This window comes from Fistularia commersonii, chromosome 23 (genome assembly GCF_037954325.1).
Source record: "Fistularia commersonii isolate RoL2024-O1a breed Wild chromosome 23, RoL_Fcom_v1.0, whole genome shotgun sequence".
Taxonomy (NCBI): Eukaryota; Metazoa; Chordata; class Actinopteri; order Syngnathiformes; family Fistulariidae; genus Fistularia; species Fistularia commersonii.
In genome coordinates, this window is record NC_141306.1 from 9,464,600 (window position 1) to 9,536,688 (window position 72,089).

Below are 72,089 nucleotides of genomic sequence, written 5' to 3' on the forward strand. Positions count from 1 at the left end.
ACTTTCTGTTACAAACTGGCCCCCCGACAGAGAAGGGAAAAGTTATTTGGCCCTCGCAGGAAAAAATTTGGGAAACCCTGCCCTAAATTGTCAGAAACGTAAATGAATAACTGTATATATCTCTATATGTCTATATCTCTATATGACGTGTGGATGAAAGGATGAATTATTAGATTATTATTATAATTTATATTGATTCATATTGTATAATTTGTATCATTATGTTATAATATTATTATATTTTTATAATTGCGATAGACAGGCAGCCCCGCCATGACAGCGGGATTAGTGTGTATGAATTTTTATCGCACATTTCCCTCCAGGTGGGGATTCTGCAGAGGGGATATACAGCACAAGATGTAGACAGAAGGAAATAAAAAGATAAATAATATATACAATGAACCGAAGCTATAGAGGAAACGAGCCAATAAAGGCTGTGAACATTAAATCGGCGACTGACGAGTTTAAAGAAATCACGTAGGAGTCGAACGCCATTAAAATGTGAGAGCAGAATAAAACTGATGCTTTTTTGTTTACCAGCAGAGAGAGGAGGAGGGTACGGAGCACGGACGGAGAAGATAAAAACGTTGGACTGGTCCGGCAGCTTTGAGAATAAAAGAAGAATGACTTTTCCTTGAAGGCAAAAAAAAAAAAAACAGAACGTAAAAACGCAAATTTGGCCGGGATTTCGCCCTGTAATTGGCAGATTAATCAATACAGATGATTGCTAAGCGGGTGATTTCTGGTTGGCACATTAGAGCATCCTAAGGAAACAGCAGAACAATGAATCATATTTTAGAATTCAACAAATTTCCACAAATGCTGTCAAGATTCTGATTTTTTTTTTTTCCAGCTTGTGTAATAACATAGTTATTACACAGAATAACACTGTTATTACATGAATGAATCAATCGTGGCAAAGGACAGCATGCTAGAGTGAATAAGGAATAAAACTTTGCTTTTTTTCTGTCTTTTGCATCTTTGTTCACGATGACGTCGCACCTTAGAAACTACCCTGGCTTGAAAATCAAATCGGCAAACACTCGTGATTGGAATGCGGGGAACGACGCCGAGGAATTAAGATTCCCTGCAAACTAGCAATGGCGGGGGGACGGAGGGGGGGCTACGCTGCCCACACTAATGAGGCCTGTATGGGTACAAATACAAAAAAAAAAAACAAAAAAGAAAGAAAGAAAAGGAGACAGAAAGACGCCGCAGGTGGGATTTTTCCACGGAAACGGCATCGGCCTTTGAACATCTCTGACTGGGATGTTTGGTGGTCGTTTAAATTCAGTCAGTCAAAGGTTTTTCTGTTTCTTTTTTTTTTTTTTTTTTTGCCTTTTTGGAATTGGAGGTGCATCTCTCCGGAGGACGCCATCACGGAGCCGGCTGCAAATTAGTGTCAGCTCGACTGTAAGCTTTCTTTGATCAGCTCCACAGAAGCGTTCATTTATCCTTCTGTGTTTTTTTCCGGGGCGCAAGGATTCCACCCCAAAATAAGTGTGAGCCAAGGGGGGCTCAAAGGGAATGATGAGTATAAATATATATAAATGCCTATATCGCCATGATGATAAAGGGACAAGATTGATTTTTCGCGCAGGTGAGGTGCCCTTTTGTCAGAAGAACGCAGCAGCTCGAGAAGTCTCCTCCGTGTCAAGCGTCTGAGAAGACGAACGCTCCAGCTGATCCTATACGTGCGCGCGCGTACGACGCACATTGCCATCTTGTGGGTTCAGCCTGCAAATGCATTCCCCTCTTGAGTGACGCGGATGCTGACCGCTCAGGTGAAGCGTGTTGGAATTTTCATTTATTACAATGCTATTACATGTTTATTACATAACTTCCCAAGCGTAGTCTGTGATAACAATTAAAAAAAGAGAAAACTATAATCCTCATGCCGGATTAATGAAGTGCAGGGTTTCTGGATTAGCATGCAGTGGGTTAATCCAATAAAAATGAGCGGTTTCCATGTATTCCCCACTGTACGGTAAAGGAACCTTGACAGAATGCATGCGTGCGCTGTAAACCTGCCGTACTCACCGATCAAAGAGGCGGGTGGGGGCGGCATTTTACATGCAATACCAAATAATTTAGTTTGCCAAAATCGAAACATCTCCGTACCATGTCAGCAGTCACATCCTGTAAGATGTGAAGGCAGGAGGACGAGGACGGGCCACATGGTGGCAGCGGCGAACTTGTTTCACAATACAGGGACGTTTGGAAGCGTGGCACACCCAAAAATGTCCGGAAAATACGCGTTTTCTTTTTTTTGGCTTTACTTGACCTTTCGTGATCTTCTGGCGCTCAGACGGGGGTGCCCTGTTGTCATGGAGGCGTCGGTTGAAAGCAGGAACAAATGATCTGCTAATACCAGTAGTGCTAACAGTTACATGCTAATGATAAAATTATAGTTTTAATTTCATGAAAGGAATACTGCCACGCTTTAAAATACAAGCATGAGCTGTTTTTTTTTTAAATCAAAACACCAAAAAAAAACAATTTTTTTTTTTTTTTTTTTTTTTACTATTGCAATATCCATTTATTGTTTTCATCACACAAATCTTTACAAAAACAAGTGGAGGGGGTGCAAGGAGCAGGACAGGGGGACAGGATACCCCGATAGAATAAAAAAAAAAAAAAAAAAAAACGTTCCTCCCTCAGATGCGCAAATCAGAAGTAGGAAAGGCAAATCCTGATCCGGAGAGATCGAATGGCGCGCGGCTAATAACTCTGACTGATGGTTAGGTGAGACGGCGAGCGATTCTCTCCCGGCGAGAGGCAAGAAAGCGAAAACGGGCGAAAACTCCTCCAAATCAAATCTTGTTGGTGGATTTTATCCACTTAGCTTGTTTTAGCCTCAGCTAAAGTTGCCTCCTTTCACCTCCCCAAAGCCAGAAATTACATTGAAAAGTTGATTTTTTTTTGGTCAGCGCTTTTTTTTCACAGAAACTTCTCAACCCAAACTTATATAACGTAAAGTTTTACGAGTCACCTTCTGTTTCCTGGCTCACTTTCCGCATCGAGAGAAATGTAGCTGTACCGTATTGTATGCTATCAATCCAGTATGACTCAAGGCCATTACACATGGACATGTATGCTCTAGAGCACAGGTGTCAAACTCATTTTAGCTCAGGGGCCACATGGAGGAAAATCTATTCTCATGCGGGTCGGACGTGTAAAATCATGGCATATTAACCTTTGTTTATACACCTATTGTTCAATTCACCCCTGAAACCTCGTATCTTTTAGCTTTGCAAGCCCAATTGAACTTGTTTGCTGCCCTGATCCGGCCCTCGGCCCTCGAGTTTGACACCCCTGCTTTGGAGAATCCATGATTCGGTCATCTGAACTAAACCGTCATAAAGTTGTGCTGATAGCGGCACAGTTGTGCGGTGGTTCGCTCTTGCACCTCGCGGCGAGAAGGTCCCCGATTGGATGAAAACACTCTCGGGGTCTTGCTTCGGTCTTGAGCAAGAGGACAAGCAAGGAACCGGGAACCCGAAGTGCCGTCTCAGAACAGATCACGGCGTGACCTTTTGAGCCGAGATGAAGGCCGTGGTAAAGAGCTGTCATGAAAAGCTCTTCCCTTGGCTCAAATAGACGGGGTTATGATTGCCCAATCAAATCGTCTATATGTTAGGAGATGACATACTTGCCGCCAGTGAATTATGACGGTCATTATTCATTCATAGAACGGTGGGGCGGGGCGCTGAATCTGCATTATTCACATGTCCGACGTCGTGAACGGAGCTGCGACGGAAATGCGGGCGTCATCAGCAAACAACACGTGTCGTGACATGAGAATAAATGAGGATTTGAAGTCTCGCACTGGCGCGGCGAGCAATACGGTCACCGGTCAGAAGCTCATTTCCCGATCAGTCGGAGGGTTGCTCTGTACGCGGGCTTTCCCCGGAGCGATACAAAAAAAACAAACTATCTACAATATTGTACAAATGAGGTTCGAGTGTTAGCAAAGAGAGGGGCGGATGCGTGTCAGCGACTTTACAGTGATTGGACGAGCCGGTGCAAGCTACGTATGTGCTCTGATTGTGCTCTCGGTTTGTGCAACTTTTGCTCTTTTGCTCTCTAGGAACCTTTTCACCTCAGCCTCTGGCAGAAGAAGCAGGGAACTCAGCTTCTAGAATCACTCCAGCTCCAACCCCGAGGTAGGGTCTTTTTACGGTTCCATGGGAACTCATGTGACGTCAGTGCTTGGTGATTGGTGGAGCGCACAAACCACGCCCATAACCAGATACCTCTTGTTGACCTTGGAACGCCATTTTTAAAGGCTGTTTTGTCACTGGTGAGTGGTTTCCTAGCAACAAAACGGACAGAACCAGCGAGGAACTTCTTCAGAGTTACCTAACGGTCGGCTTCTTCGCGGTGCTTCAAGCCGTCCAATCGTCCGCGGTTATCATTCCGCCATGTAGAACAGGAACGTTATGGCGACTTCTCTCTCCATGTTGTCCTTGTTGTCGTCTCGGTGGTTCATTTTTTTCTTCTGATTTTTCTGTCCGAAAGCGGCTTGTGTGTGTGTGTGTGTGTGTGTGTGTGTGTGTGTGTTTGTGTTGTTGTCACCCAGCAGCGGAAACCTTTCCAAGGAGGACTGCGATTCAAAATCGGCAAAAAAACTATCACCAACATGACGGGGGGGGGGGTGTTTTTTAATCACAGCGTACACATATCGATGAATTCTTCCGTTGACGAATGCGCGATCAGACAAAGGAAACGGCGACGGAGAGGCGCCGACGGAAATCCCGAAAAAAGGCCCCGAAACGAAACGTTTACACCGAACAAGCGTTCGACTCGACTGTTGACGCGCGTTTGTTCTCCCGCGTCAGCTTTTTCGGCGCCGCCACGAACCGTCTTCAGAGGAAGAAACACGAAGGCGATGGTCGCACGGAGAGACGTTTCCGCTTTGATCCTGTTTGCTTTTGTCTGCTGCCTCCGCCGAGAGATACAAAATGGACTGTTTGATCTGTGTAAACCTGGAGCGGCGTCGACTGGGGCGCCGCCGCTCGCGCGACGGCGTGTGTGTGTTTACGAGCGTGTGCGCGAATGGGATGCGATGACGGGGAGATGGTGCGGAGGTAAGGAGTGTGGAAAGGGGGAAGCGCGGGAAGGTGTGTCGCTAAAAGGATGTATCCAACATCGGAGGCGTATCTCTCAGCGCTCATCTTTGGTCTGACGTCCCAAAACCTCCCGACAGCAGATGCGTCCCGGGAGTCCGCTGTCACGTTTTAGCTTTTAGCATCATCCCCCCCTCTCACTCGCACAGCCGTTGAAAGTCCACATTCTCGGGGGACGGACGTGACGCCGGCGGAGATCCGACCGATCGCCGAGCTCGGCTCGGCTCAGGTTCGTACAAAAGTTTTCAACACGGGCGAAAAGAAAAAAAAAAAAGGAAGGGAGGTACCTGACACTACACTGAATGTTCAGCTTGTTGCTTCGCTGGCGGTCCAGCGGAGACGAAGTCTTTAAATAGTCTGCCTATCGGTTCCCTGGGAGTGGAGAGGAAAACGTGTGCCGTGTCGTGCACTCGAGGAGGTCTAGACCTGCGTGGAGTAGGAGTGGTGCAACGTCGCGTAGCGGCCGGCCGGATGGGCGGCACAGTGCGGCGAGCGCTGGTCGGGCCGGTCTAGACTTCGCTGGAAATGGAGCGAGACGGAATGAGGACATCGGGAGGGGCGGGGAACCGATAGGGCTGATGGTCATGTGATCTCGGTGAACGGAGACGCCTGCAGGGTCTGCAGGAGGAGGGGAAAAGGGGGGGGAAGGGGGAGGAAGAGAGAGAGAGAGAGAGAGAGAGAGAGAGAACGGGGCAGAGAGAAGGTGAAGGAGAGAAAAAAAAAGTGAAGAAAAGAATAATCAAGAGCAATGCACGGGATGGTGGAGAAGGCGAGAGGGGGGGGAAACTCTAAACAGAAATAATGTAACAAAGGTCGGGGGTCATGGTGGGGGGGGGTGGGGGTGGCAATGGCGGTCCAAAAAAGTCCAAGCTTGGTTAGAATGGTTGAACGTAGGTGTTGTAATGTTTGGAAGAGGAGGAAAGTGCCGGATGCTGGAGGTGGGTGGTGGTGTTGGGGGAAGACAAGGAGAGCAGAGTGGAGGAGGAGAGGTGGGAGACAGGAAAAGAGGCAGTCAGGTGAGGGTTAGTGAGGGGGGTCAGACCACAGAGGATGCCAGACATCGTACAAAACACTTTTTGGGGTGTTGCTCGTGCTAAACTGCAGCTCCGGCACCGGTCGCTTCGGAAAAAGAGGCGAGTCGGACTGACTCCGTGCAGGAAAATGACAAAACGTGGAGTACTGATGGTACTGATTGAATATTAACCCTCTTGCGATCTTAACATTGTGTTTACTCCCCTTGTCCTACAGGTCAAAAATGACAAAAATAGTCTTCATCTTTGTACCCTAGTGGTGTGCAGCCCACATGGAAACATAAACAAAAAAGAAGTATCACTTTTTCTAATCATGGGGTCTCTTTAGGAAAAGTCATAAAATTTCAAGTTAGAAAAAAATAGGTTAAGGTGTTTTTTCTACAGCTAAACATGGTGGTAGGTCGCTTTTGACAACACAAGGCAACACAAGGGTTAAATAATACCAAAAGCTAACACTGGGAGCTGTTCTGTCAATGTTAGCAAACAGCTACGATAGCATGTGAATGCTAATGAAGCCGTTGTATCCCTGCCGCTGAGATGGCTACATCGTGTACTTTTAGTTCTCCACAAGTCATAACTTTAGCGGGCCAACCTATCGTCTCTCCCGAGAACTTCGGGAACACGGTACTCCTACGGAGCCATCACCTTCTTCACGTTTCAGGGGGAACGCGGTGCAGGCTGGGCTCGGAGCATGCAAGTTTGTTCTGGTTTGGAAAGGAGGCGGTTACACACAAGTGGGAGTGGTATTTATCGTAGACAGTTTTCTCTGAGTGGAGCCCCGCTCCTTACCTGAGGGCCACTTAACTTTTCAACTGGACTCTCCACGCAGGGCAGCGTCACCATGGGCATCCCCAGTACGGACTCAGGGCGCTGGGGTCGTGGCGCCGGAGGCCTGGCCCGCATCTGCTGGAAGTTGTTAATCACACACATGACCTGGGGATAGGAAACAGGGGGAAGAGTTTAGGGCTAGAGAGTAGAAACGTACTCTCGGCGGTGTGCGTGGACAATCAAAAAGTGGGCGTAAAGCAAAGCAAAAGTGTTTTCATTCCCGCCTTTTTGCCAGAGCCGAAGGTTTGTACAGTTTTGGATAGATTTGAGGATCCACCGGCCGAGTCAGGCGCATGAAGGTTCGAAAGAGATGCCCGGATATCGTGCATAGAGGTGAGCATCTGTCGCGGATGCCTTTGCAACCCATTCCAAAAGGGACGAGGCCTGCGAGGACTCCCCAAGAGTCTGCAACAAGTATGAAATGTAAAAGAAAGTATGAAATGTCGCAGCCAGACAGAATTTTGGCACCTCGAGAAAAGAGCAAATTCTCACTTGTTGCGGAGGATGAAGCGACCTTTATTGTGTCAAGTATCTCAGGGTTCTCACCAGGGAGGGAAGGGCGGCGCGGGAGATTGACAGGCGGTGAAGACGGAGTTGAGCCGATTTACCGTTGGATCTACATCCCCGCCTTCACCTCTGCCAAAGAGCTGTGAGTAGTGACCGGAAGATTTTGATTTTAGGGTACAAGCGCCTGAAATGAGTTTCCCCCGCAGAGTTAGGTTGAGCATGTCAGCTGTCCCGGAAGAGCTCGGTGTACAGATGCTGCTCCTCTAGCTTCCAGAGGAGCTAGATGAGGGGGCTCAGGTATCTGGATGCCTCCCGGACGCCTGCTCCAGTGCACGTCCCGCCAGGAGGAGGCCCAGAGGAGGACCCGGGACCCGCTGGAGGGTCGAGGAACAACTCTATGCTTGCCTGAAAGAGCTGGACCAGGTGGCCCAGAGCAGACCTGGGCATTTTACAAGTGGCCCTTCGGGTGTCCTTGTCTGGCCCGCCTGGGGTCAATCAGAACATGAATGACAAAACATTCTCTTTGAAAACTTCTTGTCGTGGCAACTGGACTTGTATTTCCTTGCTTGAAGACTCATTCCAGAGGCTTATTTGTTACTAATGACCTGTGGGGAGTTTCCCAATATACCTGCCAGGGTTTTGGGCAGATCTGGGTTATGGTGGCTCATTATGTAAATGGAAGAGTTGATCAGCAGAAACTAGGTCTAGGGGGGTTGCTATGCCACTGGGGTTTTGGGGGGGGGGGGATTACCTAATCCAGGTAGTCCCCAAAGGTTGCTCCTTTGCCACCACAAGAAGATTTGGACACAAATTAACCACGGCCCAGATGACCGAGAACCTCCATAGACAATGACCAAACATGTATTCGCTTCATGTCACACAAGCGCGTTGCTTTTTTGTTACCGTCGGTTTGGTGCTGCAACGGCATTCAGGTTTTCTCATATGGCCCCTTGTAATAATTAATTGCCCACCCGTGGCCTAGAGGGAAGTCTGGCTCTCTCTGCTTCACCTGCTGCTTACGTGACCTGACTCCAGACAAATGGCAGGAGATGGATGGGTGGATGGATTGTAGGTTTTTCTACTGTTGGTCTTGGTAACTTTTAAACATGCCATCACTAGTCCATCAAATGTATAACAAGACATGAAATGCTTCTGCAAATGCTTCTTTTTGCAAACGGAATAACTTAAAAGTAGTGAAGTGGACCCGAACCTCTCAGAACAATCAAGCACACTCGAAAACATGTTGCCGTGAGACGTCGAGTGATCGAACAATGAGCATTCGTCCTCTAACAGCGGGGTAAGAAGTAAGAGTACGTCTGAAAGTGAAAGGCGAAGAAGGAAACTATCGTCTGGGCTCGAAACTTTGATTACAGGTAATTCTGTCTTGAATGATAATTCAAGAGTTTGCCGGGGAGACACTTGAAAACACAGTTTTCACAAAGGCCTTTGGCAAAAAAAAAAACAAAAAAAAAAACCATCTGATTTCATTGATCCCTTAAACACAGTCAACTGTTTAAATGCAGAGGTGTAATTCTGAGGCCCTTCCCTGTCGAGCCGTCGTCCTCCGGACCGCTTTCAAACACTATTTCAAAGTAAAATCACAAAACAAGCGGCTTTTCAAATGCTGAACAACTCTTTTGCTGAATTGATGTCCTCCAGACAGGATTTTCGACAGCACCACTTGTTCGAGTCTTCGATGGCGTCCATTAAAATGTAGAGGCAGAGTTTCAGCCCTGGTCTTACTCCATCACAGGGCCGCTTTCGACACTCAAGGGAAAGCAAACAGGAAAGTGGGCGGTAAAATTTGGTTTGTATCCGTCCATAAAAATGGAGAGCTCTCTGCCGTCTGTGTACAGATGACTGGTTGGCACATTGTCTACATCAGGGGCGTCAAACTCATTCTGTTTCGGGGGCTACATACGGCCTAATTTGATGTCAAGGGGGGCAGAACAGTAAAATCGTTACCTAGAAGTAACACTAAGTCCAAATTTTTCCTTTGTTTTGGTGTAAAGGAGGTAAACAGGTAAATTATAGAAAAAATTATATGTAATGAACTGCTCCTCCAAAACATACATGACGGATTAAATTTAAAAATGAATATTAAAAAAAGATTTGATGAAAATACACCCTTAAATTTTGTTGAGTTAAAAGAGAAATTCTTGTTATCGTGGGAAAATTAGCCACTAGAATTTATTACAAAATTGATTGGTTGCATGAATATGAGGAGGTATAATGTTTACAATGCTAATTGTGACTATTCTGGTCATTAAATCAATCTTTTTAATTTTGCCTGTTTCTTATCTTTTAGCTATCGCTTTGGTGGTTTTTATAGAAATGAGAAAAGAAAAGATTGTTTCAACAATGTCACCAGAGGTTTTTTCATCAAAAAATCATTTTGTTTTCAAACTTTGAAGAAAAAAATACATTGCATAGTTACTTTATTATTTCTTCCTTGGCCGTTTTTTTTTTTTTTTTTTTGATACCCTCTGTATAAAACCCCCAGATGCATGTAAGAAAAAGCGCGCAGGTCGCACTAACACAAAGATTTGATTTGAGGCAGGGGACCACAAAATATTGTTCCGAGGGCTGCGAGTCTAAAACCCCTGATCTACCTGTTACATGCTTTAACATCCACCTTTCTGAGTAGCTCGCCAAAGAAGCATACAAGTCCCTTATTGGTATGTCTGGGCAACTGAAGGTCTCCAAAGACAGAATGGCCTCCATCTCAGAATCCAATCAGGGACTGTCTCGCTGCGAGACAGACGTGCTCACAACTGTGCTGCTGTGCCTCCACCCATGAATTTGAAAGCTTGATGGGTCACTTGGCGCACCTCCACCTTACATCTAATCGCTGCGCGATGTCTTACACGCAGTGACTATTTGCCCGCCGTTAATCAAGCGTCATCACACCCCAAAAGTCGACAGGATCTTTTCACAGGACTTCCCTGCAGGTATCGGTCCGCGAACAGAGAAAAAGAAGTTTCAAAGATGACTCTCTCTGTTCACCAATCGGTCAACGCAGCAACGCCTGCTGCGTTTTAAGTGGCATGTGTCGTACAGGAGCATGACAAGCTGATTAGCGATGGTGAGACTGTAAGGAGACCACAACTTTATTCAAGGACCATACGAGTGAGAACGGAACTTTGGCTCCTGCTGCTAGTGCACAACTCGGCAGCAACATTGTAGTGAAGTGTGAGAGATCAGGTAAACTAGTATCGGAGGGGAACGGGCGAAAACAGTTTTCAAATCACTGGGGACACTCAGTCGTCTCCCATGCAATGATTATTGTTTGTGATGTTTGAATTTTTGAAACTCTGTCCGTCACCCTTGACGTTACCACCGGAGTATGCTGTCTTACATTTTGGGTGTGGTACAGATGCCCTGGAATTGGTCATAAAATTGGTCATTTTATGAATATGGATGATTTATTTGTGAATTCTCTGTCAACAAACATCCCTCTGTTTTTCCACGTACTTTGTTTGACATTGATAGTGCAGCCCGGCAGTTGGTTCACGATATATTACAGCACCGAGGGCATCGTCTGGGGCGCTCGATAATGTAAGGTTTCACTCTCCCGTTGTTTGTTCAGTAAGACGCGGCGCTGGGGCAAGAGTTAATGGCTTCTGATGCAGTCGCGGTCTTTTCTGGTCCACCCCCGAGACGTCCTAACAACTACTCAATTGCTCCGCCATTTGCGCGTCAAGTTCAGAACACGGCAATTTGGTGACCAGACACCTTACCCCCGCAGCCCCCCACCCCCGGAGTGCTGCTAGTCCACCTTTTCTGCATGTCTTAGTAGACATACCGTACCTCTAGCTGTGTGCTGTCTTACGATATGTTTCTAATTATAATTTTTCATAATTTTTTTTCTAATTACAACAACATCAGTGATGAGGTTCATGGCTGGTGAGGCACTGACGTTTACTGTAGCTCGCTATTGCTAATTCTATTACTCTGTAGCCGAGAAGGCTCCCTGGGATCAGGGGTGCCCCCTACGAAGAGGCACCGTTACTGCGTGCCTCACATAATGTCTCTTTGCAGTCGCAGTTTATGATTGCTCAGCACATGAAAAACGTTGCAGTTGTTGATGGAAAACATTAGGCACACCACTTGAACTCTGGAATTTTAGTTCATATATTAAAATTGTTTGAAAATTTTGATAATGGCATCCACAGAGACAGCAATATGGTCTCAGTGCATGCCAGCGCAGTTAGCATAAACATTGTGCAATCCATAGTGGGCTCAGCTGGTTGCCGTGTCACCGCAAGTCTCTTCATCATATTTGAACGATCAAGGTGATTTTGTTTTAGCGATTTTGAAAAAAAACAACTAAAAATAGTGAAGTTAAGTGGAAAATAACTTTATAATACAAATTGCTGAATAAATATAACCATTTGATCAATTTTTTTCATTTAATTTTTTTTTTTTTTTCATGATGACAGGTGAGGCCCGGCCTCCCCTGCCTCTACTGACTGCACGTCACTGAATAACATATATATCGAAGTCATCAGTGGAGTCATCAGGGCAAGTCTCCTATGTAAGCGCCTCTTCCGGAGCCACAGATACGCAATACACAGTATGTCCTCATGACGAGAACGTTTTCAGAAGGAGAACCGAGATGCTTTGGCTGCGTGGGGAGATAGTAGACCTCTTATCTTCATTGATTAGATTAGAATCCTCACCAAAAACACGGCGATGGCTCCCCCGGTGAAGAATCCCGCCAGGACATCGGACCAGTGGTTGCGGTATTCGGCCACCCGGACCACACCCACGATCATGGCGAGACAGAGCAGGGTGAGGCTGATGGTGGGCTTGGTCAGTCGCGTGCCTTTGGTCTTGAACACCAGCGTCACATACATCTGTCAGAAGCGAGCTTGAGTCACATTACCTCGGCCATTAATGTCGAGATCAGCTTCTTGAAAGTCCAACGGCAAGAAACCTGGATGTTATTGTATAGCTGTTTACATCGGTGGCTAGCAGTAGCACCTATATGTATCTTACTATCGTAGTGCATTTCAATGACAAGTAATTTTTTCTTTTGCATTGGCTTGTTTTGAAAGTTTTGAAACCAGAGATGTGCGGAAAAAAATAACACCACCCGTCTCCACCACGCCACCAGAATTCAGCTCGTCCAACTTCAATTTTGTACATCAGAAGATCCTGCACCATCGCCGAAGAGGTAAACGTAAGTAGGTGCTAATCACCACTGCTCATGATTGTCAGGTGCAGGCAAACCCATCTGATAACAGGACTCAGCATGTTCTTATCTATGAATGAATAAACCAAACAACTTCTATATGTCATACCAGTGGTGGGCCGTCAGGGCCTGCAAGGCCTAAAAAAATCTGAATCACACTCTAATTTTAATTACAATTGAAACTTAATTCTATTTTGAATCTCGAATCTGATTAAATAATTCCAAATGGTCTGTCTGCTTCCTTTTATAGCTTTTTCCCTGACTGTGCTGCTTCCAGACATGTATTTTCATTGAAAAAAGAGCGTTTAACCAATCTAATTTCAGCTGTTATTTGTTGCCAGGCAGGGTCAAAATCAAAGAAATCTGCCCGGAGGCCTGCAGAATCCGCTTCACAGGCGCTGTGGCAAAAAATAAATGTCGATGAAATTGCATCTTCAACCAATCAGATTTTGAGTTGTGACACCAAGGCCTTCTCGAAGGCTTCGCTAACATCAGCGTGTCACATTCTTTTGACTGGATCGTCAGGGAGCGTACTAGCCAGACCGAGCCGGCTGCATCTGTAGCGAGCGGCATGAACACAATAATAGTTTGTGCAAAACTTTTCCTAGGAGGAACCCAGAGTGGATCTAGAACTTAGTGTACAAGTGCGCAGGGAAACACAGCTCCGCCATGAAGGGGTGAAGAAAAGTAGAAAAATCTTAAAAAGACTTTTATAGCCATGTAACAGTTATTAAGGGGAAGAATGGAGCTCTACTGAAGGCCTGGATGTGAAATGGAAGGCCCGCCATCGTGTCATACTATACTACATACTATAACCTACCACTGTGTACAAAGCGGAGTAGATGCTGAGCGCCGCATCCTTGGACGGGAAGGATTTCCGCGCAGACATGACGATCAGAGGGTTTCCAGTGCAGGCGCGGCGCTCCGTGACGTACTGCATGTTGGACTGGCAGCCCAACGCCGTGTAGTTGGGTCGGCAGGCCGAGAGGAAGTGAGGCGTCTGGTTTCCCGTCACCACTTGGCCCGCGTTCGCGAATATGGTGGTGGTGAACAGGCCGAAGGCGTAGACGCCTTGACGGGAAAACGAAGGGGGGAGAGAAATAAAAGTCGGATTCGACGGAGGGCGAAGAGGCGTGAGAAACAAATGCTTATTAGACATCTGTGGGAACGCACATTCACAACACATAACGGCGCCCAGATAAAAGCGGGCGATAATACATTTTCACTCCCGAAAATAGCCCCGGCACATTATTATCAGCCGGCGGTGTGAAATTGCAACCGAGGGTTTCACCCCGGCTGATGCGTCTCCATATGCAGATTTGTAGACACAGTTTATGATCCAATTAACAGCTGAATGTAGAAACTCCGGCTGCCAGAGCAGGAAGCCAGGTGGGTCCGTTATTTATTTTTTTTCTTTCTTTTTACAATTCTACCTCAACACATGTTTTCATCGTGGCACGCGCTCGCGCTGATTGTAATGCGGAGTAAGGAGTGTACATGCACGCTTACCCAAAAAGCGTATTATACGCCTCAGCAGGGGGTTGAAGTAGCAGCAGTCTGCTGTGACGATGGTCTTTTCCTGGGTTCCTTCCGCCTTGGTGAAAAAGGCACAAAGCTCCCCGGCAAGAATCTGAGAGCACAAAGGAGCAGAGACCTATTGAGACCTTGATTCTTTATCGCGCCTTTCAAAACGACGCCTCGGGGTGACAGGGGAACCGACCGACGGTTAGTTCCTTTGTTTTCTGCAAATGTTTCTATTCGTTATGAAACGATGCAAGGTCAAAGGCAAGGTACGCAACATACTGTTAACCTTTTTAAAATGAACTGTACATATGGATTCAAGGTGTTGATTAATTTAAATATGAGTATATGAACATGGAAACAACATTTTCAGGTGGGGCAACTTTTGCAATGATGTCTAATTTGACCCATTGAACTAGAAAAAGGTGACTTGACAATTGTCCCAATTTACGTTTGTCTTGTCAAAATGACATAGCATGACAACTTGTAACCAATGCGTGGTGAGATAAACACAAAATTGTTCCCTCTAGCTACATTAGCTATGAGGAAGTTGCATCTAGGTGCATCACTAGTAGTCCCTCATGTACATGTTCCAGAACCAGCCGCGATAAACCATAATCCAGGAAGTAGTGACCATAATTTTGTTTTATTGTTGATGCATATTTAAGCTTTCGTAAGCTTTATGACCCTCCCCATATTCTTATTTATCTTTCCCACACCCTTGTTAACCAAACCCATGCTCTCATAATTCTCACAAACGCAAAATTGCAGCGTAACTGTCAGATGCAATCGAACGTGGATGTGAGACGGACAAGGCGAGATGCTGAATGCACGCCATTTGCGGAGATGCAGATAATGATTCTACCGCCGCTGAGCCAATCAGAGCCTGTGATACAGAACAGCATGCTCTAGAAAAATGCTTATTTTGCCATAAAAAATTGAAATAACAAATAGATAAAAATACAATTATTATCAGGGGTATTATATGCAAAATATAATCAGCGCGAAAGGTGAACCGAGATATGGCGAGGGAGAGCCATGCGCATTCTAAATGGGCACTCTAAATGAAATAACTCGAATAACTAAACAAGTAATTGAAATAACTCTAAATGGCCTGAGCAGGTAAAGCACATAAAGCTGTCCTATTGCCCACAGGCATTGAGGTGCTTGTTTTTGAGAAAAAAAAAAAAAGGATTTCACATGAGAGTCCATGAGAGAATTGGGGGCGATTTCAACTTGATTTAAAATTGCCCCAAAAAGGGGCGGAGCGTCACTGCACGCTGATCGGATAATTAATTCAGAGGCGGCTACAACGAAACAATCAGAACAGCTATAACAGCGGGAGAATGTGATTTTTAAAAATTCCCTCCATTTCCACGCTTTGGTGGTTGGTCGCCCCGATTGCACTTATCAACCAACCCTCTCTGGTACTTGGCCTTTATGCAATTACGGTCTATCAATGCTCAGAGGATGATACATGTGTGACAAACGTCACCTGCATGCAGCCTCACACGATCTTTATCTTCACTTTGAGTAACATTACATTATGATGTATCCATAACATGGGATATTTACAAATCAGTGGTTGCCAATCAGGGCCTTCAACGCCTTCTCTGCTGGCCTAAAAAAAATGTCTGAATCACAGATTGAATTTAATGATATTTTGTCCATGAATACTTATTGAATAATTCCAAATGGTCCCTCCCCCGCTGTTCAAAATGCTACCATTCCTCTGGTTGGAGGGGCGTCCTACCAACTGAGCCGTGGCCGCCCCTTTCGGGGTATATTCATCATGTAAGTCACACAACGAGTGGGCGAATGAGTGTTTTTGTCCATCGGTGAAATGCAACCGAAGCCTTTAGACAGAAATGTGAGCACAGAATCAGAGCTGCAAACCACAAGTCAGTGATATATGGAGCTTGCCGTCGCACTCAGGGTCTATTTAAGGCCCAATTAAAGGTGGTGAAGAGTGCATTTAGACCTGTGAAAGGCGTTGGGTAGTAGGAATCGTGCAAAGAGCGAGGAAGTGTGCTGTCACATGTCACGAGCGCTACCGGAGACAAAGCTGTAAAAGCAGTTGGCAGCGGGCTTTTTTGTTTTTTTCTTGTCATACTGAAGCGCTTCAGGTCTTTCTAGTCCATTATTTTCATTTGAGGCAAACACTCAATCTTAAAGCCGCTGAGTGGCTCTGCGAACGCGAGACTGTCTGATCCTTTCGATCCGATTCCTTATTTATTCACGTCTCGGACGACAGTCGGGACAGACTTCCGGGGTCTGAGCTCGGAAAATGTTCGTGTTATCCCTGCTATTAAGTCGGCGCCTTTGTGACTTACTGGCTCCCCTTCCCAGCGGTGCCGCTGCAAACGCCCAAATCCCGCTTTGACCGGAAAATATTGTCCGAGCACCAGTTCCTTCCCTGTCTAATCTACGCCCGAGTGCTGCTGGCGAATTCTTCGGGGGATACAATTTTACTTTTACTTTGCCTTTTATTTGGTCCAGCTTTCACTTTTATGGAGTTACTTAATCACACCAAGCTGCATTCCCCTGATTTTTCAATGGGTATTTTAGTGTGAAGCTAAATCGCGGGTTTTTCATTGTAATGATACCAATGGGGCGTGGCGAAGGAATTGAAATATAATCAAAATAATAAATATAATCTGGAGGAAAAAATTATCGTGTTTGCAGATGACACTGTGATCTGCAATGAGTAGAGGGAGGAGGTGGAGGAGAATTTAGAAAGGTGGAGGTATACTCTGGAGAGCAGAAGAATGAAAGTTGGCTGTAGAAAATGGAAGAGTGAGGCTACAGGGAGTGAAGGATCTTACGCACCTAGGGTCAAATGTCAAGAGGAGAAGAAACACTTACAAGCACGTTGGAGAAAAATATCAGTTTTGATAAAGGAGTTACAGCCAGAACAAAAGGAAAGGTGTAGAAGATGAAGCCAGTGGTATGGAGAAGACAAGAGGCAAAGCTGGAGGCAGCAGAGATAAAGATGCTGAGCTTTTAGAGTGAGAAGGGTCAGGAATGAGCCCATCAGAAGGACAATAGATGTTAGACGGTCATGCCGGTAGTCGGACTGAGAAGGTTTGATGGAGGGAAATAGGACAGAGAGTTCGCTGGTGTGAGAGAAAAGGGTCAAATAGAGGCAGGTGATGGGCTGTGGCGACCCCTGAAGGGAACATCATCCTGAAGGAAAAGAAGTTTTAATTTTAACAGAGGATTGTTCGCATCTTCTCCTCGCGTAGATTTATCCAGTAGTTTCAGAGAGAAACTTCAATTTGACAGACTTTTAGAGATTTGATGAACTGCCATATTGACACTAGCTGGGTCTTTGTGAAACAGCCAGCTGCCTTGGAAATTAGGTCCACAGTTCACCAGCAAGCGAGACTCACAACCCCTAAAAGCTAAAGCATATAATTGGTCTTTTAACGGAAATTCAAGCGATAAAAACACCCTTTCTCCTCATAATGTATCATTTATGCTACTTTGCAGAAATGTTGAAAACAAGTCTGAGGCCTTCACGCAGGCCCTTGGCGACGAGATGGTCGAGGTTATCCAGGGGCAAAGCACGAGCCTTCCATTATCCGTCATCACCTCCAATGAGTTCGACCTCTGTGCTGCAGAAAAGAAGTGAAAATCGATGTAATGGACGGTTCCGGACCCCCTGTTCCTTGACCCCTGAGACCCCCGGCGCCCCATCGCTGGCCTGGTCTGGTATCGAAAATGAGAGGATCCGAGTATGGGTGTGCCCAGATGTGCATTAGTTTCATAACACCATTACAATACACAGGGCGTAGATTTATTCCTCATCACAAATGCGAACCTCTTCATCTCCCGTGTTGCAGCATCGCTAATCCCTCCCGTTTCTCCCGGATCCCTCGTTCTCCCTTAGATCTCCCATTGTTCCATTGTGTTCCCACTGAAAGGAAAAGTAGGTTATACATCCTTTGCACCTCTCTGTGCTTTTCAATCCATTCTAAATCTGTTCAGTTACATTCCTTGAAAAAAAAGGGAAAAAAAAAGAAAAGAAAAACACATTAGCGTGACCGCTGGCTGTTTTATTGTATTGTCACCAGACCGGTCCCTTTATGCGTTTTCATTATTTCCTTTTCCTGATAACCTCACCATGTTGTAGTGAACAAGTGGAAAGCTCTGCCGCCGCCAACCAAATATGCTTATGCTAATATCTAGCGGTGCTAATGCAACACGGTACTCGGAGGACAACAATAATACACAACAATTTTAAGTCTAATTGTGATGACTCTTGAAGTGTTTGTAACTGCATGGTAATGAATTCTACTTACTCGTGTAATAATATAGGAATTATGCTCAGGTAGGAATGTAGTAAAGCATACCTCAATTGTATTTCAACAATGCAACTCAATGTATGTATGCACAAAAACAGAAAACATACACATGCATGTATACGTGTATGTGTATGTATATATCAGGTAGGAATGTAGTAAAGCATACCTCAATTGTATTTCAACAATGCAACTCAATGTATGTATGCACAAAAACAGAAAACATACACATGCATGTATACGTGTATGTGTATGTATATATCTATATGTTTATGCGAACATACACAGTATATACAGATGCATATATATAATATGCAGATATATATTTACACACACACAATACACATGTATTACACCCTATACCAGAAGATCTGCCCAACTGCCTATGCTGCACATTTCACGCTTAATCTAATTGAAGCAAGAAGATCCTAGAATCTCCTTGAAGATCCTGGAAAAAGAAAGATCGTGAAAGATCCTGACTCCTCACACTCCCGAAGCAAGAAGATCCAGACCGCCGACTCCAGAGACAGTTGATCTGTATCCTGTGTCGAATTTAAGCTAACTGCCCAGATACCATCGATAGACCTCACCTTTCGAGAGCCTGGATTCCAATAATACCGCCTGACTCCGACAGGGAATGGGACTTTTTCTCCTTTTGGGCCTGGCTGGAAATGCATCGAAGGCCAAGAAGAAGCAGACTTGACAACTTACGGACTATTGTTGTTTCTTGGAAATGGTTGACGCGATGGGTTGACCCCTTCCATTAAAACTCCAAGTGACACGGAGAAGAAAAGGAGGGGGCGGATGGAGTGGCGAGGTTGCTCACAGACGCAAACATCAAATTGTAATGGTTACACAACGAAGCGGCGCTTCGGCCTAGATGATTATCGCTCCGGCAGAATGGTACGGCGGTGAATTATTCGCCGCGGTGGATGGCGGCGGCACAGATGAGCGGAGCAGATATAGCATCAGCTAATGCGCTAAGCGCAAACACAATTCCCCTTTTTCAGCTCAGGGTTTCTCTCAGAAATGATTTAATCTGCTTTTTTTTTTCCGCTTAGCACAATTAGCGCATTCACCCTGGGTCTTCTCTCCGTATCTTTGCTGACAATTCGGCATCCTGCCCGCTCGTCCCTTTTTCCCTCATATCCTCCGTCTCTCTGTCCCAGCCATTGGGCGATGAAGGGGCTTCTGAACACAAGAACCGAAGCTGCCCTCTCCAGGACTACAGATGGAAATTAGCTAGGAGCTACAATCTGGTTCAAACATCTCTGCCACTGTGCTTAATGTAATTGTAGACTGTCCTAATAAACTTTTTAAACAAAACTAAACTAATCCGGGTTAGCTGTTAACCTGCTCGGTTCCAATCCAAGGTAGACGACAGCCGGCAGCCGTCTGAAGCCGATCAAAGGGGTCGCAAGGTGACCAACCGATACAAAGATGAGAAGGCAACGGACCATGCGGGTTTTCCAAGGGCCCGCTTTCTGGATTTGGACGGTAATACTGTGTGCGACGATTGATATTAAAAAGAAATTCAAAGTATCAGAGCGTTCCAAATTTATAGTGAAGCTTCTACAGTCCGACCGATATCTCGGTCAACCGATTTCACGGGATGATATCAACGTCTAACGGGTATATCATGATCAGAATTCCAAATCAATTTTGAAATTCTGCCCCGGGACTGCATTTCATTGATAATCAGAACAAAAATAAGATTTAAAAAAGGAACATTGTGTTTCTTGTCCTGGTCTCATAACCGGCTCCAGGATGGGCGTTCCCTCAACCGGTCTACATGCGCCTTGTGGATGTGGAGAAGATATTCAACCCAGTCTCTTGGGGAGTCCAGTGGGGATGCCCTTGCAGTGTAGGGTTACTGATATGGACCATTTGATTCCTGTATCAGGAGTCCGGTCTAATCTAATCTAGTCCGGAATTGGAGCTGCCAGGCAATAGGTCTCGAGGAAGACCAAAGAGAAGATTTATGGACGTAGTGAGAGAGGATATGAAGGTAGCTGGTGTGAGAGAGGAAGATACAGAGAATAGGCTTAGATGGAGAAGGATGACTCGCTGTGGCGACCCCTGACGGTAAAAGCCGAAAGAAGAAGAAGAAGAAGATCAGGAGTCCGGTCTACATTGAGGGCTGTAATTTGGACTAGTTCCCACTGAGGGTTGGACGCCGCCGGGGCTGCCCTTTGTCACCGATTCCGTTCATAACGTTTATGGACATTGAGGGATCTGGTCTGGTGACCCCAGTCAGAGAGAGGTGGAGTGCCCCCTCTGGTGTTGGGGGTGACCCCTGCCCGACATGGCGGAGTTCAAGTATCTTGTGGTCTGTTTATTGACTGACAGACGACCGGAGCGGGAGATCGGCAGGTGTACTGCTGAGCCGAAAGGTGAGGCTCTAGAATTACCAGTGGATCTACGTCCCCGACCTCACCTCTGGCCACAAGCTGTGGGTGCTGACTGAAAAAATAAGATCGAGGATACAAGCGGGCAAATTGGCTTTTCCCCCGCAGGGTGTCCGGGCGCTCCCTCCGAGACGGAGAAGAGCCTGGCCTGGAGTCGAGCTGCTGCTCCTCGGGCATCCCAGGGAGCCAGATGAGGTGGCTTGGGCATCTGGTCAGGATGCCTCCTGGCGCGGTGTTTTGGTGCGCATCCCACCTGGTCGTAGCCCAGGGGATAACCCAGGACTACAGTATATGGCCTAAGAAAAGCGTGCAAGCTCCACATGAAAACCCCTGGTCAGATTAAAACTCCGTGCCATTTTGTATCTGTATTCAAATGTATGTTTGTATAAAAAAGCGTTTGCAGAAAGCAACAGAAAACACTGGCCATTAAATCCTACTTCAGAACACACAATTTGGGATCAAAATATTAGTAATGTGCAGAGGAGAGGCGCGCAGCCTCTCTTCTTTTACGTCTAATGCACCAGGCGCGATGACGTGACCATACCCGTAGCATAGTGCCGTGATTATGCACAAAATGATGCTGGGATCGGAAAAAAAAATGCCGGTGAAGCAAAGTTGACAAGGTGATATTAATTTTTAAATATTGTGCTAAAGGGACTGCGTGGTGGCTGACAGCAAAAAAGGTTAAGATCCTACTCAGGGCCTTTCTGTGTGGCGTCTCAAGTTTCTCCCTGTGTCTGCATTGGTTTCCTACAGGATCTCCAGTTTCCTCCAACAGTCCAAAACGCGCAGAACGTTCCTAAATTGATCGGAGAGGTGAATGGTTGTGTCTCGACAGAGCGAAAAGAGTGGAAAGCTCACATCCAAAGACTCGTTCTTCGAGTCTTCTGACATCTAAAGACTGAAAAGATTTGGAAAAGACTGGCGGAGAACTACAACTAGATTCTTTTTGTCCACCATGCGATGTTTTCAGCAGGTATTCCCAGAGACTCTGCTATTTCACTCCATCGATTTCCTTCTCCTCTCGGTCATTATACTTTGGAGAGTTGATATCTTCGTTCTGCCCGTAGCTCCACCGTATGCTCCTCTTTCTGGCGAATGTTCGTCTACAAGATTCCCTTTTTTTATTCGAGCTCATCCATCGGTTGTCGATTTTGTAACATCACCGTAACGACTCAAAGACCCGCGATAATATCAAACAACAAAACTGGGAAAAGACCGATCTTAAGACTGTAAGGCTACCAACTTATACTTGACGACCAAGACGGCAGGACAGACGCTGGAACTCCAGTAAGATTTGAGATGTCCTCCCGACTTTAAGTAATAAGTCAGCGACTGAAAATTTAAAGTTGTAAGCCCAACATTGGGCGATTATTTTAAGAACGGGACGATATGCGGCCCCGTGATCGACGAAGCAAAGATATCCTATTTAAACTGAGGCTTCAGCGCCTGGTTTCACACAGCCAGGAGGCCTCTGACAGGCTGGGATGACTTTTGGTGATTGATAACGACGTGTCCTTGTACATAAATTGCTTGTTTGAAAAAAAAAAAGGCATTTTCTGTCTGCCGGTCATTGCAAAGTTACATGAAACAAGGTTTAATTAAGTTTTATCTCTCTTCCGTGAATTACTCTGTACTCGTCGTGCATCTTCTTCCCGTCTCCCATCTGCTAATCGCTCTTGGTTCGCGCCATCAGCTCCTTTCCGTCTTCGCGCGCCGTTCCCGTCGCAACGTCTCCCTGGCCTTGTTACGCCGGCTCCCCCTGACTTTTTTTTTCTTTGTTTCCCTTTTTCTTTATTCCTTTTCCTCGCTTCCTCACAACTCCTGCTGAATTCAGCGTCGGGGCGAGCGCGCCGAAGCCAGGTGCGAAGCGCGAGCGCATTTCAAGCTCAGGGTTTTTCATCTCAGTTTGGCGCCAGCCGGCAGCAGCAGCAGCAGCAGCAGCAAAACACTCCCCTCCCCTACACACACACACACACACACACTCCCAAAAATGAATTGCTTTACTTTCTCTACATTTCTCTTTCACCCACTTGCTTTGTGTTTTTTTTTTAATCCATCCATCCATATCTGCTGTTACCGGTGATAATTACGTTTAACCCTAACATCGGCAGCTTTTCGGATTGCTTTTTTCACGCGTCCGTCTCAGGGTCACCGGGGTTACCGCCCAGCAGCTCACCACGCCGCACGCTCCGTCACGATACACAAGCCGTGAATACACAGCGTCTCCACATCGGCGCCGTGTTTATTCCGCAACTGTCAATCAAAGAGCTTTTTTCTTTTGCTCCCCGTTCTATTTTTAACGCGCAACGCATTCCCCCCACGCTCGTGAACATACCTTCCTCTCCCGACTTGATGTTCGACGTGCACTCATCAATCGGACTCTTACCGTGAGGGTGGGAATGGCTGTGACGAGGGAGTAGATCAGCACGGGGGGGATCTTGCTGGTGTCATCCGGACCGGGGTACGGCTTGGAGAACGTCTTGTCGTAGCAGAAGAAGCCCTGGATGTGCACCGGGAAGGTGTCCGTGTACTCAAAGTAGTAAGCCAGGAGAACCGTCCCGGCCATGATCACCAACTGGAAATAAAACATTATCTCTCTGTTAGGAGGAGAACGGACGAGAGGTGAAGAAGAGGAGGTAGAGGCGGATGTAGGAGGGCGGGAGGAGGAGAGGAAGAGGGAAGTGTCAAGTCCCCGTTCCCCTCTGCCACGAGGAGATGCATATGAAATGGAAAAGAGAGAGAGAGGGAGACGGAGACAGAGAGAGAGAGAGAGAGAGAGAGAAAATGAGAGTTTCAGGGTTTGGGAAAGTGGGGCGTAGGAACATGAGTGGAGGGCTTGGCAGCATCACTGGGATTGAAATGAAAAGAGAGAGAGCGCATGAGAGACCTTTATGCTGCTGGCTCTTGTGTGTGCATGTTTTTTGTGTGTGTGTGTGTGTGTGTGTGGAATACATCAACGTGTGAGTTCAGGGCACGTGCACTGAAGAGTGAAGGGTGCCTCTGTAAACAAATGCTCCCCCCGACATCAGCAGGCATCTGTACGGAAAAGCTAAGCTAAAAAATGACCTCCGCTAACTTCTAAAATTGCCTTTTTTTTGCAATGATGTCATTCGGAGTAATTATAGATGACTGATGCACTTCATAACGTTAAGATGGATCTTCGAGTTGTGTAATTAACATAAACTTATGATTAAATGATACGCTGATGATGTCTTAATTTATTGATGGATTCACAAACTGTCCCCATAAACTGGAACGTCTGTCATCCAGGGGTGAAAAGGTCAAAGCCACCGACAAAAGACACAAAATGTTATAGCACCCAAAATATTTCAAATGCTCTATGTTCACCGAATGTATATATTGATATACGCACACCTAGTTGTATTTGAAAAATGTCTGTTTGCGCTTTGTCATCCATCTACTCCTTCATCCCCTGAGGGAGTTGCCTGTCGTTGCCAGCCGTTGTCATGGTGAAAATATAACGAGAAAAAAAAAGGTTTGCCGTTTATATTTTTAGCTCGGCTTCAGAGAAGATCGGTAAATACCGGTGTTTTTCCAGCGCTGGGATTAATTATTACGAGTTCGGACCAACTCTTTGAAATATACCATTCCAGCGTTCCTTACCTCATGGGATATCAACAATTGAAGACCGTTTTGGACTTGAGTTCCTAAACTGCGGCCGTACGAATGTCGCTGCTCTTCTCCGGTGAGTTGTAATCAATAGCGCCCTAAAACAGGCTCATTCCCGACACATTCAACAAGTGACTAAGTGCACATGGTCTTACCAAGCACTGCATGCAGCTGAATAGATAGCTAAAGATATTCGAGTGCTGGGTAAACTTGCGGCTATAAAATGTAGGAAATGAGCTACTGTTTGGACCTGTGCCTCACCTGAAGGCAAAGGAAGGCTACCTTCTCGTCCACGAGGTTAAACCACAACCTACAGCTGCCGAACTGCAGGGGAGTATGTTTGCCTGCACCTGAGTGGTGCCTCAAATTGAGAGCAACTCCGGAGTGGAAAAGAATCCAACCCCTCACAAGGATACTGGTAACTCTCTAGTTGTGTGTCAAGAGAGCTGGAACCACCACATCAGCTCAGGCTTGTTCCCCACCAGACATACGTGACGTTCCGCCAAGGTCCTTGGCTATGTATTCCACCCATCTCATACTCCAAACCTCCTAAACGGTGGTGAGCCCATGGGAATGGGGACAGAAGTTGTCCTTTCGGGCTTTGCAGGGTCACCAAGTGCTTGCCAGTGAGCCCCACTTACAGGGCATGGCTCCAGAGGGAGGCCTGGTGACCTGCATCCAGAGGTGGGAAATCAAGGTCCACTGTTGTTTTTCTTCATAAGGGGGCAAACCTTGTATGCCCTAGATGAGTCTGCCAGCGCCATAAAGCTCTCAACAACTGAGATGCAAACTCTTCCACCATGAGGAGGCCTCTCAGGGTTTGTTTTGTTGATGGAAAAGTAATGTGATGCATTCATTTGGGGCCCAAAGCACACTGGAAGCTGCTGAGGTACAGTCCAGCGCCACGGTGACATAACCACCAAATTAAGCAAACTGGTTGGTCGGGTTGGTGACTCTCAGACAGTTGCGTTTTTATGATCTATGACCACATTGGCCACTGAAGTTGGCTTCAGTCTCTGTCCAGCTCTCTGAACGCAGGACAAGATCATTCATCAAGTCTATATTTGAATAACACGGACTTTCCCATTGCACCGGTCAGTGCGCTGCTGGACCAGAGCCGAGGTGATTTGGACCACGTGAAAATTCAACAGAGAGCTTGTCTTGCTAAAGCTATGCACCTATATTTAATTATATTGAGTCAACAGAAACATTGTTAGAAATCCTAAAACTCATTGCAGGAAATACCACCCGGTGCCATTTGAAGGCACGGGAGATAATTCACGCAAAATCGGTATGGCGACGCCTCACTTTGAGGCCGGGGGAAATGCGAAAAAGTTCCCCCAATGCTCTGGCATGTTCAGATTTCTGCTGCGGCTTTGGTTCCGCCGTTCTCAGTGACTCATCTTCTGAAATTCAGCTTCTTCCTCAACGTCCCGTTTTAGATCCAAGCTAAATTGGGATCACGTTTTCGATGCCTAAGCCTTCCTTCGTATCAAATAAAATACACTCCAGTGCCCAGGTTTTTCTGAGCTGGCGCCGCGCCACCTCTCGTTTCACGCTAAAATTAAACCGGCCTAGCTGTAGCATCTTTGAAAGAACCATCTGGAAGGGGGAACTCGTCTGGTCCGTCATGACCGAAGACACCAAAGACATCAACAAAATCCATTTACTTACAGCTGGGGAATAGTTTGGCATACGATTTTTTTTTTTTTCTCTATTAGAATATTGTACCCTTTAAGCTACATTTCCTTGACAAGTTGCAGTTATATATAAGATAATGGCCTGAGTCTTAGATCTAGCAGTCCCTATGTCCTCTATTGTAAGTCGCTTTGGATAAAAGCGTCCGCCAAATGCAATGTAATGTAATGTAATCTAATGTAATCTAGTTTGCATGGCATGAGTAAAACACCTTCTGCTGTGTTCCTAGCCTTGTTTCTCTTGTTCCGTTCTTCCCTGTATTCTCCTCCCCCTGCAAGTCGGATGGTTTGCGCAGGTTTGCTGTTTCCTTTCTCTCGTTACCTGTCCAGATGGACTTGAACTTCCTGCTTCCTCGTGAATGGGGCGAGATCATGGTCATTACGTCCTCCTGTGCTTTGTAACCCGAGTCCCTATGCTGGAAGATGTCGATAACTCTGCGCCATGTTGCTGATGTCCTTACGGTCCCTGATCCACCAGGCCAAATTGCTAGAGGCCCCTGGAAGTCCCTGACCCCCCTGTTCCATGTGCTCCCCCTATAGGATGATCCTGGATGATCCGGATCCCTTTTGCCATGTTGCCAATATCCTTCCTCTTTCTGACCTCCTGTGCCTTGTACTCCCCATCCTGAAAGATCCTGAAGGGTCCTGGAATATCCCTTCTTCCTTCCTTCCTGTTCTTGCCTCCCCTTGCACAACTCGTCCCCCCCCTTAATCCAGCTGATCTGCATTGCGTGTCCTACAATACAAATTTTCCTGTTTTCTTGTCAGTTGCCCACTCGCAGATGCACCTCTAAAGTATATCTTCTTTTCCTTTCGTCCGCTCCGTTCAAGGGTCGCCACAGTCAACAATCTGCCTCCAACTAACCCTCTCTTCTGCAACCTTCTCTTCCTGTCCTCTTTCACGCCATCCACGAATCTTCCTCTAAGGCCTCCTTCCCGACAGTTCGCATCCTTCTATCGAGATCTTCACCATCCCTCCTCTGTCCATGTCCAAACTGATTTTATCCCCAGAACATTTAACATGTGTTGTCCCTTTGATGGACTCACTCCTTCTGGATCCTACCCGTTGTTTGCCCTACGAAGGAGAACCTCAACCCACTCCGATCCCCGTACGTGTATGTGTGTGTGTGTGTGTGTGTGTGTGTGTGTGTGTGTGTGTGTGTGTGTGTGTGTGTGAGTTTCCAAAGCCACAAACTATAAACTTAACATGACAAAGAAAGATCTCCATAAATTATACGGACTAATGGAAAAGCAGTTTCTCGCTCAGCAGGAACTCATTTTTTTTTCTCATAAACCTGCTGGGTGTACCACTTAGATAGCAAAGCGCATTAATCTGGAGGCTAATGGAAAACATCCGCGCCGAGCTCCCTGCCCAGGTTACCCTAATTAATTCAAAACACGTTTGAGGCCGTGCTCCGTAGATCAGCTAAGAGAATTCCGCCCAAGCGTTATTCAGGTTTCAGTTTCCATGTTGATATTTTTCCTGTGTTCTACCAAATACGGGGGTTTAGGAGCGAAGGTGAGTCAACATCTCGGGCGGCGTGTCGTCTTTCTCTGAAAGGGCAAATCACCTTCGGGGTCGCTATCGCGTCTGCAACGTCGCTAGAGGAGCAGTTTTTGACCTTTCCTCGGCTGACTCCCTACTTTTACCCGATAACGGCGTGTATGGCATCATAAATGTCATCGCATCTATCAGCTTTTTTTCATATTAGCCGCTGCCTTAACAGCGAGGCTCGAGTACCCTCTGGTACCCTTTGTGCTTCCTCCTCGTGATTTCATCCGTCCGAGCGCTGCACTCAGAGACTACGCCCCGGCGGAGTGATGCCAGGAGGCGGCGGGCTGACATCGACAAGTCTGAAATGAAGACATTCTGGGAACGAGTCCACGGTACACCGACTGCCGACGGCGTGTAAGTGACCCGCCGCAGTGACCTCGCTGAAGCTCTTAAAATAAGACCGCCATCCCGCCGTCTCTTAACCTGGATTTAAAAACAAACATGTCTCTCAAAATGTCTCGGCAGAGTCGAACCTCCAGGCAGGCTTTCGATTATAAAACCCCGTGTTTCGTTGCGATCGGGCCGACGACATGTCCGATCCGCCGGGTTCAACTATCCGTCGCTCTATCTGCGAGGGAATCACATTTGTTTTCGTGTTGTCGCTATGGCGGCAGCACGGTGGTTTTGCGCTTCTGCCTCACGGCGAGAAGGTCACTGGTTTGATTCTGACAAGATCTGTACTCAGTTTGCACGTGCTCTCTGCTGGGGTTTCCATCCACGGTCCAAAAACACGCAGGAGGTCCATCGGAGACCTTAAATTGCCTTTACGTTTGAAGGAGAATGTGGGTGAATGGTTGGATGTCTCTAGATGTGGCGTTTCCTTCTTCCCGCCGGAGCCACACTGCCCCCTCCCTGCACGGCGCCGTGAATCGATGACCTGCCGATAGCGCAGGACGAGACAGCGGCGCCCGAAAAAGCTGTTTATATAATTATATCCACTGAAAAGAGAGTATCTCATCCGGGTTAGTTTCCGTCTGAGACATTTTCTCCCTCTCGTTCGAAAGAGCGGTTTTTGTGGGGATTTCGAGCAGATGGACGGAGGGACAAGGGGGTCCGACATTCAGAGACGTGCCGTCCGTTTGAGGGAGGCTTTCGGCGTAGGTTGCGCTGCACGCGGCTGGTGTGACGGCGAGCGAATAAACCTGTGAGGGCGGGACAGGGTGGAGGTGCGGCGCTACAAATGCTAGCTCGGTTTTTCCATTTTTTTTCCCCTTTGTCTTCGATTCCACCGGGGAAGAAGTCAATCGCCTTCTTTTCCCCGATCAAGAAATGCAGCCACCCTCCCCGCGCGCTCAGGTTATTGATCGGTTTCATCCGAAATTTGCATTTATATTTGAATTCCAGTTACTTCCTGCTGAAATGATAATGAACCATCAATAAGGACCAAACTCATTGTATAATGTGCAGCCTGAAATATGCTATTTGAAGAACTATTTTAAGAAAACTACAAAAATGACCAGCGACAATAGCAATCGGTGAAAGCATCACAAGCACCATCCTTTCTCCGAGTGTCCTGGATGCCATATTCTTGAATTCGCTGGATAAACCCAAGCGCTTCTGTTGTATGTTGTATTCCAACATGGAAGTTTGCACGTTCTCCCTGCAGCTGGGTTTCCTCCAGGTTCTCCGGTTTCCTCCCAAAGGTGGTTCATTAGCAACTAAAGAGAGAGCGAATGGTTGTACGTCTATTTATGGCCCGGTTCACGGTGAACCCCATCTTTCACCCGGTGACAGCTGGGATGGGCTCCAGCGCCCCGACAACCCTCAGGGCAGGACGGACAGTTTAGATTGCAGGTGTCAAACTCTGTGATTATATTTGGGCCGCGAAGCTGTACCAAATGACTAGTATCATCGCCTACAGCGCATGTACAGCTAAATACTACAAATCCCAGAATGCTCTGCTGGTGTTTCGGCCCGAAAATCCCACAAAGGACCCATAAACGCCCTCTCCTCTGTTGACCATAATCGACGCGACCTTATGCTAATACTGGGACCAAAAAATGCAAAAAAGAAATTCAAATCGGAGTAGATCAGCTTGTAGCAAACTGAGCTTTAATTAACCTTTACTTTATGCGCTTTTTCTTGCCACTCCGAGACATGTCCTTGAATAGTTTCACGTTCATTGAAGGGTATTATTATTAGTTAATTGGTTTATGATTGTCATTTTATTTTTACATTTATTATTAGCCTGTGGAAATAGTTTCCTGTTATAATTTAATTCAGAAGGCTGCAAATAAAAAGAGACAAATGATTGTTATTTAATTTTTATTTAAGAAATGAATGCCATTGATGTATTTTTTAATTCGATTTTCAATTTTGCATGTGTGCAATAAGTTTTATATTGTATAGTATTAAGCTTCCCTTGTTCCATATTCAGTTTTGAAGCAAAACTTGTTTGGGTCCACATGAAAAGGTTCATTGTTATGTCTGGAAGAAGATTTTTATTTCAATAAATATCAAAGTTGTACCAGTTTTGATTTTGGCCCTCTGTGTATTTGAGTTTTACACCCCTGCTATCGATAATGTATGAATGAGTGAGCTGGTAGACACGTTACATGGCAGCGTACACGTGTACTGCTGTGTTGGTGTGTGTGTGCATTTGTGTGTGTGTCTGAACGAAAGACTCGTGTGAGCTGCAAGTGTTTCTAAAGTGGAAAAGTGCTATGAGTGCATACAAATAACCAAAACATGGAAAGCCAGGGTAAGAAGTGTCATCCCTAGCGAAGGCGGTAATGGAGCAAATGTCAAAACCGCACATTTTCCGGCATTTCTGCTGAGTGACCCGCCGTGAGGCGACAAAGTGCAAAGCACTCGAACAGGATGCATAATTGAGGAGCTGGAAAACGACGGCGGCACATTTTTTATTGTGGTAGTGCGTCGGTGTCCCACCGACACCAACAGATTACCGGTGCATCCGCCAACACACCAAAATACCAGATCTGTGACGGCCATCAGAGACCAACCCAGACGCGGGGTTAACTTCTGTGAGCTGCCACTGTAGAGGCGGCCAGTGCTTATCACGGCGTCTCAGCTGGATGTGGAGGACAGATCTCTGATCCGTCATACTGGGCGTAAGGTGAGGGGGTCCCTGTGGACACAACGGTCGGGGAGATGGGAAGAAAGAAATACCGTAAAGCAGTGGCGGGCCTTGCATTTCACACCCAGGCCTTCGGTAGAGCTCCATTCATAACTGTTATATGGCTATAAAAATGCCAGGCTTTTTAAGAATTTACTATTTTTCTTCACCTTTTCGTTGTGGAGCTGTGTTTCCCTTCACACTAAGTCGCAGTTCCACTCTGGTTTCCCCCTCAGGAAAGTTTTGCACAAACTATTATCGCTCTCTGACGAATCCAATCAAAGGGCGTGTAACACACTGACATTAGCGTAGCCTTCGAGAAGGCCTTGGAGTCACACCTCAAAATCTGAATGGTTGAAGCAACAGTTTCATCGACATTTATTTTTCGTCAGAGCACCTGTGAATCGGATTCTGCAGGCCTCCGGGCGGGTTTCTTTGACTTTGACCCTGCCTGGCAACAAATAACAGCTGAAATTTGATTGGTTAAATGCTCTTTTTTCAATTAAATACATGTCTGGAAGCAGCACAGTCAGGGAAAAAGCTACGAAAGGAAGCGGACAGACCATTTGGAATTATTTAATCAGATTCAAGATTCAAAATAAAATTAAGATTCAATTGTAATTAAAATTAGAGTGTGATTCAAATTTTTTTAAGCCAGCAGGGAGGGCCTTGCAGGCCCTGACGGCCCACCACTGCCATGAGGGCCATTCATTTCCCCGTATGACAAGTGTCAGTTTGGACCTTTGTCACCAATTCTGTTAATAACCTTTATGCACAGATCTTTTGTGCAGATCCGGTTTGGTGCCTCTAGGATTGGCTCTTTGCTTTTTTGCAGAAGAGGAGGTCAGACTTGACACAGCGTCAGAGCCGATGGTTGTATGTCTATACGCGATCAACGGAACCGGCCTCTCGCCCAATGAAGGTTGGGAAAGGCTCCCCCGCGACCCTGGATGAAAGGATAGGTAGCATAAAATATAAATGAGAAAGAGCGTAAGGAGTATTTTGTTGCATGATCAAAGTTCTAAAAGTTTATTTAAGGGAGAAAGATGTGGAGGGGTGAGAAGAGTGAGAAGGCTGCAGAGCCAGTGAAGCCGGAGGAGAAGGAGAAGACACTGGGCATCTCCTCATCCGTCATCCTTGATTTTTCAAAATATACATGATTATTATCTAGACATTTAGATTTATGGTTGCTTCAGCCCATCAATTCTTTAACTTGAACACATCCGGAAGACATTTTAAAGAACGTGGACTCGTCCTCTGCTTCTAGAGCCGTGTGGTGGACCCTGGTTACAGGGTAAGACAGGGGGCCTGCCGAGGATGGTATCTGAATTCAGGTGTTCAGGCAGAGCAACTCACAGATCAAGAAACTCTGAAATACCGCCCGGCTTTTTGGAGGAGGTCGGCAGCGATGATGCCTCCTCCGCCCTGGCTGGGAATGAGGCGAGGCACCTCAGAACTCACAGGAGTCCGATCTTTTCTGATCTCCCAGGGGGTCGAAGGGTAATGGTGGTGTTCTGAAAGCTCACGACTGATTCTCCGGATCTTCAGGATATTCCTCAGGTCATGTGAATGTTGACCACGCGGTCGGACCTCCGGCTCCTCCACCCAAAGTCCAAGCCAATCGGACTCTGTACCTTCATGTAAACCAAAACCAGTTTCTCTCCTTGAGTTTGAAGCCCCGATGGTTCTCACTGCCTTGTAACCTCTAAGTAATTCTGTACCTTCACGGGAATCTTGCAGATGGAGTGGTACCACCGGGAGGCATGGGGTCAAGGGACATCGTTGCCTGGTATGCTCAAGTTCGAATAACAAAAGGCACGCAGAAGAAGAGCACAACATGGTGTTAGTATAACCAGGGGGAAAAACTTCTCCGTCAACATGTACCGTATCATCACGACCATAAGGCGCACCATGCTAAAAGCCGCAGTCTCAGTTATGTGTGCCATTGCTGTATTTAACACACACATAAGGCGCACCTGATTATAGGGCGCGGGTTTTATATACAATCCACACCCACACTTCCCCGTTTAACGTTCTCATGGTGTCCTCTACTACGTCCGCCTTACATCAACAATAACACATACAAGCATACAAGTCTGCGTATTTAAAAATAGAGTGGGAGCAAAACTGAGTTTGGTATTCACATTTTTTACCGGTAATCGTTATCAATCAAACCCATCGAAGTCCTCATCGAACAGCTGCGCTAAATTTCCATCAAGCATGCCAGGTTTACTTTCTTCACTGTCAGAGTCGCTTTCCGTGCCGTTGGGCTCCTCGGAAATGATGCCGTCTTTTTTGAAAGCTCGAACAAAAATGCCAGCAGACACGTCAGCCCGAGCATCTACAATCCATTTGCAAATTGTGTCGTAACTCGCCCGGCGCTGCCTTCCACTCTTAGTGAAACTGTGGTCTCCGAGAAGACTTTTCGTACCCCGTTGTGCGTATCGCTACCGTGCTGGTCCCCTTCTTCTCCACAGTGTGACTCACCGGGATGTCGAAAGGGAGCGGCACCTCGTCCACGTTAGTGATGTGGCCGGGCTGGATGTGTTTGTCGGCGATGTTTTCAGGGTTGTTAAAACAACGGTGTTCATACCCGTTCTTTTATATACAATCAACACCCACACTTCCCCCTTTAGAGTTCTCATGGTGGTCTCTACTACATCCACCTTAAAACAACACACACAGGGCGCACTGCACTATAGGGCGTGCCGCACATTTTGAGGAAACTATAAGACTTTTATGTGCGCCTTATAGTTGTGAAAATACGGTATTTAATGGCAAAAACAAATCGCGGAACCCGGAAGTGAACTCTGAACTCTGATCTGCCTGCTAGTAGAGGTATTGCTTAACAACCACAGTGACCTAAAGCACACGGTGATATTTGATACGGACGTACCTCTTTATGTATGGAACGCGAGATAGACTTTTGTGCTTGCGCCCAGTTGTACACTACTTGCACAAACCGTACCTTCCACTTCCGCTTTTTCCAGTAATCTCCCATTTCCGTCTCCGGTTGGAGACTTTTGCATTCCGAGTCTTCCCTCCCGCTGTCTGTCTCACAGGGACGTCGATGTTATTTGTCATCTCGCCGGCAAAAAATCGATTGGAAGGAAAGGAGAAGAGGAACCAAACGGGGGGGTGAGGATGCCTCCTCCGGCTCCGCATGTCGCTCGGGTGTTAATAAGTCTTGTGTTGCAGGAGGTTGTGTGCGCTCAAAATGATTGTTTTTGTTTTTTTTAAAGTCATTCTAAACAAGTGAGAAAAATAAGCATGAGTCGATGTTTATGCCACGCACCCTGTCGAGACGTCTGTGAATGGAAAAGAGCTGCCGCTGTTGGATTTACGTTTCTTCCGTTACAACAGTGCCCTCTAGTGGTTTTACTGCATCTGCATTTTTTTTTTTCCTTCCAACCAGAATATTAATCCTAAATAAGTCCTCATCGAGTGAATCGGGAACCGGAAAAAAAAAAACAGAAGCAGACACCGTATCCCTCCCCTGATCGATCGTCCGCCGAGATGAAGAGGCTCTAAATCAAACATAATCCAGTCTTCCTCTCCGTGAGACGGCGGTGCGTCACGGTCCGAAGTGGTGAAGCGGCGTTCCTCGCAGAACAGCGGGGAGGTTGAAACCGTCCGCCGTTTTGGATCAGACTGGATGTGTTTCAGCTGGAGAGGACAGAGGGAGCTCGATGCTTTTTGATTTGACGTGAACTTGGTTAATGCTCGGCATCGATCATTGCAAGACTTGATAATTGTAAATCAATTCAGGCTTGGATGACGGCCTCCTCACTGGGGTCAATATCAAACCTAATTGGTTGCAACGTTATGGAACTAAACATACAAGTTAAGATACCCAGTTTAGCTTGTGGGTTAATATGTTACCTTCATAGATAGATAGATAGATAGATAGATAGATAGATAGATAGATAGATAGATAGATAGATAGATAGATAGATAGATAGATGATAGATAGATGGATGGATGGAGCAAGATAGATAGATAGATAAATAGATAGCTAGCTAGATAGATAGCTAGCTAGATAGATAGATAGATAGATAGATAGATAGATAGATAGATAGATAGATAGATAGATAGATAGATAGAAGGAGGATGGATGGATGGATGGATGGATGGATGGATGGATGGATGGATGGATGGAGCAAGATAGATAGATAGATAGATAGATAGATAGATAGATAGATAGATAGATAGATAGATAGATAGATAGATAGATAGATAGATCGTGGAGGTGATGATGGGATGGCGGCCTGCTGGAGTGAATTTTCCCCCTAGGATGAGATTCAAAAGACGGGCGCGACAGAACGGAACGAGGGCCACGAAGCAAAATGGAGGAGACGTGCGGAGTAAGATGGCTCAGCGGGCGCCGCTCGCTGAAAAGGTTGTGACACGCGATTAGGGCAGCGAGGATGAAAGGAGTCAGAAGAAAGGGTGCGGGGACGGAGAATGAGTCTGGCTGATTGGTTTCCATGGAAACTGCTGATGAGGGAAGGGGCTAAATAAACGAGCAGCTCCTCGTGGCTCGGTTTGGATCGCGTCGTTCGAATCGCTCTCTTGCAAACACACGTCGCGTACCTCGACCGTCCAATCGGAATACAGAAAACCTGGCGGATGATATGATGTGAGGTATTGACAGAAATTCTCCTCTTAAGCATTTACTCTGATACATCCCTTCGCTATCAGTGGCATATCATAACATCCATCTGTCATTCGGTTCCGGCGGCGTTAGCGATGGATTGCCGCAGTGCACGCTAGCTCTTGCACAGGGGTGTCAAACTCAAATACACAGCGGGCCAAAATTCAAAACTGGGACAAAGTCGCGGGCCAACATTGATATTTATTGAAAAAATCTTCCTCCAGATATAATAACAAACCTTTTCATATGGACCCAAACAAGTTTTGCTTAAAAACGAAATATGCAACAAGCATAGGCTAATACTGCACAATATATTACTTAGCAGAGATGCAAAATCCTGTTTTCTGCATAAGTAGCAGGGCACCGGTATTAGCATAAGGTCGCTATGACTACTGTTGACAGAGAAGAGGGCGTTTATAGGTCCTGTTTGGATTAACGTACCAAAACAATAACAGAAAATTCTGAGAATTGTATAATTAGCGATAAATGCACTGTAGACTATACCGGCGGGCCAGCTCTAATAGTCATTTGGTATGGCTTTGCGGGCCAAATATAATTACAGTGCGGACCAAATTTGGCCCGCGGGCCACAATTTGACACCTATGGTCTAGCAACTTCTGCTTTTGTACTTTTGTCCTCATTCCCTCGAAGCGGACGCCCATTCGTGTTTCTCCATCGGACATAGAATTTAAGTCCAATCGCTCTTCTGTGTGAGAACATAATCACCCGAGTTTTGACTTGCGGTTGACATTTTTGGTAAAGTGAAGTGGTGAATACTCGCACCAGTATCTTGGATTTTTGCAAGGGTACGTTCTGTTATTTTTTGCGGCGATTCTCCTGTCTTGTAGTTTTGACCTCGGTGAATTCACCATTACCTGATGACGTACAACACAGCACCAGGTTATGCTTAAATGCCTTCAGTAGAATTTAAATTCTTTTCCTCGCCTGTAAAGCCCTAGGTGGCCAGGCGCCATCACATTTCAAAGAACTCTCAGAACCCTTTCCGTGAGTCAGATCTCTATGCTCCCAGGACGCCGGGCTAGCTGTGGTCCCCGGGAATCTCTAAAAGTAGAATAGGAGATGAGCTTCTCTTCTTTGGATCCGTCTTCTAATCTCCATCCGGGAGGCAGACACCCCGTCTTTGTTTCAGATTGCGTTCAAAATCTTGCTTTTTGACAAAGCTTACAGTTAGCAAACTTAGTATCCCTTAGCTATCCCTTAGTAGCACTGCCGTGGGCTAACTCTGCTAAGGAATAGCCCAAGCCATTCTTACTCCATTCATGAATGTTGTTATTATGATTATTATGATTATTATGATTATTATGATTATTATGATTATTATGATTATTATGATTATTATGATTATTATGATTATTATGATTATTATGATTATTGTTATTGTTGTTATTATTATTATTGAAGGTGACCACAAAGGACCCCGGTTTGTTTCTGAAAAGGGAGACTTTTCTGAGTTTGCATGTTCTTTGCATGTGTCTGTGCGGGTTTCCTTCGGGTTCTGCATTTTCCTCCCACAGTCCAAAAACACTCAGCGGGTTAATCAGAAGAACATTCGGAAAAATGACTGAATGGTTGTCTGTCTGTATTTGTAACTGACGACCAGTCCAGAGAGCAAGATAGGCGAAAGAAAATGGATGGGCGTATCACTCTAGCTATTACCCTGCAACTGTCAGCACTATTGTGTACTAATAGTACCGTAATTTCAGCACAATAAGGCGCACCTAAATCCTTGAATCTTCTCCAAATCCAACAGTGCGCCTTATAATCTGGTGCGCCTTATATATGGATCAATATTGAGCCACAAGAGGTCTTGCAACTATGGGAAGCGGCCGCCGACTCCATTTTTGTCCCGTAGAAGAAGTAACGTGCGGTGCATGCTGGGATAAATCACAAAGCGATTCAATGCATTTTCATTTCCGTTTGTGTGTGTGTGTGTGTGTGTGCGCGCGTCACTGAAGTAGCAGCGGTAACAACGGTAAAGGGGAATTCCAGTCCCACACCTCTTGTGTGTGTGTGTGTGTGTGTGTGTGTGTGTGTGTGTATAAACACCCCAAAATGGCACCTTTCAAGAGACAAGCTAACGACTCAGAGTTTGAACTCAAGGCAATCAGTCACATAGTAGAACACGGGAATTGAGCAGCAGCGAGAGAATTCAACATTAACGAATCAATGGTATGGAAGTGGAGGAGCGACAAGATGACCTGTGTCGAGTAGAGAAGACTAAGCAGAGTTTCTGAGGAAACAAAGCAAGATGGCTACAGTTAGATGACAATCTTGAACAGTGGGTTGTTGAACAGAGAGCGGCAAGTAGAAGCGTCTCTACAGTCACTATTCGAAATGAAGGCAACAGCGCTAGCTAGCGACAGGAACGTCAATGAACTTAGAGGCGGCCCTTCTCGGTGCTTTCGTTTTATGAAACGCTTTGAATTGTGACAAATGGCGTTGGAGATACACCGTTTACAACAAAGCCAGCGCAAATACCGGTCAGAGCTACAGGTATGGATGATAGCGTATTGCGAATGCACTGACTTGTTTTGGGAGTGAACGGTGTTGTCAGAACGTTGGTTTGTATTCTTTTAATAAAGTTTGACCGACTTATCTGACTGTTTTGTTGACATTCCCTTTAGCGCAGCTCCATTTAGCGGATGCATAACGCAACCCCGGCCACTACTGTAGCTTCTATTCTATGCGCCTTATAATGTGGTGCGCCTTGTATATGATTTTTTTTTTTTAAATAGGCCATTCATTGAAGGTGCGCCTTGTAATCAGGTGCGCCTTATATTGCGGAAAATACGGTAATAGGTAATTTGTCCCCCTATCTCTGACACACTCTTGGTTGCTATGTCTCTGCCCATCTCTCTTTATCCTCCCTGTCGGTCGAGACAGAAGGCCGCCGACATTAAAATGGGATTTGTCCAAGATGTCTGTACCGGTAAAAGTCAAGAGTTTCCTCTCCGCCATTGCAAAGCGCTTGCTCAGGGGTGAATGTCGGGTTTCTGTCAACCATCTCAAAGAGTGTGGTCCAGACCGCCTCAACGTGGAAGGTGTCATTAGAACGCTGGGTTGTCATGTCACGCCTTAGAAATAACATCTGACTAGACCGCAAGTTTGCATCACCTCAAATCCATCCGTCCGTTAGCTGGGTCCTTGTCGTAATGTTGCACGATACCTTCCCGAGGCTCTTGTGATGTCTGCGTCTCTATTGAAGTAGAGATGCGGTATCTAGAAGTATCTGAATGACAGATTTGAGTCTGTTTGTTTTCAAAAACACTCCAGAAATCAAACCGAGATCCCAGCGGCTGAGGTGTTGACAGCTCGAACCTCCAAAGGTCCCCACGGTAAATAATGTCATCATGTTTAGAGACAGCGGAGTGGTTCGGCAGTTCGCGCTCACGATGCGAAGTGAAAACAAAAAAGGCCCCAGGGTCTGAATGATGTGTCTACAGACGGGAACGGAAGCACAAAGGACACCGTGACGTCACCGTCACTTGACTCTCAGTAACTTTACCCTCCCATACCTTTGGCCTCGATGTGACGCTTTCATTTCTTGCCAGCTTTTCTTCGCGTGCGAATAATCGGCCCACTGATAACAGCGAGTCCAATTAAATTCAAGTAACGCGTCGCGTTGGTGTGAAAACCTCCAAATACTCCACAGAAAGGAGAAGGTAAATAGTTTTCTCAGAATTCAAAGCATCCGCATTGAGGAAAGGACACTGATGAAGAGGTAGAAGCAGACCTAGGCCCATTTTATGGCCCATGGGCCACATCTGGCCCGTTTCTCTTTTTTTATCCAACCTGCCAAACTATTTTCTTTCTGTATTTTCAATCAATATTGAATTTAGAAACTCCTTATTTTTTCCTTTTGTTTAATATTGTACGGATGATTACATACAAAATAATGTCTGCACAGATATTTGATCATGAATGATTTTAAAGTTGAAATAAAATGACAAAATATTTAAATTGCAACTTTCATTTTGTTCAATGTGCTTGATATCTAGTTGGCCAAGGCATAGAAATTAAATAAGAAATGTAGCCTGACAGCCAAAATAATTGCCCACCCCCGGGTAGGAGCGATCTGGACAGACTTTAAATGGAGCTCCGGGTAAATCCATGATGGATGTAAGCAATGAAAAGGTACTGGCGACACGCTGTGACCTCCGGCGCAAAGCAACATGGATGTCAAGGGCGGGATACGTAGCCGATCGCCAGTCTGATCGACAATTTTAGGCAGCTTGCGAAGGTATTACACCACATCTTCCTCTCTGAACCACGTGTCAAACTCAAGCTGAACAGGAGAATGGTTTAAAAGTACAGAGGTTACGCTGTGCGCTTTATATTAGTACGCCATATGTTGGCCACAAACTACATCTCCCACAATGCGAGTCCAGTTCATGACTTGAGAAGTGATGGCATCCTAGGGATTGGGCATATTAATAATTGCACCCTAAAATGTCCAGCGAGAGAAACGCTGCCGCACAAGGGAGGCAATTTAACGAACAACGAGAAGGAATACGTTGAAGGAATACAAACCTACATCGGCATAAAGTACGCTAAAATTTAGCCTCCAAGGAAAACAACAAACCGCACCTCTGGCATCGTATTATTGCGTTATCCGTCAAGAAACCCTGTGTGGAAAGATCCCGGAATTGGATGGAATAGTCCACGGTCATCAAAACATCACCTGGCCCGAATCACCTGAATAACATTTTGAATTTCATTTGCAATGTGCTCAAATTCAGCATTTCTAGTCACAGCGTAGTCGCTACTTGAAATAACATTTGGCCCATTCAGAGTCCAAACTGAACCGCAACAACGGCTATTTCGAATATACCTCTTTTGCTCCAGAGTTGCATCCAAAGACGATTCCCGCCGCCTTTTCGTTTCTGACTTGCTGAGTGTACAGGTCCCTCCCAACCACCGCCATCGCCTCCATGCTCTGCTAAACACAGATGACGGACTAGACCCGAGGAGCGAGATAAGAGCGGGAAGCATACGGCCGAGTGGCCCGTGAGGAAGAGCCCTCCTAGTGTATTTACCACCGAGGGGTGAAACGCTGGTGTTTCCCAGGTTCACGTGGAGACAGCTGATTGGCTGTGGAATCCCCACCCCCCCCACCCCACCGCCCTTCCCCCCACCTCAGAGTTGAACAGACCCAAACGGCAGGGGGGATGAAAAAATACCCGCCTACGTGTTTGGGAGCGGAGCGCGGATTAAACGCAACCGCATTCCTGCCGGCTCATTATGCAGCTCGCTGTAGCCGAAGACACGACTTCAGAGAGGATCGTGCGCGCGTCTGAAAAGGATGTTGCTCTGAAAGCGCGTGGGATACCTGGAGATCCAACACACTTCTGGATCCTCTCTAATCTTAATCTGCTCGGGAACCACGGGAATCGACAGGAATATCATCCAAGCAATCCCAAGCGGTCAAGAGTGGGATGATGCTTCGCACTCGCATTGAAAAATCGCGCCAAAAGTCATTTTCGGTGCTGTCAAACAAACGCACGGGAAAATATGCACTCAGATTATTGTGAGATTGCTAACCTTCAACCCAACATCTTTTTTTTTTTTTTTCCGGTGTTCAAAATGTTTAATCAAATGCAGAAATGTCATTTTGGTTTCCAGTTTCGTTTTCCATTTCTGCATTTAATTAAACAATTTGAACTCCGGAAAAAAAAAGACGTCGGGTTGAAGGTTGACCTTTGGCACGATTTTTAAATACAAGCGCAAACGCAGCAACGCAGATTTGCAAAGCTTCAACTGTCAGTGGGGAACAGGGACGTTGCACTTCCTGACGGCCCCGTCCACCCGCATTCAGAAATGACGTCGTCTGATGGGAAAATGTCGCCCGATCGCCACTTTTGAACGGAAAAGTTCCAGGAACGCCGTTCTAGAACGCGTCCGGCTTGAATTTCGTCCTCCTACAGGGGAACTTTTTAGTTTTGCATTCTCACAGGGAGGGACACAAAGAAAAAATGGAGAGCAAAGTTGTGGGGGCAACTATGTTCTACATAGCGGAAACAATAACAATGGACTATCAGAGTATTTTTATCTTCTCCCTGCACGGCTTCGCCTTGTGAAACGCCCCGCTGTTGTTAGGATATTGCATCGTGATCGTGAAGCACTATGTTTACACGCATTCATTGTATTTACTGTTTATTTTGATTGTAGTCCTTGTGTGAAGTGAGGATACTCACGTCAAGAGAGGGACTTGCAAAATCCCCTACCTCAAATTGTAGAATCCTCTACCTCACACCAATATTTCAGTTCCTATTGCAAAGACTGTTAAAATGAAACTGCGAGACCTCATCACGTTGGTGTCACCAATTTGTCCGTTTTTGTGGCTCCTGGAATTTCCCGACTTTGAATAAACCATCCTTGCTTGATTAGTTCCTGGCCAAAGTCTGGTCCCGTGGCAGGAGCCACAAAAAGGGACACTGTCAGTTATTTCCGGACTTATTTTGGCAAAAAGGCCGATGTCTAACTTTGAGCCCTGGAAACCCCTGAGTGGCAAGGCAGGACAGAAGAGCTCGGACCTCTTAGTCGGTCCTTTTTTTGCCGGTCTGTCCATTTTGTCACAAAAATACAGCTGATCGGCAACCACGACAGTTTTTAAAAATGGCGCTCCGCAATCTGCAAGAAGTATCTTGTAAGTAACTTATAGGCTCTACCAAGCGAGTTCCTATTGGAGCGAAAAAGAGGCCGCCTCAGCGTGGGAGCGAGAAGGGCTCTCGGAGCCGAGGTCCGCCGTCCCTCTGCTGTCTGAATCCATGAAGAGACAATCTAGCTCCTGAAAATCGTCCGGGACAGGGGTGTTACGCTCATTTTCACCGAGAGCCACATTAGCATAACGGTTGCCCTCAAAAGGCCACACGTGACGGTAACAATATAAGTGTAACCAAATGTAATGTAAAATAAATGTAACTACTCCTTAATAAAATGATGAGGGCCTCGATTTTGACACGTGTGGTCTAGGAAATGCAAAAAGTTCCCAATGTACCAAAAGGTGCTCACATTTCCCCTTAGCTTTATAGTTCTTAACCTTCTCGGAGGTGCTGAACCCTACCGGTTTAAAATGCGCATTCACCGAAACCTTCTTTAATGGAAAAATAAATATGATTTTTTTCAAATTCAAGACATGGGTGCACAACATGAACCGTGCATCAACATCGTGCAAAACATGATTTTCACACAAAAACACAATAAGGAATGGGAAGGAATAAGGACGTGTTTCCTTAGTTTTGGACCAGAATTGCTCAACTTAGCACGAAGATTCCCATCACATACATGTACGTGTAAATCCATATTGTTCATATTCGTCCAACAACTTTTTTTATTTATTTTTTTGCTCAACATAATTAGCATGAAGGGATTAAAATATTAAAAAAGAAAACACACGACGTACCGCCGCGACAAGTAGGCTACCAAGCGCACCAAAATCCCTGCGGCACAGTTCGGCCAAGCGATGTAGCGCGATTATCCGCCGCCAGTGATGGTCAAGCGGGGCGTCATCACAAATTCTGAGTCGGGTGTGTGTGTCTGCGCATGTGTGTGTGTGTGTGTGCACGGCTCGTTCAGCCTCTTACCTCCACGAACAGAAAGCAGGGGACGATGGAGCTGCTGCTCTTCACACCTGGCCTCTCCGCCGCCATCTCGCCTCCTGTCGGACCGCGTGTCCCCTCCGAACAGCTGTCGCGCTCTTTACCCTGAAGCAAAAAAAAAAACAAAACAAAAAAAAAGGGTCTGGTTAGTCAGCCGGTCACATCCGAAGAGCAGGATTAATCCAATCAGGGCCGTCCCGCTTTGGATGAATGGCCGAGGTTTTCCCCTCGCGTCTTTTGTCGCCTCGGCGCCGCCGCTCCACTTTATACGGCACATTGTTTCCGTGAAAGGGTTTATTTATTTATATATGACTTTGGCTCCGAAAAGGGGAACTCGTTGCTTTTGCGCCGGAGGCTATGTGCATTCCGAATTTATCACGGCAGTCATCGGAATCGTTCTATTTTGGTCGGCGACGCCCGCAGGCGTCCGCGGAAGCAGGGGCAAAAAAAACAAACAAACAAAACAAACGGGAAAGTCACATCGCAAGCAGCGGCGGAGTCTCCATCCTCACTCCAGGCGCTGCTCTCGAACAAAAACGACAATATTTAATCGCTTAAATCACTATTTGGACAGTTATTTGTACAATGTTTTGTTTTTGTTTATAATTCACAAAACTGTTTCCTCCTCCAGTCGCGGCAGCTGAACGGTTCACCGGCCAAGCGGTCACTGCTCAGCCTGGACGAGGAACTCCAGCGACAACTACGACCCTCCTTGCAACCTCACATTATTCATTTATTTATTCACTCATTCATAATATAACCATTTATCCTGCGGTCTCGGTCGTCACCGGACACGCAAAAAAAAGACACTTTCACTCCCTCTGCGACATTTACAGACGTACAACAATTCACTCCACCATTTATATGACACACAGACATACAGCCAGTCACTCTCTCATTCACACGTGACTTAAAATGGCATATAATGTTATTTTATTTGCCTTTCTGCTATGTAGAAACAAAATATGTGTTGGGTCTGTTTGTTTTTTTTTTAAATCAATGAACAACTGCGGAGAAAACGAAATGATATTTCTGCATTTAATTAAACATATTGAACTCTGGAAAAAAAAGACATTGGGTTGAAGGTTAATTTAAAGCAAAATACTGTTTGAGTTGTTCTTGTATTTATGAAAAAAAAAAAAAAGCCAAACTTAAATTATCCACCGGCTGGGAACCAAAAATGGTGTCCTCTCTCTGTGTGCAGTCATCTATTAACCGCTTATTAAAAATATAAAATGTTATATTTTATATGTTATTTTTTTGTATTCAATTATATTTTATTTTAAAATATCAAACTATTTTAACACATTTTACTTAGATGCCATAATCTTCAAATTTAAAATTGAATTTTAAAAATGAGCAAACTTAAATAAATTACATTTTAATTAAATACTCGTTTATTATTTTCAAGATCCGGAGAGGGCGTGCGGCTCTAGGTGCTGACGCCTGGACGAAGATTTATTCACTCTCTCATTCATATCACATAGAAACATACAACCAGTCACTTTCACTCCCACGTCATATAGAACTATTCACCGAATCAATCACATTTCCAATAGAAACGTACAAGCGTTCACTCACTCATTGGCACGTCATATCTCTCTTTCACACGTCATGCACGGTGGAGACAAACAACCATTCACCCTCTCATTCACATCTGGATAATTTAAATCTCCAATGAAGCCACAGCAGTGATCCCTCGCTAGAAAGCGGTTTACTTTTCACGGTTTCGCTACTTCACGGATTGGCATCGTGCGTTGTGTTCTGCATTCTGATTGGCTAAAAAGTCACTCTGCTTCTTCTCTACCTGTGCGTCAATAACGTTTCAGTTTAATGCTACGTACACGTACGTAAAACAGCTTGCCAAATTTACATCATGTACGTGTAAATTCTTTTGCAATTTCGAGTTTCTCTAAAACCCAAAATGATGACAAAACGCTCTGGGCCGACAAAAGCACCCGCGGCAGGGCCCAAAAGGCAGCGGAAGATGCTATCTATTGCAGATAAAGTTAAACCTCTGGACATGCTAAGGGAAGGTAAAAGCTATGCGGCTGTAGGTCGGCATTGCGGAATTTATGAACCTTCCGTTCGTTCCATAAAGAAGGAAGAAAAAAACATAAGGACGACAGCGGCAATAAGTTTTAATAAGGATGCAAAAAGGGTTGCAACTGTCCGCAACGAGACCATGGTAAGGATGGGGTCTGCATTAGCTCTGCGGGTTAATGACTGCATTAACTGTATAATAATCGTAAAAAAAAATCAAGGTTTCTACTTGACGGATTTTGCCTATCACGGGTTCTTTTTGGAACGTAACCCCCGGGAAAGACGAGGGTATACTGTATTATTTAAACTCTAGGAGAAAACGTTTTTGTGAAAAGGTGTGTTTGGTCACATGGGTTGGACCACATGCAACCGTTCACACTCTCGTTCACCCGCCATGCAGAGAACGTCAACTCCATTCACACATGAGGGCAAATTTAAGGTCTCCAGTGAAATGACTGCATATTTTTGGACCATGGGAGGAAACTGGAGGACGCAGGGAGACCCTGCAAACCCCAAACAGAAAGGGGCCCCCCTGTCAGAACTGAACCGGGGACCCTGGACCAGTGCCGACCCCTGTACCGTTGTACCATCCCAGACACGTTGCAGTAGAAAAAAAAAAATCATTATTTCTCAATAGACCTCCAGACAAGTGAATAAATTCACCATCCAGCTGTTGAATAAAGCCATCATTGTGACAGAGTCACGAGGTTGCAGCAGCCAATCCTGGCCGATCCCCGTGGCGTGCGCACTCAGGTATGAGACCGTGGATTGAAATGAAAGTTTCACCTATGGTGCCCCGTTTGGAGGGAAAATATGACAGCGTGGACGTGATGAGAAGAACTTTTCTATTCTCCGAAGCTGTGATGCGACGCCAACATCATGTGACCATTCACAGATGGCTGCCGGTCCTTGGCTCATTAGTCCAACTATAAAAGAAATGGAAATAAAATAAATATCTGACCCATTTATTTGTGGTTGAGAATGCTTTAGGGTATTCTGTTTGCTATTGGCAACCTTGAGACCGTATGGCGCCAACTCCCAACATGTATGTCTGATGCGAGTTTGGACCACACTGTTGAAGATGTTTGAAACCCGACATTCCCACATGAGAACGCCAAAAGACTCGGGAGAAGATATGAGGTGACTATCATGGACTGAAGATGGGACATCAATGCACACAAGGTAGGAACAGATGGAGGAATAAGAAAAGTGTATCATGGGATATCCATCAGCAGAGCGAGCCAATGGCAGCATACTGTATTTGCGAACCATAAGGCGCACCTCATTATAAGGCGCAATATCAATGAACAGGTCGATTTTCATACATGAGGCGTATACGTATACGTTTTAAGGCACATGATAAAACATACGGTATATAAAGCAAAACAAATTTTAGTCGAATTTATTCACTTGGTACTTGGCACAGTTCATCTGCTTGCTTCCACCACTTCCATACCATTGATTGCCATTTTTGGGGGTCCTCATGTTGTGTCGAGTATTGCACAAAGTGACAGAGGTAAGCATACTCTTCTCTGATTGGTTTATCATTGCCAGCGACGGCGGACGCCTGATGTTAGCTTGAGGTTGTATTCCAACGTTGTACTCCAGCACTACATTATTAGTTATCTCACGTTGTCTGACGTTGCGATCCATATTCAACCGAGGACTTACTTTTAAACAACGTCCACGTGTCAGGTGGGAACAGTCCCACCGTCGATCAAGTGAAGTGGCTTCGTCGCTTACCAAAGACGAACCTTTTGAGCGCAGCGTGCCACATAAAATTGGCTCAAGGTCAGTCAGCACAAAAAGAATTCATACATAGGGTGCATGGACAATTTTGGAGAAAATGTAAGGATTTTACATCCGTATAGTGTGAAAAATATGGTACATAGGGGCACGTCTTGCGCTCATTTTCACAAAAAAGAATATTCTAAGCCTATTCTTGAACAAAGAGAGGGTGTCTGCCCCCCCTCCCCCGGATAGAGATTGGAAGATGGTTCAACAGAAGAGGAGCAACTCCCGTTCTTCTTTTAGGGACTCCGGGGAGCGCCAGGGACTCAAGGGACCTCCAATGACCACAGGGTTGGTTTAACCACAAGTAGGTCTACCCAACCCTGAGGAGATATTACACAACAGTTTAGAAAGTCCCTCAGCTCCCCTGCAAAGCCTACTTCGTCACTCACAATATGCTGTTTATACGATGTAAGGAGTCAATTCCTGATTGTATGCACAGGCATGCACTAAGGTCCATTAGCCAACACGAGCCAAGTTCTGGTTCAGAGATTGACAACAATACACAGCGGGCCAAAATTCAAAACTGGGACAAAGTTGCGGGCAAACAGTGATGTTCATTGAAAAAAATCTTCCTCCAGATTGAACAATGAACCGAAACAAGTTGTGCTTAAAAATGAAATACGGAACAAGCATAGCTTAATACTATACCATATGTCACGTAATATTGCACACATGCAAAATCCTGTTTTCTGCCTAAGTAGCAGGGTGCCAGTATTAGCATAAGGTTGCTATGGCTACTGTGCACAGAGGAAAGGGCGTTTATGGGTCCTGTTGTGATTTTTGTGCCAAAATACCAGCAGAAAATTCTGGGATTTGTAGAATTAGCGATACACGCACTGAAGACTATCCAGGCGGGCCAGCTCTAGTAGTTGTTTGGTATGGCTTTGCCGGCCAAATTTGGCCCGCGGACCAGAGTTCGACACCTATGCTCTAGTCTGTCATTTTTAAAATGTGATTTTAAATTTGAAGATTATGGCGAATGTGTAACATCTCAATAACATGTGTTCAAATATCTGTGTCGCTCTTAATAAGCACACAGCATTTTAAGCATTAATAAGATGGCATTTTTGCTTTGTTCTCTTGAATTCAAGAAGGACTCAAATAGATTAAAAATAACCTTCAAGCCGATGTCTTTTTCTCGAGGTCATAATGTTTTGTGGGATGTAGAAATGTAATTTAATTTTCTCTGCAGTTGCTCACTGACTTAAAAAAAATACTGCACATATTTTGTTTACACATAGCATAAAGGCAGATAATATAACGTTCTATGCGTTATATGTGTTAATTCCTTTTAATTGTCTGTGTTTTCTTTACTGTGATGAAAGGGGTCCAAATGGCTCCCCGAGGGGTAAAGGTAGCCGACCCCTGGGCTAGTGTGTTGCCCGTTACCGCACACACATGTAAACAGATTACAGAAAACTATTTCACTGGCTGAAAAAACCTTGCATTGACTGGCCAATTATTTGACATTTATGTAATCATGTAAATCATACATTTTATTCTGCTGCTATTTCCAAACCCAAGGTCAATTTACAGAAAGTAAAAAAAAAAAAAAAGATAAAATGATTGAAAAAGACTTCCAGGAATGGAGACTACAAGACAGGAGGCAAGTTTGACCAGATGGTCTCTCCAATTTTGACTTTGAGTCAGGAAGAGAGTCGGTGTTGCCGATGTCTGGGCGTGCGTCTGACAGCACGCTCTCGCTTGTGTACTTCTTCAACCACCGTCTACCTCTTTTTCTACGACGGCTGCCTTGTTTTGCACTGGATGTCCGACACTCGACCCTAAGCTTCCACGCCCATGCTGCACCTGTCCTATGACGTCCCTCTGTCTTAGGGCTCCTGTGCTTGCTGCTCTGGTTCTTTTGGGTTCCACTTTCTCCCCCCATCCACCAACGGGCGCCTCGCTCCTAACCTCTAGATCGGTGGTTCTTAACCTTGTTGGAGGTACTGAACCCCACCTGTTTTACATGCGCATTCACCGAACCCTTCTTTATTGGATCGAGGATCGTTTCGTCGATGGGCGCAAAGAACAGGCGGAGTAGCCTTTTCATCGAATCTGGCTCCCTTCGCCTTGAATTCAGCGAGCGCTATGTTCTTGTAGTTCCCGTCTCCATGCAGCTGAAGGAAGCCTTCCCTTAGTTTTGCCGGTGCCGGACTAGAATTGCTCATCTTGTCTTTGCAAATCATGCAGTTAGGACATCGATTCCAATCACGTTCCGTCATACATGTGAATCCGTATTGTACGTGTTCTTCCGACCGCTTTCTTTTTTTGCCCGACATAATTAGTATGAAGGGATTAAAATATTAAGAAAGAAATCACATGACGTACCATCACGACAGTCACAAGTTACTACAACTGATCGCGCCAAAATCCCTGCAGCACGGATAGGCCGAGCTATGTAGCGTGATCACCTGCGGCCAGTGATGTCATCACCAATGTGTGTCTTGACCTCCGCCGAACCCCTGAGACCGACACACCGAACCCCTGGGGTTCGATCGAACCCAGGTTAAGAACCACTGCTCTAGATCCTTTGACCGAGTGAGAGTCGTTTCGAGTCCGACCTTAGCACACTTGGACTCCTCTGTCAGTCGAGCAACTCCGGTTTGCCTTTCCCTCCACTTACGCAATGGAACTCCGAACCATTTCCTAGTAAATGAGTCGATCACTTTCTAGCTTTTCTACCACTGCCAGGGGAACCTCATACGCTGTCAATGGCCGCATCGACTGAGTCAAGAACCCAAACTGCAAACACCACGACTTTAGCTTTCCTTGGATTCCCGAATCTATGCCTGAAATGCCTTGAATCATTTCCTACTTCAACTCCTCAAATTGTCCCTTATCACCAAGATTTGTGCCAAGCCATCTTCCCAGACCCTTCACTGGTTTCTGTTGCACCATAAGAACCGCCTCACCATTTACAACAAACCTTTATCTACGACTTTCCCTTTACTGATTGAAACGTTTGGCTTGTTTTTCATCCTGGCTCACTGCAGGTTAACTTTTCCGACTACCTGCTACCGCATGGTGCGGTTGACGCCATAATTGTCATGTCATCCACGTCGGACCTAATCTGAGGGAGGCGCAGCCCTTCCAGCAGTCTGTCTCCGCCTACCACCCAAAAAAAAAAAAAAAAAAAAAAAACTGCGCCTAAGGACCCAAGGTCACCTTACAGAAAGCCCCAAAAAAAGATAAAAAGATTGAAAACAATTTCCAGCGGCTAGAATGAAGATTACAGAGCGGAGGTAAGTTCGAACAAATGTCTCAACAGTTTTGACTTTGAGTCAGGAAGAGAGTCTGTGTTTCTGATGTCGGGGAGGGGGTTCCAGAACTGGGAGCAGAGCAACTGAACGCTCTGCATCCCATAATACTAAAAGCGGGCAGAGGGAAAGACACGTGGATGAAGACCGGGGAGAACAGAAGAAGGTATGGAGGGCCTGCGGTGCAGATACATTTACAGGTCAGTAGCAGCATGCTGAAGTTACTCTCCGAAGCTACGGGCAACCAGTGGAGCTGCTGAAGGACTTGGGTGATCTTCTGGTCTTCTGGACTGTGGGGGTCCAAGTTATGATCCGGGCCCGAGTATTTGTTGGGGTAACTGAAAAGAACGGAGTAACAGTCATCTATTTGGGAGGTGACAAGGCTACGGACAAGAAAGGCATGTGGAGTAAAGAAGGCTATTGATATTGCGTACATAGAAATAGGCGAAGCGACTCTGGAAAGACAATGTACCATCTAGGATGACAACCAGAGGGACAGCTGGAGGAGGTGTTGACGGAGAGGGTGGAGGGTGTATCTGCAAGAAGAACTTCCGTTTTGCTGCCGGTAACTTTGAGAAAGTCGGAGGAGAACCGCAACTTGGTCCGCATGAGGTTTTCGGGAAAGGGCGAAAGGTAGAGGGGGGATTTGGAATCTAAAGTAGATATGGAGCCGGGTGTCATCTGCGTAAAAATAAAAGTTGATGGCGCGTTTAGCGACTATCTGGATGAGAGGGAGCATGTGAATGACGAATTAGAAGGGGCCCCAGTTGCGAGCCTTGGTGCACACCAGAAGAGACGGGAAAGGACTGTGGAGTACCGTTTGTAGCTAACGTTACACTCAAACTAAATATCTTTCCATTTGATGGATCCTGAATCACATTCGGTCGTGTTGTACATTTTCGGAGAAAAAGGGGGCCGTCATGAACGGCTCGAAAGACATCACGGCTCACGAAGCCTCTGCTTTTGCATGTGGCGTGTTACTCGCCGGAGAGCTTTCTCCCGCTAATCTCGGCAAAAAGAATAGGCCCGAGAAATGAATAAGGCATGAAGCCAAGCTCTTAGCGGGGCTTGGAACAATGCGATATGTCAACCAGGACCGCTTTTAGACGGAGCCGGTGCTGTTGGTGCATCTGCGTGTTTGTGCGCGTCGGCACGTTGGGGTGAACAACCGGCAGCCTCAGGTGTAGAAAAACAGCGAGAGGAAGACACACAGGGAGTGACAGATAAAGGGATCATCCCTGTTTCTTGTCAACCGGAGGCTGATAAGAAACCCTTTTGAAAGTCACAGTCGTCTCTCGGTGTAGCGGAGGACACCGAGATTCTGCTGGAGGTTTGCTTCCTCCCGGCTTCCTCCGTGGGAGGCGGCACAAAGAGCGCTCCCTCCCACGGCTGAGAAAACACGCTCACGGGCTGTGGGTTGGCAGGTCTCCAGACGAGGAAACACCGTTTCGGAGCGTGGTGGCCAGAGTCGGGAGATGGAGACGTTCCTGATCGTTATTAGCACATAATTGGGACGCCGGTGATTTAACTGAAAAAAATAGAAACGGTAAAACCTGCCGCATCCCCGAACGGCATGTTCAGGCCCACACATACATGGTTCAAATTGATTTTTAGCAGAAATGATGTAATTCTGGTTTTAGTTTAGCGAAACGAAATATATTCAGACTAAGAATAAGACGCTCGGACCTAAAAGATTAAAGGTCACTCTTGAATTTGGGATAAGCTGTTTTGCCATACATATACAATATACAATACATACTGTAATTTCCGGACGATAAGCCGCCACTTTTTTTTCACTTAACCAACGATGCTGCTAATATATGGATTTTGGGGGGGGGGGGGGGGGGCTAATGAGCCTCACGCCGCTAACACATTTATCCTGGTCGCATCGGACTGATGAAATGACTGGGAAATTCTGAGTTCATTCAACTCCGACACCAAAAAAGACAACTGACGGTTTTAGTGCGCAGGAGGAAGCCCAAGGTAGCGATCAGCTAGACGGCACGGCTCACATTGAGGCGCGCTAAATAGTCCAGAAATTAAGGTAAATTGAAAGAGCGAGACAGGGAGTCGGTCCACCGCGGGATCTTGCTAGCAAAAAGCGTTTTATCTTTTACCGTCATCGTTCTGTCGGCTTGAGCCGACCGCGATCTCCAGCGCTAATAGGAGCGGTCCGCGGCCGAGGACAAAAGGTGCAGAGCTATCTTTGGGGTTTGGGATGAGATTGTGCCCCAAGTCTTGTTCACCTAAGAGCGAAGAATGGAGCGGGAGATCGGCGGGCGGCTTCAGCGGTGATGATGACTCTGAAGAAGGAGCTGAGCGAAAAGGCAACGCTCTCAATTTACCAGGGGATCCACGTTGCCCGTCTTCGCCCATGACCGCAAGCTATAAGTTGTGACGAAAAGAATAAGGTCACGGGTACAAGAGTTTTCTTGGACTCTCCTTTAGAGATAGGGTGAGGAGCTGAGGCCGTCCAGGAAGGGGTCAGAGTAGCTTTCTCCAGCATCCAGAGGAGCCAGACGCTCAGGCGACCGATCAGGATGCCTCTTGGATGCCTCCCTCGGTGAGGTTTTCCAGACACATCCCACCAGGAGGAGGCTAATACACCCCAATACATGCTGGAGGACTATATCTCTTGGGCGGCACGGGGACCCCTTTGGATTCCCCCAGAAGAGCTGTACCAAGTGGCCGAGGAGCGGGAGGTCTGGGCCTCTCTGTTGCCCCCCGCGACACCTGAAGACGGACAGGTGGTGTTGGGATCCGGGGTCATTGGTCTTTGGGGTTCCCAAACAGAGGCCCTTGTCAAGCAGCAGCCGTGCAGGAGGGTGGACTCCAGCAGATGTGCGGTGCGGATCATCAGCCACCCCTTCGGCGCCAAATTGTTCACCTACCTCCGCTTGGGATCATTCTCCGGGATTCCGTTCATCCCTTCCTGTTGGATCTTCATCTCCGCAGTCACCCAAATCCAGAATTCTATGTCTCTCCTTGCAAGCTCCTTGTTCCCGATTCCAGATTTCTACATCTCACGTTTCCTCGCAAGTCCCTGAGACTCCTGTGACGTGACCCCAGAGGCTACCTGGATCCAGCACGGTCATCCGTTCACTTGCTTTGTAATAAACCCCTTAAAATGCCTTACCTCCTCAGTGTTTTTGCGTCCGGGTCAGGTACCCTTGGAAAATCATGACAGATGGATCGACGGACCAAAATTAAAAGTAACCCCGATAAGTTCATCTGCTTCGCGCCTTCTTCCGCTGCTGCTGGGATTATTTACCCGGTCCATCGTCTGCAGAGGTGGAGGACCATGAAGCAGGGGGGGTTGGGGGGTACAATATGGTGTTTGGACTGATGGTTGCGTAGCTCTTGGAGAGTAGAAAGGAGCCAGCTGGGCTTGATTTGATTATAACAGGGCAAGTGAAAGACGAAGGGGCTCTAATAGGTCATCAATCAGGAGACTTAAGACACCAAACCCAAGACTGGAGGGGTTTCGGCCGGGGGAGGGGGGGGGGGGGCTGCTTTAAGGTCGGGAAGGACAGCGTCCACAGATGCTCGACCGGGAGGATAAGCAACGACACGATGACTCGACCAATCGGATTAGATCAGAAAACAAAATGGTGGAGACGAGAAGAAGAAAGAGAGAAAAAAAAAAAAAAAAGACAACGCAAAGTTGAATTAGCATCAATGGAGAGCCGGTCAAGAGATTGACCCGCGAGTACTCCGCTCCACGCGTGGTGGCCACATGCCCGTCTCGTCTGGCTCGGCAGCCCTTCACAACCGGAGCAAACCGTACATGTGCGCGTTTGTGATCGTACGCCCACGCTCTCGCACATGAAGCGGCGTATTCCACTCCCCGCCTCTGAAAAAAGAGAAGATTTACACGTCCCTTCTTTTTTCGGTTCACGATGGAGCCGCAGCGGCCAATCAGCCGGGGTAGCAACGGCGCGCTACAGACGCCAGCTGTCACTCAGGCGGCGTCCGTGAGCTTCAACTCTGACTTTACCGAAACACAGCAGATCATTCTACATGTGCAGAGACGCCACCGGCATCCGCCTGCAGACCCGCCGCAACGGTCCATCACCGCGAAGCATCCCGGGCCCGCCGACCCTTTTGGGATTTGATTTGTTCCTTCCTTTTTCATGTGTGCACGCACGTACGCGTGCAGCACGCCGCGCGCCATTGTCGGCAAAAACGGTCTTGCCTTTTTCGCCCGGCGTTTTCCGGCACGTTTTAACAAACGCCGAAAAATGCACCCCAGTCAAGCCGCCGCAGTCTCCGTCCCACTCCCCAGATTTAACTGCGTCTCCGTTCCACTACTAACAGGACAAAGTGAAGAGGGGTAGTAAAACCGCAATGGGATTCAGTCAGTACTGAATAAATTTCCATTGAAATACACAACATGCCACAGAGTGACACTCCCCCCCCACCCAAACACACACACACACACACACACACACTCACATCCGAACCCCAGTTGGAGCACAGAAAATGCATGTCAGTCACTTCCACAAGGGGAGAAAGAAAAACCCGCCATCCATTTACTTTGTTTACCGTCCCCTCCCTCTTTTTCCCCCTTACCTAGGATACCTCGTCACCGCGCTGACGGTTGCCGTGGCACCGGATTCCTATGCGGTGGCCATGTCAGATCGGATGACGGTGAAGCGGCGTGAAATTTTTCCCTCCGCCCGGCCGCTTGTGTTTCCTCTCTTCCTCCTCCTCCGCCTCCTCCACCCCTCCTCTCGCTCCGCTCTCCTGTTCCCCTTCTGGTCGGCGGCTCCTCAGACGGCCGGATGAAGGGACGCCCGCGACGGCACCGTCTCCCAAAAACCCCACGCGAGCAAGCGATCGCCTCCAAACTACCGCCGGCGAACGGCCAAAGTGGCTGCGGTGTCCTTTACGTGCATGCGGCTGCTGAGGATGAGAAGGGAAGGATTGAGAGAGAAAAAGAGAGAGAGAGTGGAGGAAACTGTGCGTGAGAGGGCATCCGAATGTGTGGGAAACATTGATCGAGGGAGAGGGAGCGAGAGAGAGGGAGGAACGGAGGGAGGGCATGCATTATGTGTGTCAGCTCATCTGTATTCAAAGCTTGTTTTCCCTCCATCTCTCTCTCTCTCGCTCTCCCCGCCGTCCATCTCTCCTCCCGTCCCCCTCCATCCAACCATACCTCCTCCCTCCAGCTCTCTTCCCCCTCCCCGGTGAATCACGTCAGAGACGCACAGGACACGAACCTGACCCGAAGATTAGCGGGAAAGAAGGAAGGGATGCTGCGGACGGAGGAGATGGAGAAAGATGTGCATGTTTTCGGATGGCACGCTCTGCCCCGGAGCCCAGAGCGCTCCGCACGTGGATAAATGATGCACGGTGAATGATCTTCCTCAAACACATGTCCAGGGTTGAGCTAGAAACATGCAGAAAGGTATCTAATATGTGAGTGTGTGTGTGTGTGTGTGTGTGTGTGTGTGTGTGTGAAGGCGAAATATGACAGGATTAAGAAAGAGGGGAATTCACAGCTGAGGACTGGGGAATTTGGGGGCACAATGCAAAAAAAAAAAAAAAAGACACTTCTGGCTGGCGAGTCCTAGTTAGAATGAGCTAATAACATGGAGTTCCCTGAGCGCATGCTAGCATTAGCAATTTTCGACCACTTTCGGCCAGATGGGTGGATGTTAGCCCGCCGGCGCAGGATTTGTTTTGATATTTTTAAGATGATGGAGGAGGAAGAGAGGACTTGGCTTCGTGGAGTCGTTTTCATGCTGGCGCGACTTCTCACGTGCGCCATAGCGCGGCTTTTGCTAACATTGCAAACCGGATAGCCTGTCGTCAGTGGACGCTTACTATCCTAATCCCTTTGTTTACTGGCAAACGGATGTATGATGCAAGCCGCAGCTAGCCTTGTTAGCAATGTTCATTGAGAAACATCATCGCGTGGAAGTGGTGGGATGAACAGCTGAAGAAGGAAGGAAGAACCTTTTTTGCGACCATCTCCGATTTTGAGGTCCCGTCGCCGAGAGTGGCTAGTATTAAAGTAGCATTCGGGCCAGGCTACGTTTGCGGCGCTTCTATCTGTCCGGATAGCTCACAACTACCAAGCAGCGGGATATTCTGAACTACTCTTTGCTCTCAAGCGTTTCCCTGGTCACGAATGAACCGGAGTAGTCGGTTCTGTGCCGCTAACCCCACGACCTCAGCCCCAACTTTCTGCTTGGACAGATCAATACCAAACACCGTGGGTGCAAAATCGACCCGCGATGGGTCACATCTATACCAGGTGCAGAATGTGTGAGTCACAAGGATTGGATCATGCTTTCTCATCCGTGATTTTTTTAAGTTTGAACGACAAAATGTCGTCGAGCAAAAGCGCTCGAGATGCCCCTTTGGTCGGAAGGAAGGCGGTTCCGTCCCTGACTCGTCCGATCTGCATGCTGAAGTATCTGTGGGCGAGACTCTGGACCCCAAGTTGTCCCCGATAGTTTGCGTGTGTGTGAACGGGTGAATCAGGTGTAAACCACCGCCTGGATGTTTTAAAGCGAGTAGCCGTAAAAAGAAATCTTCGGGCTTTATTTTGTCAAAGTCAATATTTGTGTTTATCGTCTTTACCGTTTATATTCTTGCTAAATGTATGATGATTGAAAATGTATGGCATGATGGCCGTGATTAGCGCTCCCATTTGCTTTCTTAGTAAGCGCACGGGTAGAAACCATGTGACACAGATACAGGAAGTAACCGCATGCGTCATCTTGTTCCTGCATTTCTGCGTTTATGCACAGCAAAAATGTAAAAAAAATGATACGGATCACTATTGTTAGAATAAAACCAGGGGGGTTGCTTTGGTTCAATATCATTTCTTAATTCTATTGAAGTTATTCCTTTTTTTCTCTCTTTTTTTTTTTTTTTTTTTTTTTTTTAAATTTAGATCATCAGCTCAAACAGCTTCCACTCCCCCTCCTCCTAAGCCGAGTGAGCGGCGTTGGCACCGCAGCCCTGGCTCGTACGTGTCTCAGCGGGATAGTCGTGGCGGCGGATGAGATACGGCCGCGGAGTTTGGGAAATTAAAAATCTGCCCGTTATGGGGCTGTTACGGTTTATAGCACATTGGATTTCTGTCCCGAGGGTGTACTTTTCTCCGGGCTGTGTAACACCGCATCCCTTCGTCCACCCCGCCCCCTCCGTGCCTTAGCCATTTTCACACCATCCTGACACCCGCCAAGGATTTCCTCCAAATTTGGTCCTCGACTGGATGGAGACCAAGAGATGGATGCAATGTCGCTGGGGGCGGGGTGCACGATGGAAATGAAAGGGGGAGAGAGCTTGCTGAGCCGCGCTGAACAAAGAGGCATGTACAGGAAAATACTTTCGGCCAATGGGACGTCGCAGTTAAATGGCCGCATTAGCACATATACTCATTCATGCACATTGCACAAGTGTAAATGTGGTAAGGCTAAGTACGCCGCATGTGCATGCATGAAAAGAACGACGGAAACTTCAGCATGGTTGAATTCCTCCTCATATATTTGCAGCGGGATGTTGCTATACATGCGCATATAAATTATTCAGATGATCAATTCAGTCAGTTAAACGTCCCATGAACATTTGTCTATAATAAATCTGGAAACTGGGCCAACGCCACGGGTCTGCGCACGTGAAAACACCTAAGGCATGCACATACCCTCAACCACATGCTTTAAAGGCATAGTCCGGTGCTTTGTGGAAAATGTTACGGAGCGTGACGTCAAACCTGCGTCGAGAAGGTGACGAGCGGAGACGTAGAGATGTATAGATACAACGTTGAAAACAAACAAATAAAAAAATCTCCGACGGGGACCAAAGACAGCGCGAAAAAAAGAAAAAATCACGCAATCCCAACCTTCATATAAACACACATGACACGACCCCAATTAAAGACAGACGGGATTCCTACGTAGTTGTTCAAACGCAACCGCAACCGCCCCCCAGGCGAGCGCACGCAGCCTTGTGCTATTATGCCATGGGTTCCAGCTGCGGTCCACAGGGGCAGTTCATTAATCAGCTCTGCAACAAAGGATCACATTCCATCGCTGTGCTTTGTTCACCCCCAACCCCCGTCAGTGAGCCTTGTGCGGTCCTTCTCACCCCCCCTCCAAAAAAAAAAAAGCCTGATATATTATTGTGCTCCACATCGCCGTGGCAGGTGTTTTTTCATCTTCCGCGGTGATTGGAATGTAATGCGTGATTTGAATTCCTGCAGTCAGCTAAAATCGCCCCTCCCCTTTTTTAGGCGGGACCCGGCGAAGTGGTCCGAGGTTCACGCGGGCCTGCCGTGAACCCCCCTGAGGCGGGGAATGAAATGATGCATGTTATTGTGAACACACCAGATGGGGTCCTGAAGCAGAGACCGCAGAGGCAGAGCAGCCATCTTTTCTTAATGAGATGTAAATAGAGGCGACTCCCGGCTCCGGGTGCTGACGTGGAGCTCGCTCTCGCCGGACGACGTGTCGCAAAAACGCGCCGAAATTCATGTTTGACAAATTTTGGCCCGAGACTAGCGCTCCCCCGTGATGGGATCCTGACAAAAGCACGCACGCTAACGTGTAGATTGCGTAAAACGAACAGAGTCCGTTTGTCGACTTGTGCTGAGGTTCAGGCGGGAGTCGACGGGGACTGTATGAGGTTGTCCCAGGGGAAAGACGTGTGTGTTTATTTGCTTTGGGACCTCCTTCGTCTTTGACTCCTCTTTAAGCCATCTGTCTTCTCCGGCTCTCCGAGGGAGTCTCCGAAGGGTCGGTCCTTGTCCTTGACCTTTCGTTGGACCGTCCCTTCGCTCAGATGTCGTTTTCTCTCGCCAAAATCTACCCCTGATATCGTTTTACCGCTCCCTCCCTCGCTCTTTCCCGCAGACTTCCACCTCTTCCTTTGTCCGTCGGTTCCTCTGCATGATTTATGAAACGCTCTGACCCACAGACCCATTACTTTCGTCAGGTGACCCATTTAGGTAGCGGGGACGCCCGCGCTGCAGGATCTGACGGGCGCAGGGCTCACACACAAAGTCCATTAAAGAACGTCTCGTTTCGACGTTGAGGGACCCTGACGCTCGGGGACGAAGCGGTCGTCGACCGTCGCTGACGGAAACAACAGGAATGTAAGGTAAAGAGTACTGCGTGAAAAATACATATTATTGTTTTGTCTCTGGCTGAATTGTGGGTTGTAGCATTGCCTTGTAGCTACTTGGTGCTTCATTCCTTCACACAGATGAGTGAAGGCAGGAGTTTAGTGTTTCCTTCAACCCCCATGCCTTTGTTATTTTTACTTCCCTTGTATGGTCGAGCACCTAATGTAGCATGTCTCTTATTCTTTGTTATTCTGTCATGGCTGTTAAATGTGAGTGAATGAAGCTAATTCCGTGCTTTTGTGTTGTCATGGGGTTTTGATGTTGGCCAGCTTTAGCTGATTAAAGTTGTCACGCAGGTTTTTGCATCAGACTGAGACTGACTTATTATGCAGGATGTTATTTCATCACAGGTGGCAGTGCAGCGCCGCGTCGGTTAGCGCTCCCGCCTCACCGCGAGGTCCTCGGTTGGATTCCGACCAGGGGGTCTTTCCGAGTGGAGTCTCCTCGTGGATTTTCTCAGGGTTCTCCTGTTTCCTCCCACAGTCCAAATCCACAAAGGAGGTTCATTGGAGACCCTAAATGGGAATGACCGTATGTCTCTATTTTGGGGCCGTTGGTCGACCGGGCACCGGTCCGGGGTGAACCCCACCTCTTAACCAGTTTTGTCCAGATACGCAACACCTTCCCGTTCATCTGCTGATAAATTCCTTTTGGAGGGGTGTCTAACGCTCTGCTCCACTGAAGATTGGGAAGGCATCCAAAAAGAGGCATTGGAGGGAGTGCCAGTGGGCAATAACAAGCCTGCATGAAGTTGCGACCGTTCTCAGCGGAAATACATTAAAGAGCTAAATGCCTGCTAGCAATGAGCTACAAGCTAACGGTAGAACAGCTGTACGACGTATCGTCGTATCTGCGCAAAGTCTCATGGGAATGTTTTGTTGATCTTCAATAACGGCGTCATTTAACATCGCCAAGGCGACTGCCAACTCCTTGATTTTGCCTCCGGAAATTAGAGATGCTATAAGCGGGCTGTAGAGCTGCTGACTAAAAACATGCAATGCACTTCAAATTTAATGACCATGAAAAGCACATGTGCCTAGTAACTCTCAGGGATATTAATTTTACATGTCATAAAGCCCCTTGAAAGGGAAGAATTAGCTGACCCGAGTCGCTACCTTGGCCTCCTCGAGAAAAACGTAAAGGATCACTTTTGCAAAAGCGCCGAGCAAATAATCAGCTACCATTGAATAACAGGAACAGAGATCAATGTTTTTTCTCAACAAAGAAATACCCCCAAATTCCCTTACAGACAAGGAGTCCCATTCTCTTCTCAAGGAGTTCAGTCTACTCCTGAACATGACCGAGCGTTAGCTCCATGTTCTCACTGCGCTGTCGAAATTAAAAACGACCCAAATTAGGGGGAAAGACAGGACCAAAGGGAGAATTTGACTCCAGAGCATCTCATCTGAAAAAAACGTCCTTTAAATCCCCGTACAAAAAGCAGAGGCATAGCCGTGCCAACTCCCGATTGACCCTAAAAATGACATGGATATGATCTGTCGTGGCATGATAGCTAAAGATAGCAAAAAGTGGCCACACGAAAATCCCACCAGCTATGAAACAACAACAACAGAGAAGACTGCTGGAGGGACAGTGCAGAGCGTTGGCTCGGTATATTCAGCCGACATACTCAAGTCAGAACACAGGGATTAGCGCTCCGGTGACAACGTACACACCAGTTCCTCCTGTCAACTTTACTCGTCCGAATGAACCTCAAGAAATGGCTTTTAATTGAAATGTTGGAGAAGAATCGTCGTCGTTCCCCAGGATCGATGGCGACACAGGCAGTTTAGAATCGGCTGCGATTGAACATCTTATCGGAGCAAAGGGTACGGAAAAATATAGCGAGCGGCTCGCATTTATCTGTCTGTCCCAGAACCTTGTATCCGTGGATGAAGGACTGCATGTGACATCTGCCGCTTGGAATTCCAGCGCAGTTTGGCGCAGAGGGGAGACCTGTGGCGGCAGCTGACGGGCCGGAGCTTTACCATCCATTACCACGTGCCGCAGCGACTACACCCATGCTGACCTCGGATATGTAACCCAGGGAGCGCTAATAAACCGGAGTGCGTTATTTATCATTTGGAGGAACTGGCCCGGGGTTTCCTGTACCTCTCGCCCAATAACAGACAGCTGGGAGTGGCTGGATTGGCAGCATAGATGACAAATGAATGAATGAATGAATAATGACATCTAATTTCTTCAAAGATGGTGGTAAACCAGCCAGAGCTCTTACTACAGCAAGAGGACGTTAATGTTGAGAAGCTGCCTAATGGAGCCCTCTGTTCCTTCCCTTTTGCTTGACAGGAAAAGCCCGGTAAAACCTGAGGACGTCACAAACTACTGACTCGGACCACCGGCCGGTTACAATCTGAGAATATCAACAACTCACAGAAGCTTTTTAGGTGCAATGGACACACATTGTGCAGAAGTACCAGTCACCTTTGACACATCGTGAACTCTTCCATGGACGTGTCCATCGTTTGAATCGTGTCAAGGAGAGTTGAGTTGGGCACGGAAGTCTGACAAGTGTTTTGTAACATGTGTGACGTCGCTGTGAACTCACCTTTTGGACGGGACGAGGTCAGTTTGGCAAATCCAGGCCCCGATCATTTGGCAGCGGACGAGCTCAGCGTGGATTTTCCCCACAAGCGTTCCCCAGAAGACTTACCCATCGGCTCCAGGGAATCCCTCAAGTTCAGCCATTTGAACCATAGAAGAATGGGGAAGGCGCAAGACAGCTGACCCACTTTGGCATACATTTTGGCCAGGAGCAAGCAAGGGCCTCCTGCCCCTCCTACCCACCCCCGTTTGACTCCTCCGCCTGCAAAAGAATCCTCCGTTGCTTCTCTAGACTTGTCTTCATGTCGGAGTGGGTCAACGCTTTCAATTTGGATCCCTTGCTTGCATACTCGACTATCTTTGTCGCTCCCGGGGCCATGCATTCCTCCGTAAGACAGATATCTCTTCCGAGCAACAAGACAACACACAATTATTTGGTCTTTAAATTGAAGGACAAAAAGAGCGTGATGTGTCTAAAAAATTAGCACGCTCGTTTCCAATCATGAAGATTCCCCTCGCCCTCTACGGGTACGTAGCTTTTCAAGCGTTGTCGGACAAGCCCTCGATTGTGCTCAGGATGAAAAGAGGGTTCCCCCGGCTAAAACAAAACGGGCACGGCACCAAAAAACCGTGAAGATTCTGGGATCCGAGTCAAGGATGTGACAAACAGCCGGCAGAGATGAGGTGGAAAACCTGGCAGCTTGAAAATCGGAGGGAATCTGCAGCATGGGCCTCGTCCTCTTCAGCAGCTGAGGCTTTTTTACGACAGACTAATAAACATCACATTTTGGCTGTCCCATGAACTCCTTCACCTACCCAGTGGAAATTTGTTGTTTAGGCTACATCTGGGACCTCCTTCTTAGCATAAAAGGCTCCTAACAATACAGGGCTCTAAGGGAGCTTGCAAGGGAGTTTCCACCTCTGGTTCTGCACAAAGGCTAAAATGTGGGGTAAATATGGATCCAAGACCATCTGCAGGGGTGGGGGTGGGGGGACAGGGAGACACGCCGTGAAAGGCAATCAATAAATAAGCTTTTAGCAGAGATACATGGTGCACCAGTGACAAATATCGCCCTGACTTTTCATCGGCCTTCGATCTGTGACGCCGCACATTTAGAAAGGGGTTTTGACTATATTTGCCAAAAGCGGAAGCTCACAGATAAACATGTACAGCAATCTAATGTCTTAGATTGATCATACATCTCGGTCGAGTCTGATAAACGCAATTTAAACCTAATGAATGAGCAGTGATTTGTGCCGTGCCAGTTTCTGGTCGGCGTGTCAGACGGGCCATCTGAAGGGAGGCGTCAACATCAGGGGGGGAAACGTCCAATCTTGGTGCGACAGCGGGCCCGTCCTTCCCCCGCTCCCGCTATCGACTTCAAGCTGCTGCTGCTGGCGGATCTTGTTTGTAATGGAAGAAACAGATACTCATCAAATTCAAATGAAAACACAAGTTCGATCTGTTTAAATTCAGCCGGCTTTTCTCTGCCTTTGGTGCGACCGTGACCTACATTTGGGTGTTTATGAATTAAAGTTTATCTTGTACAAAAAATGCCTGTAAGCTGATGCTAAAAATGAACCCTGGGAGAAAATGAATGGAAGCTGTCAGTAGTACATCTAAAGTTACTCACCAAAGGTGCACCCCTTCTTTAATATAATGCTCATGAATAATGACACCACTACCACGAATAATAATAATAATAATCATCATTAGTAGTAGTAGTAGTATTGTTATTATTATGATTATTATGAGTATTATGATTATTATGATTATTATGATTATTATTACTATTATTATTAGTCGTAGTATTAGTAATTGTAGTAGTAGTAGTAGTAGTGGTGGTAGTATTAATTATTAATTGATATTATTGTTATAAATAACTGATAAATATAACCATTTAATTTTTTCTTTTATGTTACATTTTTATAATACATACTTTATAATATGGTAATAATAATAATAATAATGATTATTATTATAATATAATAAGTATAATAATCTAATATTTATATACTTATAATACTTATTATTATAATGATAGTTAATATGATGGTAATAATAATAATAATAATAATAATAATGATAATAATGATAACAATAATAATAATGACGATAATAATGATAATAATAATAATGATAATAATAGGCTGCACATTGGCACAGTGGTTCGTGCTTCAGCCTCATAGAAAGAAGGTCCCCAGTCGGATTCTGACAGGTGGTGTTTCTGTGTGGGGTCCCCATGTTCTCTCCATGTCTGCGTGGATTTCCTGCGGGTTCCTCCCACTGTCGGAAAAATATGCCGTCTCAATGGAGATATGCGAATGAGAGAGTGAATAGTTGTATGTCTCCGCATGTGGGCTTGCGATGGGCAGGGGTAAACTCCGCCTCTCACCCAATGTCAGCTGGAGAGAATGAATGAATGAGTGAATAATAATAGTAATAATCCGTGTCAAGTGCCCTACGTCCGGAGATACAATACCTTCAAATTCATCTGCTAATAAGCTGTATTTGGTGTCTCACTCTTCTGCAAAGATTTTGAAAGAAACTAATAAGAGACATTGGAACAGGTGCCGGCGGGCAATAAAAAGCCTTATTTGGAACAGATAGATTCTCTCTGCACAAGTCCACTGATGAGGATTTACCACCTGCCTCTTGTGTAGGACCCAGGGATACTGCTCCATATCAGATAATACTCTTGGTGGTGCGGGCATGTATCCAGACGTGGTAAAGACCCGCGGGAAAAAACACCTGAGATGGCTGACTGTAGCCTGGGACCAGTTTGCCAAACCTGATATACCTCATCTTCTCCAGGAAGCAGAAAGCTCAGCTGACCTTGACTTTTTGAACCCAGTTCAGGATCACTGCAGTCATGTTCTATATTCCCACTGCATGGCTAGCAACCAGCAGTGCTGGGCTATTTGGCTAGGTTCTTTACCTGGTTATGTAAGATTATCAACTGGAACGTCAACGTGACCCCGGCAGATTCAAAACACCGTTGGACACAAACCCAGTCTCATCCAAAGCTTCTGCGACTCAAACCCAAAGTTCACCATGTGAACTCCTGTCTCCTGGGGAGACACGAGAGGCCGTGCCAATCTTGGGAAGAAAAAAATGTAATATAAAAAAAAGAATTAAATGGTTATATTTATCAGTGATTTCCACTATGGAGGCGTTTTTCATTTAAACTTCACCAGTTTTCAAAGATGTGTGGTGAGGCAGCGGACTGTTGAGCCTCAACATGCTGTAGATTGCGCAATGATAGCTGACTGCTGGCATGAGACTGCTGTCTCTGAATGTTACTATTAAAATGTTTAAAACTTTTGCTATATGAACTACATTGCCTATGTCCAGTGTTTTTTTGTCAACAACTGTATGTGTGTTACTAGTTTCTTGTGTTGAGTAAAACGGCTGCGAAGACCCACTAGGTGAGGCACGCGGTTCTCCTGCCTCATGGAAGTCAGTGCCGCACCAGCAATGAACTTCGCCGCACGTCACTGACGATTTGACATCCCGGTAGTCCTTTCCAGCATTTCATGATCAGCGCATTTGAAGTAAAGGCTCATGTACAGTCCCAATAAACAGCTGTTAATCTTTTATAGAACATGAAATTGCGTTCCTCTGACATTTGCCCCTCAAAGAAAACTGTTCTGAAATCCAATTCAGTTAGCTCTCAATTATTCAGTGCTCCAGTTGAATACATTGCATTCACTGTCAGCAACAATATGCTGGCAGCATCATGCGTACCCTTGTAATTCCCGCATCAACCCCAGACCCATCAGTGCATCCGCAGCGGGAGTCGCTACTGTACAACTTGTCACATCCTCTTGGTGAATTTCTATCTGTCCACCGGTAGCTAGAAGGTTTTCTAATTATAGAGGCTTCCATGACCTTCTTCGTAAAAACCAGAGAGCTCGTCATTCGTTTCTACGGCGTTTGAAAAGAGAGGTATATCGACATTGACCGCAGCATCTGCGTTTTGTTGTTCCGCAAAGCCTTGACGAGTTGCAGAATAAATACGCGACTACCCTGAAGGTGGTCTTGACGTAATATCCGCTCCGAGCATACAATACCTTCCTCTTTTGCCTCTCTTTCCATTCAAACCGATTGGATTTGTCTTGTTAAATCGACAATGTATGTCTCCGGTAACGGTATTAATCCAAAGACGGAAGAATAAATATCCAACCTGTGGAGCAAAGTACTCCAGTCGTGTTTGTTTGTGGTACCAGGGAAGTGCAGCGTTTAATGCGCACCTTTGGTAGATGCCAAACATTGGCTCGGGTGGTGCTTTTAAAATTGCTAAGCACCAGGGGGCGCGGCTTCTACAGACCTAAGGAAAAATGGGTTGACAATGTCCAAATGTCAAAGTGAAAGTGTGAAACCATAATATAATCTCCACTCTCCATACCAAAAACACATTTTGGGTGGACAAGATGCTTGTTTGGACCATTGTCAGAAGCTTCAGCCAACCACGGTCACTGCGGTGACACTTGAAGGGGGTATTAATATTGCGTTTATATGAAGGGTTTCTGTCAATCATCTTAAAGAGCATATTCCAGACCTGCTCTACATGGAAAGTGTCAACAGAAAACTGTGTTGTGATCTGGCGCCATAGAAATATTATCTGGGATGTTTTGTCCATTGTGAAGATTCAAATGGGTCCCGATTCAGACATGAAGATCCGTCGTGCCTAAGTTGAAACCGGCACTGATGTCTTTGTCTCCCGCGACTGAGCGGAATGATATTCAGTAATTCCATATTAAATATCTTTTTGTGGTTTAGCTTGAAACGAAATAAATAAACCATGAAATATGTGCGAACCATCTCAGTCTGACTTGATCTCCAGATCTCCAATGATAATAACAACGATAACAATAAGAACGATGATGACATGCTCTACAAAAATATAGAGAGCATTGGGCAACAGTAAAGACAGTATTTCCTTATACCTTCACATATCAAAATCTATATTTCTGCAACCACTCGAATAGTTTTGGAGTTTATGCTAGTTCAGTATTCCCCCCGCTCGAGTATGATACAGAATCCCGAAGCCCCCCGGCACATTTATTCTTAGAATGAGACATCCTCTGCCAAGGGATGAGCGTTTTCAGACCCAGGGAAAGAATCAAATTTAGGTTTTTCTATTAATATAATTGTTGAAATCATCTTCATACTTGTTTTAATTAATGTCCTGCGGAATTAGTCTTTCTCGTTGTGAAACTGAGGACTTAGCGCAGATTTGAACTCTTGACGAAATCTTCCTTTTGTTGACTTGAATTTCTTCACTTGAAGACATTCAACTGTCCAATGGGGAGTTTCCAAATACAGGTTGTACTCAGTTAACGACGACTTGGAGATACGACGGGCTTTGCCATGATATTAAAATACGCGCGGAATGCACCGGCAGCAGAGTTGCGAGTGAGTAAAAAAGGTAAAATAGCATGATACAAATGGCCGATATGTATGCAAATACTGTACGGTACAAACGTGTCACGGAACGCGGGGGGGGGGGGCGGACTCAGGCAGGGAACCACACCTCAGAGCAGGAATCTGGATTGAACGGCAGGTAGGGTGTCGCTGGTAAGCCCCTGGCCCCGAGACAGAGTCGCACAGGGCTGGGTCTCACCAGGACGGGTTCCAGGCGGGGTGACGGCAGGTCGGAGGCGGGACGGACTGGGTTTCACCAGGACAGGTCTCGGGCCGGGTCAGATGTTACACCGGCCGGCTGGGTCCGGTCGTAAGGGGGTAGGGGTCCGGTCATGGCGGGGTAGGGGTCCAGTGTGACAGGGGTCTGGGACATCCACAATCCTCCGGCGCCAGGCAGAGTGTGCCGCTGCCCTTTATAGGGATCTTGATTAGCGGCAGCTGCTGCAGCTGGCGCCGATTGCGAATTAATCCCAGCCGTGTCTCCTCTCGGCTGCCGAGAGGAGATCCTGACAAAACGGCCTTTCGCTTAACGACGAACTCGCTTGACGACGTAGCACCGTTATTAAGGGAGGACGCACAGGGTTTTGGGAGGTCCGGGTTTTGGTGGCTTCTGTGTAAACTGAAGAGTTGATGGGCAGAAACGAGGTCTAAGGGGTTTATTATGCTAACGGGGGTGTCGTTCGTCGGGGATATAGGGACAACTTTTGTGTGATTTCCTGGATTGGACTGTGACAAGGTAAAGCTGAGCAAAAGAGTGAAACCTGTGAGATCGCGTGAACTAAGACTCGGATGGAAAGTACCGTGGGTCGGTTCTGGTGGTGGATCTTTCCTGTTTGATGGCGGGTAGAGAAGGTCCTGCTCCGTGTGAGCAAATCGGTCTTGGTATTGATCCCAGTACGGCGATACACATTTGTGAAAGGTTGTGTCTTTTCTGTTTTGACAAAGATGGCTTCTTTGCCCCCTCTCTTCTCTGGCCAGAGAAGACAGATGAGGGGCGAAGTTCAAGTCCGGCTGCCACGACAAGAATTCACCGTGAGCTGGACGACTGAGAACCTCCGCTGATATATCACAGATTTGAATTTGTGGAAATGGAAGGGGGATGTTAACCGAATCCCAGTTGGGTTTGTCATCCGTATTGATGGCTTTTTGGTTTACGAGTTCCACAGGATGCAGGTGTTGACCTCTATCCAATCCGTTTCTGTCGATATGAATGAATTATTAAATAGGCAGGACTCTTAACAGAGATTGATCCCTGCTTTTTACATTGGATGTTGACTGGTTTCTTCTTAATTCACTGAGTCCAGGGTGAACCCTTCCTCTAAAAAACTGCTTGGTATAGAGAATTGAGGAATGAATATTCATATACCATGAGGTGCTTGATTTGGCAAGCAGGACTATGCCGGAGATGCGCTTGCATCCTCAGGACAATTCAAATCCCTTGAATCCCTGTTCATTTGTTTTGCGGAGGCTGGAATGCGTACTGGATATGATGTTCAGTCGTATCCGTCTGCGGAAGAAGAAGCTAAATTTACCGTTCTATTTTTGTTATTAGTTCCCCTCCCGGTGGCTAGCAGCCTCGGATCATGACCGGAAGAAGGAGTTCTTGTGTGCATGAAGCTAAAATGAGCCTCTGGCTTCGGTTTGGGGATCAGATGAGGACTTGATGTTTTTCCTTTCATTTTGGTCTAAATGTAGTTTTGGGATCCGCATACCGCGTGTTTAATGCTGCGTGTTTAATACACGGAATTACCGCCATACGTTGACCTTCAGCGGCTCGTAATCCCCCTTAATGCGAAGCCGACCCATTGTATTTAACTCCGGGACGTGGTTCCCTCCTCTGCTCAGCCGGGAGAAGCAAGAGAGGCGGCGTGAAGGGCAAAGAGTGAGAAAGACAACCTACGAGAAATATGGTACGGGCTCGGAGTCAATGAAACAAAAGAATCGGGGAGGCTGGGATGCCTTGGGCAGTGCTGCTCTCCTGCAGATTCAGCCCGAAGCCGCCCCCAAAGCACAGGACAACGGGAGTTTGCATCTACACAAGGGAGCGACCTTGGGGTGAATTCCATGGGGCTCTCCGCACAAGATGCCGTCATGTTTGTTCCCAGGACCCCCAAAACAGATGTTAGCACGGGAGCGGAAGGACATCTGCAACATAAGCACAGGGGGTCATGACGTTCCTGGATCTTCCTGGCATCATCCGGCATCTTGTATTGGGGGTACGTAGTGCCAGGGGCACAGGAAGAAAGGATGTCTGCAACATAGCACAGGGTGCAGGGACCTTTATCCGGAATCCTCCAGGACCTTCCAGGATAGGGGATAGAGTGCAGGGAGGACATTGGAAAGGGATTGCCAAAATAATTCAGGACAGGAAGAGCATAAGGTCAGAACACTTGAGCCTTTTCCAGGATCTTCTTCTATAGGGAGTATGTGGTGCCAGGGGCTCAAGAAGAGGCAGGATGTCCACAACATAGCACAAGATGTCAGTGCTTCCATTATTTTCGAGGATAGAGAGTATGTAGTGCAGGGGGACCAGGAACTGCAAGGGTGTTTGCGAAGTAATAAAGGATCTTCCTTGATCTTCCTGGAACGCCCAGGATCCTCCGGGATTGGGAGAACATGGTGCAGGGGCAGGAAGGACTTTGGAAAGGTAGCACAAGGACTCAGGGTCGTCCGGGATCCACCAGGACCTTTCAGGGTAGGGAGTATGGGACCAGGGAGGAAGTTGTCCTGGATAGTCCAGGACCTTTGAGGGTACGGGAGTATGTTGGGGCAGGTGTTCGGTCAGGTCAGTCAGATTTGTGTATGTGAGGGTGCAAATACAAAAAAATGCAGTAATGAACTCAATATAATCATGTAACAACTGATGTTTGGTTATATTGTGTTGTGATTTGTTTTGTTTTATTCCTTATTTCTAAGATGTTATTCAGACTTATCTTATCAATATACTAAATGTATTGCTTTGCTAAATCATCGCTAAGTCAGATCCCACAGTGGTCTACCGGGTTATTAAATGCAAATAAATGAAAGCCTCGGTTCCGCAGAACCCGCGTGTGTCGTTATTCAAGGTGGAAATATTCGTATTGAGCCGCGAGCGAGGTCAGATACAAGGATGATGGGTTTTTCGTTTTGTAGCGAGATAAGGAGATCCAACAAACAACACAGAGAATCTGGCAGGCAGCGAGATGATAAGATGTAAAGATAAGAAACAGTCGGTGCTGATGAGGACCAGGGAAACCGACAAGTGAGGAGGAGCTTGGGGGGGCTGGAGTAACTAAGAAGGTACAGAGAAGGTCTAGTAAAAACCTGGAATCAGTCATTCAACAGGACGCAAGAAAGTTGGAATATGTACCTGGATCTGAGGACCAGCCCAGTCCGAGGTCTGGTTAGTGCCTGGAGGCAGGAACTCAAGGGGCCGTGGCTTGATCACCAGCCGTTCACCATTATTTCTTTAATGGATATTAGACCTATCGTTGTATCATTTCTGGAAATCATCTTAAAGAGCTACTTTACATGTAGGGTGTCTTCAGACAACTGGGTTGGAAATCAGATCTGTTGCATGATTTTTGTAAGTGCCGACCCAAATGCAAGGACACTCTGAGGAAGTAAGGCGTTATAAGGGGTTTATTTCCAAAGGAAGTGACCAGATCACTGTACTGGATCCAGGTTGCCTCTGGTCTCGCGTCACGGGAGTCTCAGGAACTTGCAAGGAAAGGTAAGAGGGTGACCTCTGGACTTGGGAGCAATCTGAACTCGGAACTTGCGAGGAAGGGTCCAAGGTGGAATTCTGGACTTGGGAGAAGCCCAGTCAGGGATGGGCGGCTAGCATACGCCGTCGCGGGCAGCTAGCATACACCGACAGGTGAAGAAGCCTGGCAAGTGACGGGCGGCTAGCATACGCCGTCACTGGTGGCAAGGATACATCCACAGGAAAGAAGTCTGGTCAGGGATGGGCAGCTAGCATACGCCGTCACGGTGCGGCTAGCATCCACCATTGGGGAAGAAACCTGGTCAGGGACGGCGGCTAGCATACGCAGTCATGGGTGGCTAGCATACACCATCACGGGAGGCTAGCATACACCAACAGGGGAAGAAGCCTGGTAAGGGATGGGTGGCTAGCATCCACCATTAGGGAAGAAGCCTGATCAGAGACAGGCGGCTAGCATACGCTGTCAAGGGCGGCTAGCATCCACCAACAGGGACGAAGCCTGGTCAGGGACGAGCGGCTAGCATACACCGTCACGGGTGGCTTGCATACACCGACTGGGAAGAAGCCTGGTCAGGCCAAGATAAATACATGTTATATTCCCCTTGCAAGTTTTTTTTTTTCCCTTTCTTTTTAATTTTATTTATCGATCTATTTATCTAATTATTTTCTTTTACTTTCTTTTTCGTCTAGCGAGACGGGTCCAAGCAGGTTGGAATGGGTGGAGAAAAGTGTCAGGGGTACTATGTGACAGAAGACTTTCAGCCAGAATAAAAGGAAAGGTGTACAAGACAGTGGTGAGACCAGCGATGATGTATGGACTAGAAACTGTCACAATGACCAAAAGACAGCAGGCAGAACTAGAGGTTGCAGAGATGAAGATGTTGAGGTTCTCTTTGGGAGTGACCAGGATGGATAGGATCAGGAATGAGTCTATCAGAGGGACGGCACATGTTCGATGTTTTGGAGAGAAGGTCAGAGAAGCCAGACTGAGATGGTTC

At 46.6% G+C, this 72,089-nt stretch overlaps 1 protein-coding gene across 3 annotated transcripts; it reads right to left on the reverse strand.

The window, feature by feature from the left end:
* Nucleotides 1-4,652: 4,652 nt before the first annotated feature.
* plppr2a (phospholipid phosphatase related 2a) lies at nucleotides 4,653-55,432 on the reverse strand. Of its 3 annotated transcripts, XM_086170631.1 has the most exons (9): nucleotides 55,415-55,432; nucleotides 54,829-55,161; nucleotides 43,145-43,264; nucleotides 23,315-23,503; nucleotides 14,202-14,322; nucleotides 13,513-13,763; nucleotides 12,178-12,354; nucleotides 6,966-7,093; nucleotides 4,653-5,747 (listed from the first exon to the last, which is right to left on the reverse strand). In XM_086170631.1, exons 3-9 carry the CDS (start codon nucleotides 43,208-43,210, stop codon nucleotides 5,639-5,641), a joined length of 1,041 nt encoding a protein of 346 aa, XP_086026757.1. In that variant the 5' UTR covers nucleotides 43,211-43,264; nucleotides 54,829-55,161; nucleotides 55,415-55,432; the 3' UTR covers nucleotides 4,653-5,638. The 3 variants fall into 3 exon arrangements, with proteins under 3 accessions (XP_086026757.1, XP_086026759.1, XP_086026758.1); XM_086170632.1 differs by lacking the exons at nucleotides 4,653-5,747; nucleotides 55,415-55,432 and adding an exon at nucleotides 5,849-6,061 and having other exon boundaries at nucleotides 6,950-7,093; nucleotides 54,829-55,292; XM_086170633.1 differs by lacking the exons at nucleotides 54,829-55,161; nucleotides 55,415-55,432 and having other exon boundaries at nucleotides 6,950-7,093; nucleotides 43,145-43,292.
* Between the last annotated feature and the right edge of the window lie 16,657 nt (nucleotides 55,433-72,089).

Excerpts from the sequence above, each read along its gene's own strand:
- plppr2a (XM_086170631.1), bottom strand. The coding sequence starts at position 43,210 with ATGGCGGCGGAGAGGCCAGGTGTGAAGAGCAGCAGCTCCATCGTCCCC. Across the intron at positions 14,323-23,314 it reads CAGCCATTCCCACCCTCACG|ATTCTTGCCGGGGAGCTTTG; the intron begins GTAAGAGTCCGA and ends TTGTGCTCTCAG. Across the intron at positions 7,094-12,177 it reads GAGCCATCGCCGTGTTTTTG|GTCATGTGTGTGATTAACAA; the intron begins GTGAGGATTCTA and ends TCCTATCCCCAG.